Below are 64,108 nucleotides of genomic sequence, written 5' to 3'. Positions count from 1 at the left end.
ATTCACCTTCTTTCTCTGTTTTTCATACTCAATTAAACCAAACTGATTGAAGGCACTAATATAGTTTGAACCATTGTCTGTAGTTGTTGCATCAACCTGAGTATAAAAAACTTAGTTAAAATACTAAATTTCAATTGACTACAGCACTTTAAATTTTGCAAAATGTTTTCTGGAACAAGAAACATTTATATCTGTTGAAAGTTTTTGAAATAATTTGCTTCCACACACTCTCCCGTTTATATTAAACTCCTAATGCAGGTCAACATGACATCTGCAAAAAACTTTCTGATTTAAGCTTCTTTTAACTTTTTGACACCTAACCAGAGACTTCTTGAGAATCTTTAACAGTGTCTATAAAAATGGTTAATCTGTTATTCCACCTCTCTTGCATGGATCGGATTTTGTTACCTTACCTAAAAACAAAACTGAATTGTTTGCTAAGAACTTTTCATCAATCTCATCTCTTGATTCCACTAATCACATTCTACCTAATATAGCTGAAAAACAGGTTTACCCATTGTTTGACATTCGTATCACTCAAGTGTCTGTATCTCTTCTACAGCTTGTGGTCTAGACATATCTATTATAGTCTTGCAGAAGTGCTCTGCAAAGTCTATACTTTCAAAACTATTTAATAAGTGCTTATCAAAATCTTGTTTTCCAGCCTGCTGGAAAGCGATACATGTTATCCCTATTTTCAAAAATTCTGTAAAGCAATCTAACTCGTCTAACTGTTGTTCCATTAGTCTTGTTACTGTCATAAGCAAGGTTTTTGAGTCTTTGATTAATAAACACTTAATTTCTCATCTTGAATCTAATAACTTGCTTTCTAATCATCAATATGGATTGTTCTCGTTCTACTGCTGATTTGTTAACGTTAATAACTGATAAGTTTATGTTTATACCGTACATATCATCCAATAGATAATGGAGAGGCTAAGGCTATTGCTGTTGACATTTCTAAAGCCTTTGAAAAAGGTTGGCATGCTCCATAAGCTCTCTTCTTATGGTTTATCAGGTAAATAATTTAAGATTATTGAATCCTTCCTTACCAATTGTAGTATAAAAGTTGCCCTCGATGGACAGCACTCTTCTTCACATCCTGTAATTTCAGGGGTTCCTCATGGTTTTAACCTTGGCCCTATACTTTTTTTAATTTGCATTAATGATCTCCCAGAAATTCGCACATCCAAAGAAGAATTGTTTGCTGATGATACAACTATTTATTCTTGTCATGATAAAAAGCCAACACTCTTTGATTGCTTGGCAGGGTCATTTGAGCTTGAAAAGGATCTCACTTCTATTACAGCATGGGGCTTTCAGTGACTGGTGAATTTTAACTCAGATAAAACTTTTTCACAGTTTTTTTCAGCTAATTGTTATTGCAATAAGCTAGATCTTCCTATACTTATGAACAGTAATTTACTGAGTGAGTCATCTACCTTTCGTCTTCTAGGACTAACTCATACTTCCAATCTTTCTTGGAAACCATATATTGAATTCATTGCAAAATTAGCATTTGCTAAGGTTGCATCTCTTTATCCTGCTTGCTACTTTCTCGCTCTGGATTCTATTCTTTATCTCTATAAATGTCAAATCCGTCTTTGTATGGAATACTGTTGCCATATCTGGAGCGAATCTTCGATTAATGCCATTTTTCTTTTGGACAAGGTGCAAAAACGCATTGTACCTGCTCGTGCAGCCAACCTTTAACCATTGTCACATCTTTGTAATGTTGCTTCTCTTTCTCTTTTTTATAGTTACTATAATGGGTGCTCCTCGCAAGCATCTCTTGTGCTATCTACTAAAATTTATTCTTGTGTTACTTTTCGTTTAATTAAGTGTCATCCATTTACTGTAACAGTTCCTTTTTTTCTTGAAAATCAGTTCTTTGAAATTCACTTCCTTCTTCTTGTTTTTCTGATTCATTTAATTTGCAATCTTTTAGTTGTCTGTCAATTGTTATCTTACTCTATAAATTTCATATTTTCTCTTCCAGTAACTTCCAACTCTAGTAGTGGTTGCTTGCAGCCTTGTTGGAAGAGAAAATATTGAAAAATAAAAAAATAAAAAAAGAATAAGTGTCAGGTCTGGTTTTAAATAAAAAATGCCTAATGCATTAGCTCAACACAATATTAGACGTCATAAAATTGTCTTTTTTATTTTATTTTTTAAAGACATTAGTTTTTTTAAATTACTGCAATAATATTAGTTAAAACCCAAAACAAGTTAAATGTTATTTAACAGCTTTTTTATTATTACTATAAAGGAATGTTTATTTTATTATTATTTTTTTTTGGTATTAAATAGGTAAATTTAATATTGCATTTTTAAAAATGTTTGTAATGAAAAATCTCTTTCTTTTCTTGACATTTGCATAAATGAATTAAAATATGTTAAATTTTTGAATTTTTATTATGATTATTCTGTAAATTTTGAATTGCGGCGTTGCAACTACAAATGATTTTTTATTAAAAAAAAATTAACGAGTAACAAATAAAAAAATTATATTAATTTATTTATTTTACCTATTAAAAGTTTATTTGTTTATTATTTTATTACTAAAATGAAACCGCTGTATATATCGTTTATTAAAAAATAATCGCTGTAATTTAACTTGCGTTAAAAAAAAAAGTTCAACTTATGTTTTGTGCAAGTTTTTGATGCTGTTGTTTATTTAAAATTTAATTTTGAGTAAAAAAAAATGTTTATGAAGGAAATCGAAAAAACAATTGCAATAAAAATAAGCTAATTTTTTTTAAGAACAAATAAAATTTCAATATTGAATAATTTTTTAGTAATACTTTTAAATAAATTTGACTGTTAGGTTAAACCCCCCAAGCATTAAGTTTAATTTTAATAAACTTAAATATATTTTTTAAATTAAAATTAAATTATATATTTTAAAAATCCAAATCAATTTATATATATTTTTTATCGGAATAAAATTATATATTTTTATTAAATTAGTTTTAAATTAAATCATATTTTGTACCAGAATTAAATGATGTTTTTATGATCTTTGCTTCTAGCTTGAAAAATCAATCATTACAATAAAATAAAAATAAATTTTTAATTTTATTTGAGTTTTTTTTGTTAGTAAATAGCGCTTATATCAAACTTAATTGTCATTCAAACTTTTGTAACGAGTATTTGTTTTTATTTTAACGTCCTTCAAAAGTTAAGGTGACTTATTTTAAAAATAATTATTTCTTTTATCTTACTGCTTATAAAATAGTTTAAAAATTAAAAAGCGATAAAAAGTTGTTTAACTGAAATCTTTTTTTGCTTACATAAAATCTTCTAAGGCATACGCATATCGCTTTAGATGTTGCGCTTTAAAATAAGGCCTGAGTGTAAATAACATTGAATACATTTCCATGTTTTTAATTTGTCACTATAAGAAAATACAAGTAGTTGCAATTGTATTTTTAAAAGTTGTTGTTCAATTTTAGATAAAAATTACCTCAATGAGATGACAGAAAAGTCAAGATTAACGCGTATGTATATATTCTTCAAAGTTTTAAAATCAAACTGCACACATCTAAGATTATTTTGATAACTCAGGAAAGTTTTGAAATTTGAAAATTTCATTTTTCTTTTACTTCATTATCAGTAAAAAAAAAGTCCAACTTAATCTTAACTTAAATGGTAGCAGAGAAGTACTTTAGATACATTTTCTGGTAGCGACCTTAATCCGCTAACAATTTTTGTTAGTTATAGCACTTTCGCAACTCTGCTACTAAATGGAAAGTGTACATATAGCAGAGTTACAGAGTACCAGACCAAGTCACGCTACCGCATATTTTTTAAATAGTTATTGAGTGTTTTTTTTCTAATTAAAATATATTCAAATGCTCTTTCTCAACACATTTAAAATAATATCTGGTCAAACTCACTTTAGTTAAATTATGGTTAACTTTTTTAACTTGAACTTGTATGTGTACTGAGATATACATTACATTTTTAAGATATACAATATATTCATAAGATGTTATATTAAATAAAATGACCTTCAATTTATTATATAGTAGAATATGATTGATTTATCAGACTTTTTTTTCATGTTTACAGAGTTAATATATTCATTTACTAAAAATGAACCATAAGCAAAAAATGATCAAAATTGGAGCAATGTTAACGCATGACAATGTTATGGAAATAAAGTATATCTTTGCAGATAAGATTGGTGATGGTGTTCTTGAAACCATAAAAAATGGTTCTGATATGATCAAAGCACTAGAACGAATTGGCACTATTGATGAGGATAACTATAAAGAATTAGTTGATTTACTTGAAAATTTAGGTAGAAAAGATCTTATTTCCATCATCTATCCTCAGTCTCAACCAGGTGAGTTTTAATTTTTAAATTTTAAAATAGTTTTTGTAGTGTATTTATTATTTTTCTTTGTTTTTATATTTTGACATAAGTTTTCCATGCAATAGGAAAGCTAGACATTAAGTGTCTTCTATGAGAAGAGAAAAAAAATTTTTTTTTAACCATTTCAATACAATAAAAAAAGTGTTATGTATAACTTTTTATCATTGATCTTTTTTAAAGTTTTAATTTTACGGGAAGGCTTTAAATGAAACCATAAAATTAATTATAATGATTGTTTACATAAATGCATATGTAAATTAATAAAAAATGTTATTCATAAATTGTATTTTTTATGATAAATTTAAACATTTGAAACTGTCTTCCTAAAAATATTTTAAACGATTATTTTTAGATAAAAAATTTTTAAGTTACTTTAATTTATGAATAAGTTCAAAACCTTTTGTGACTACTAGCTTTTACACATTTATGTGAATTATACAAGAATATAAAATAACTTTATTTATTTATATAAGAATATATTTTGTTGGTTAATGGAAAAGTTTTAAAGCATTTTGTAATGTTGACACAATTACTTTTTATAATTAAACTTACAATTTTTTAAATCTTGTAAACAAACATTTTATTTAAAAAAAAAAAAAAATTTTTTTTTCAATCACGATAAAAATGAATAAGTTTATATCTTTTATAATAATTTTTAAATTCATTGCATCAAGGGCTAATTAAGTTGTAATGCTCAAATTAAAATTAAATTAAATTGCTTGTTGGTAGTTTATTTTATTTAAATCGCAGACGTATTTGATTTATTTTTTCCTATTTTTTAATTATTTTTTGAGCTCACTTATTCCTTATAGTTTTTTAGGAGAAATTTTATTTTCAAGTCTACATTTAGAAATCAATTCTGATTTTATGTTTATTAAACATTCTTTTTTGTAAATGTAAGTATTTCAAATTTTTCTTGTAGACATAGGGGAAGACGACAGGGAGCATTCGACCACTTAGCTGGTTTTTATTAATTTGCTACTGATTTTTTGCCAGAATTGCTCAACAATTAAATTAAAAACAAACAAATTAAAAAGATAATGTATATAAAATATTGATTTTTGTTAAATCCTACTACTGTTTTAAAAGTAAGCCTCAAAGTTGTTGATTGTACTCTTTTTTTAAATTTTTTCCAAACAAAGTTTTTCAATTTTTTCCAAACGAAGTTTTTCAATTTTTTCCTTTTCAGGAGTGTCAGCATATATCGTTGACTTGGTTTTCTCTTTATTTGTTTTGTCTTTGAGGAGCTTTAGGCAAGGGCCGCACATGTTCTGGAATCAGTTTTTATTTTTTTGAGTTATTCTAGTAGTTTCAGAAGGAATGCATTTGATTGGTAGATAAGGGTGGTAAATTATTATGTAATGGTGTACCTATTACCCCTAGATGTTCACTTGGTTTGCCCCTTAGGGTTCTATTTGTGACATATCTGGGCATGAAATCTTTTTGCAGCTTATTGTTCAAAAAAGTTTAGGAGATTAAAATTGGAAAAGAGATTCTCTGCGGATTATTTAAAACATAAAAAAATTACCTTTTATATCAATAATTAGATTTTCTTCTATATAAGTACTAATACTAATAAAGATGGATTATTTCCGCAATAACTTATTAACAGACAAAATATGCATAAAAGTTCTAAAGTAATTTTAATCATGCTGGGAAATATTTGATAAGGTTGAATGTTACCCGTCTTTCCCTAATATGCATTTTTTGAAAATTATATTATATGCAGGTGCTGTTTTAAGAATGGACCGATTAAATAGAAAATCATCAATATTTTTACCTTTCCACTCCCATATATATTTTGACAGCATTGTTTATCTATGTATAGCAATATAATGTACATTCTTGAGGAAACAACACTTTTGTGTAACTGAAGCTAACTTTAGTAGTATTTCGATTGAACATTTTATGTAATCTATAAGAGAGTGTTTATCAACCAGTTTTTAAAACACTTTTCTGATGTTAGTGAAAACTTTTTTGCTATATGGAAGGTTGAACCCAATTACATTATTAGTACTACATTGCTTTTTTGTATTAATTTTTTGATGGTCAAAAAATTTTAGTTTAAAATTTTGAAATCCACTTTTTTTAAGGTAATCTTCAAAAATTCGTTTTTTAGAGGAATTAATACATTTTTATCAAAGGAGTTTTAGTTTAGCTTGTTATTAATTAATATCGGGATTTGGTTTAGAATTTAAAGTTGATGATTTGAGTTAATAATATGCAATAACTCATTTGGTTTTTTAAAAGGCTTGTATGAATTTTCAGAGAGGTTAAATGTAACAATCATAAAATTCACAATTTTTAAATTAATGCTTATTTTGATTTGAAAGCCAAAATATTTTTTTTTAATTTTATAATATTCATTCTAATTTTAGTTAGTTTTATAATATTCATTCTAATTTTAGTTAGCTGTGGAACAGATTTTTTATGTATATTTTAGATAACTATTAAACTGGTTTTTCACGCATAACTATTAAAATTATCAAGCTGTGGACCAGATTTTTTATGTATTAAAATGGAAAAATGTTGACAAGTGGTTATACTAACTTTTATATATATATATATATATATATATATATATATATATATATATATATATATATATATATATATATATATATATATATATATATATATATATACATACATATATACAACTTAAATTGCTAGTTCAGATGAATACTTATATAGTAATATGTCACGCTGAAATAGTCTGCTTCCAGGGGCTTCAGTACATACATTGATTGACAAATAGCCTAACTCGCAGTGGAGTGCTGCTACAAATGTTTACCTATATCAGCTTTAGAAGATAGCTATGAAAAGTGTTTATAAAAGTAAAGAAAAAGTTGAAAAGATTTATTAAAAAATATTCATATAAAAGTAATTACGTATAATATTCTTTGATAATTTTAATAAAATAGAATAATTGTAAACAATCATTAGAATATTTTGTTACTTTATTTAATAAAGTAATAAGTAAATTTAGGAACTTATGTATTTAATATATTTGTAATAATTTATGAGGCATTTCTCATAGTATAGAAATTTTTAAAAAACTTTATATATATATTTTTTTCGTTTTGAATTTTAGATTTTTGAGCTTTGATTTTTTTTTTTCTTTAATATTTTCTTACTTTAGATGAGTTATCTTTTAAATTTTCTTTTTATTTTTCAGCGCATTTTTGAAACTCTTAAGTTGTTAAATCAAACGGCCTTAGTCAAGTTGTAAAAACAAAATATTTAAAGCATGGTCAGGAATGGCGTTCGATGTCCGTTTTTTTTGCTTTTTTTCCTATCTTATTTTTAAAGTGGCAGTTCTATTTTATGTCAATGGGATGGTTTCATACCATAATGGGATGGATTCATCCCAAATAGAACTGCCGTTTTAAAAATAAGATTGAAAAAAATAAAAAATACTTTTAAGCTGAAGATGCCAGTCACAACAATCTAGCGTAAATTTTTAAAAAAAATTAATTTAGTGTTGAGAGAAACTCATGTTTATTGATGTTCGTAGAATAATAATAATAATAATAATATATGTATATATATATATATATATATATATATATATATATATATATATATATATATATATATATATATATATATATATATATATATATATATAGTGAAAACTAAATAATTATTAATATATATTTCAATTACATTACTTAAAGTTTCACGCAATAGCGATCATCAGATGTAACCGTAATATAATAATGTAATAACGTAATGTAACATAAATATATATATATATATATATATTTATATATATATATACAAGCTTATTTTTAGTTTTGTAAGCAAATAGGGATGAAAAGTTTTAAATGAGTATTTTATGTAAATACTCTTTCTCATCGCACGTAAAAAGTGTTGTGACTTGAAAATTCTAATTTAAAATTAGAATTTTTAAGTTTATGTTGGCGGTAAATAAACAAGTTATTAAATTTATTTATTAATCAGTTTATTTACCTCCATATTTAGTTATAGTTTTCATATTCTGAATGTTATAATTTTAATAATTATAAATATTTATATTAAAATTCTTATTTATATTCATTTAAATGGTTTTCTAAATTTGAATGTTTTAACAATTTGTAATTTTAATGGTTCTATTCTTAATTATGTTAAAAAGTCAGATGACGTAAAATAATTTTAAATGTAAAAAGCTATGAAAAAACTATCTGTTCCACAGAAATCAAGTCCTAGATGAATATATTTTTATACTTGCACCAGAGTTTTGATAAATCCAATTTTTTTTAAATTAAATATATTATATATATAATAATTTGTAAATTTTTATCAATTTAAATTAAAATGTGTCTTCTTAAAATAAAAGTATTAAAATTTTTTAAAAGCTTAAAAAATTATTAAATTTGCAAAACAGAACTAAATTGAAATCAACTGAAAACATCTAATTGAAAACAAATTAAAAATTGAAAAATTTAACAAACAGTTTTTAAACTTGAACTTCCATATTAATTAGATCAAATGAGAGGCTTAAAAAGGCAACAATATTTGGAAAGTAAGGTTATTATGGTATTCGGGACACTCAGGCTGGAGGACTTCAATATTTAACATTTTGTACACTCAGATGGAATGAGTTCAAATTAAAAGAAGGTTAACAACTCTTAGGATGTGTATAGCTTTTATCTTTAATTCTAATTTTTTTTGTATTGTAAAGTTCTTTGTCTTTCTTAAAAGATTTTTATTTCATTGCAACATCTACCTGCAATAAATGGAATTAGTTGTACTTTATAGTAAATACTGCTAAATAAATATAGAAAATGATAAAAAAAAAATGTTCAGGCAGAATTTTTTTAAGTAAAACAAAATAGTAAATGCATACCAACAAAAACAAACTTTGTTGTTTTACTCAAAGCTCGCCGTCTCCACAGTAGCAATTCTCTCGGAGTCTTTAAAATATTCGCTTTCTACAGACTTTATAACTTATTCAAGCGCGTTAAATTCCAAAGAGTTTTAGTAAATGACGTCATTGTAGAATTTTTTTTTTGAATCAATATTATTTGTTTTTTAAAATAGCGTTTATTATCAATCGTATGACTTTCCTATAAATTTTATAGTAAGCTAAACATAAGAATATTTTTTTATAGAGCGTGAGAACCAAATAAAGTTAAGATTTTTATATTACACTCTTAAATAAAATAAATATATAAAAAAACTTGTTGATCACCTTATTATATATTCTGAATCTCTTTTTCTTTTTATATAAATAATGGAAACTTTTTTTTAGTTTATCTGAGCCGTTTATTGGTATGACGTTTTTGTTCTCCTATCGAAATGACATTTACAAAAATTTTTAATTTTTAATTAATAAATAATTTTGGTAAATGACATCATTTATTAAAGATCATAGCCGAATTCTTTAATTTATAGTTAAAAAATAATATTAAGTATGTCAATGTAGTGGAAATTGATAAATTTTGATGATTTGCATATAAATATTAAGGTAATTTTGTATTTTGCATTTGGATTTTGATTACTAAATGATTAAAATGTCGGCAACTCCATACTGATTCGAACCTCTTAAAAAAAGACAAAAAAACCTATATGGGTAAAAGAAACGAAATAGTTGAAAATTGTATCAGCATTGAAAATTTGAATTTTGATATTGGTAAAACGTCAAAGTTAAGCCGTTTAAGTATTGGCGCTGAACAATGGTGTAAATATGGATATTGTAAAACTATGCCACTTGAAAAAGAATGTCTTTGTTGCGTTGAAATAAAGGAAATAAATATCGTCTCAGGTATTACAAATTAAGTAACATTCTTTAAAATATAAACTGATGTGCGCAGTATTAATAATAGTAATAATAACAAACATTAACGGATATGTAAAGTTAAAAATTTTTTTTTTTCTGAAGATCATCAATGCAAAACATAGCATAAAACAGACAGCTTTTTAATAATTTAAGCAATAAATAATGTTTTATGGCAATATTTCAAGACAGATGGCACTTAAAATTGTTATTGTGTTGAAGTGCGCGTTAAAAAAGATTATATTAAATATTTCTTAATTTATATGTCATATTTGGCAAGTATTTTACATTTCTCTTATCAAACAACTAGCAAAATTGACAATGAAAGGTTTTTCGTTAAACAATTTCGATTTCAAAATTGACTTGATAATACTACACTTTTTTTGCAATCTTTAACAGTAATTATTTAACTTTAAAAATAAAATAAAATGAGCAATACATGTTTTATAGAACAAATTTTATTAAATATATTTCGCTTGATTAAATAAGTATTTTGAGAATATATGTAACTCGATAAAAAGTTTAGCAAATTATGGGGTTGTACACAATGTACGTACACCTGAATTTTGACTGTTCTCCCCCCCCTCCCCCCATTCCACATTTTGCTATAGTTTTTTTGAGTACCCTCTGTCTCCCTAAAACTATTTACGCTGTTAACCTACCTATCCAACATTTTTTGTTTTTTACATTTGTGTCTCCGTACTTTTATAATTGACCCCCTCCTCTCCATCTCGTATATGCTCTTTGCAGACCCCTCTCCCCTACCCAAGCGTATGTGCTTTATGAACAATTCCTAAATGCTGTTAATTAAATTTTTATAAGGTTAAAAAATACATAATAATTTTTTTAACAGACCTTTTACGGATGATAACAATTTATTAACAATAAATATAATACTAAATTAATTTACAGCAATAAATAAGCTTTCTTATCGAAATTCTACAATGACATCATTTACTATAACTCTTTGGAAATAAATGTGCTTGAATAAATTATAAAGTCTGTAGATTGCAGCATATATTTTAAAGACTCTAAGGGAATTGCTACTTTGGAGATGGCAAGCTTCGAGTAAAACAACAAAGTTTGTTTTTGTTGGTATACATTTGTTATTTTGTTTTACATAAAAAAATTCTGCCTAAGCATTTTTTTTTTATCATTCTCTTTAAAATTAACATAACTTGTCTCAGCACTTTGGGATCCCTTTAAAGTGTATTTTAAATTCAAAAACTCCATTTATCTTATTTGTAATTTTTGAATTGTTCTTCAAGTTCAAAGATTGTTTTGCTTATTCAAATTTATAAAAAACTTAAATTTTGTTAACTTGCAAAATTTTCTTTGTAAGCGTTTGTAAATATGATTTTAGAGTTTTTATATCTTGAAGTTGGAGTAAATATTTTATAAAAAAGTTAGAGTTAACTCAAAAAGAATTTTAAAAAACAAAAATATCTGAAATTTTTTTGTTAACTATCTATCGAAACCCAAATACGTTGCGACTATTAAAACCATGTTTCTCTATAAATGTTTTATTTACATAAGTTTATCTAAACACGGCTTTTATGTAAAGCTACCCATTTTTAGAGGATCCAACCATATCTAAAAAATTAAAAAGTAAATTATTTACATTTTATATATGAAATTAAGCAGGAAAATGTTTTACATCACTTGTTTTAAAAATTCTTTAATTATAACTCACTAATAATCGTTCTTAAAGCAATTGATTTTTCTAAAAAAAGTTAAAAAATTGCTGATGCCTAATCATTATTCAGTTTGTCAAGAATAACAAGAGTCACATATGTTTACAAAACTACTTGGATTAATAAGTTTAGTTATGTTTTTATTAAATATTTTTTGAATAGTTTTGACCAATGGATAAAATAAAGCACTTCAAATAGTTTTTTTTTTGCTGGTTTGTAAGCCATGTTTCTTTCAAGGCTTTTCCATTCCATAAATTATTGTTAAAATGCAATCTGATGGATATCATTTAAAATATGTTATATTTATAGTCAAGTCAGGTTATCCTGCTACTGGTAACTTGTAATCCAGTACAATCTGCTTCATGTCCTACTGGCTTGTAGGATTTGCTTTTTTAAGCAAAAGTTTGGAAAAGCAAACTCTGACTTTTAACGCCCCTGTTTTGAGGCTCTTGATTCTTGAATCTTTAACAGTGTATATGATAATAAGGGTAAATTTTGTTTTCCACCTCTATTGCATGGTTCAGATTTTGTTACCTCACCTAAAGACAAAGCTGAACTGTTTGATAAGATCTTTTTATCAATCTCATCTTTTAATTCCTCTGATCACATCCTACCTAATATAGTCGACAAACAAATCGATCCATTGTTTGACATTCGTATCACTCCAGCTTCTGTATCTAAAGTGATTTCCTGGTTAGACTCTTCTACAGCTTTTGGTCTGGACAATATACCTACTATAGTCTTGCAGAAGTGTTCTCTGGAACTGTAGTCTGTAGTTTTAAAAATATTTAACAAGTGCTTATCAGAATCTTATTTTCCAGCCTACTGGAATGCAGCATCTGTTATTCTATTTTTAAAAATTCTGGAGAACATTCTGTCTCATATAACTGCAGTCCTATTAGTCTTCTTTAGGGGTGTCCCAGATAAGCTATCCAACCAGATATCCAGGTCAGATAGGAGTATTATTTGGTATCTGATATCTGGCTGCATAGTAATTTTATCCAGTTTTTTATATACCAGATACTTAATGGTAATATCTTTTGAAAATTGAAAGAAATCAAAAAATTTTAAATTTTTCAATTATCTAATGTTAATGGTTTCTATTTAATATTGTTATTATTAACATCAAAATACTACTAAAATTATTTATGCGCAACAAATACATCAGTTTATCACTCGTTTATATTTCTTTTAACTCAACATAGAAAAATTAAAATTTCTCCAAGTTGACGTCACCTTGATCGCTTTTTCTGATAAATAATAAAAACAATCTTTTGCAAATATAGAGAATGCAGGTGGTGCTAGTAACTTAAGTGCTTACTCTTTTAGCTGGGAAACTTCTCTTCATACTACCAGTAATTTAAAACATTTTTTTCTATACTTGAGTGATTAAAGAAAACATCAAATCCCTGTGCAACAACAATGAGAGTTGATCAGAATTCAATTCATTTTGAACGCCTTTTTTTTTCTCTTTATAGATTTTACAATGAAATTTTTTTGCGTGATTATTCAGTGGAGTTGTGGAAAATGACTTTTTTTTTGCCCCAAGATGTCCTTATGGTATTATCACAGAGCACTGCAGATGAGCATTTAACTGATGTCACAAAACTTGCCCAGAGGTGTGGTTTAAACCACAGGTCCTTTTGTTTTTGAGGCAAGTGCGCTACCACTGCGCCACAACTGCTCAAATATAGTATTAAATAGGGTATCCAAAATACAACACTTCTCGTCATCTTAACATGTTCTATATATAAACAAAACTGGATTTAAGGATTCAATTTACTAATAGGACTTCTGGCCATATTTATCGCTCATTATACTATTATTTTTTTTTTTGTCTTGATAAGAAACAAATGCTCTCTGATTGCTTGGAGGAGGCATTTGTGCTTGAAAATAATCTCACTTCTGCTTAGCATGAGCTCTCAGTGACAGGTGAACTCTAACTCCGATAAAACTCAATTTTTTTTATTTTTCATTATTGCAACTATCTAGATCTTTATATATTTATGAATCGTAATATACTCAGTGAGTCATCTACCCTTCATCTTCTAATAGTAACTCTTACTCCCGGTCTTTCAAAGAAAGTGTGTATCAAATTCATTGCAAAATTAGCAATCGGTGCTAATTTTGCTATTTGTAAGCCATTCTAATGTAATTAAATAATGTAAGCCATTAAATAATTAATGTAATTAATTAATGTAAGCCGTTAAATAATTAATGTAATTTATTAATGTAATTAATTTTTATGATTAAGTAATGTAAATAATTAATGTAATTATTTATTTAATGTAAATAATTAATGTAATTATTTATTTAATGTAAATAATTAATGTAATTAATTAATGTGATTAATTAATGTAATTAATTAATGTGATTAATTAATTAATGTGATTAATTAATTAATGTGATTAATTAATTAATGTGATTAATTAAATTAATGTGATTAATTAATTAATGTGATTAATTAAATTAATGTGATTAATTAATTAATGTAATTAATTAAATTAATGTAATTAATTAAATAATGTAATTAATTAAATAATGTAATTAATTAATTAACTACATTAAATAATGTAATTAATTAAATAATGTAATTAATTAAATAATGTAATTAATTAATTAACTACATTAATTAATTACATTAATTAATTAATTACATTAATTAATTACATTAATTAATTACATTAATTAATTAATTAATTACATTAATTAATTACATTAATTAATTAATGTAATTATTTAATCAGTTACATTAATTAATTAATGTAATTAATTAATTAATGTAGTTATTTAATTAATGTAATTAATTAATGTAATTAATTAATAATGTTATTAGTTAATTAATGTAATTAATTAATGTAAGCCATTCTAGTGTACGAAATTTAAAATCATTGACAGGTTTAAATTTCATTCAAAAAACTTGTAACAATCAAAAGTTATGATCATGCAAAAATTTTCTGATATATGGAACAAATACCTTTGAAAAAATATTTTAATTCGAAATTCAAAAAAATATTTAAATTAAAAAGAAAATTATTAATAATTTTAATAGTCACAGGAATAATGAACCAATACCAGTGATGAACCCAGAGTTTATTTGGGGATACTGCTTTTTTTAGATCACACCCTCTCCCCTCCTTCTTCTCTAGTTGAAACCTGTGTCGCGACGATGATTATCATTTTTTTTAATCATCATTTGCGTTTATCTTGTTTAGTTTTATACAAAGATAAGGAGTTGATTTAAAAGCATATCTTTGAGAACATGAATTTACCGGTGGGTGTAACCAAGTTACTTTAGTTAAAGGGTTTATGCGAAATATAGAACATTTTTTAAGTAAATATAAAACTATTTTTAAGAAAATATAAAACTATTTTTAAAAAAATATAAAACAATTTTTAAGAAAATATAAAACAATTTTTAAGAAAATATAAAACATTTTTTAAGAAAATATAAAACACTTAATTACGTAATTACTCCTTAACACTTTGGAATTTATGAGGTTTATTCATGACAAAGAAGAGAACTATGAAAAATAAAAAAAGGATGGCGGTAGTAAATTAGTTGTCAGTTGTAAGTGCCTTAAAAGTATAATTTTTTGAGTCTATTATCAAACTTTTTATCATACCTTAAAGTTTGGAATCAGACTTTTAAGTACGGAATAAAAGTTTTATATTTATAAGATATAAAACTTTTATTCCAAACTTAAAAGATTTAATATGGTGAGTAATGTTCGTTATAGTTTTAAGTTTATATCAAGTACAATGAAAAATAGAAAAATTACTATACACATATTAAACAAATGCTTTTTTTTATCCAGAGAAAACTTTTTAAATGCAATACATATGTTATCATGCCTTACTATGCTTATAATTAAAATATATTATTCAAGCTTTATTTTGTTGTTTTAACTGATTAATGGAAAATGAGAGAGAAAAGAAAAAAAGAACACTTATTACAAAGGATATTGTAAGAACCATAAGAAAGTCAATTCTAAAAGAAATGAAGTTAAAAGAAATAGCGGAAGAAGTTGAAATATCAGTTTCTGCAACACATTCTATTTCTGATAAAATCAGTAAAGGACTTAGTGATGATGAAATCACATCAGTAAAAAAAGGAAGGCGCAGCTCTTATGACGAGACGCTTAAATCTGAAATTCGATTGTTAATTGAGCATGATCCATCTCATACTTTAGCATCATTGAGAAACATTCTCATTGAAAGGAATATTAATATATCTATACCAAAAATATCTAAGTATTTGAAGTCGATGGAGTTCACTAGAAAACGACTTACATTAGTACCAAAAGAAAGGAACTTGCCGCAAAACGTTGATTTAAGACAAAGTTTTTGCAGGACTATTAATTCGATTCCTGACAATAACTTAGTATTTCTAGATGAAACAGGCTTTAACTTACATACTTCTAAGCAATATGGCTATTCTATAAAGAATACAAAATGTTTTGCTACAGTGCCAGCAAATCCTGGAAAGAATGTAAGTCTAATGGCCGCTATAACAGTTAATGGTATTCTAAGCTTTAAGATAGTGGATGGTGCCTATAATGGCGATATTTTTTGTGATTTTATAACCAATAATTTAAGACCGTATTTCCTAACAAATCCTCATTTTGTACTAGTATTGGATAATTGTGCATTTCATCGTCGATTTGCTGTAATCGATTTGCTCGGCCAATCCAATGTTTCAGTTTACTTTTTGCCACCTTATTCACCGCAATTGAACCCGATCGAGGAATACTTTAGTTGTCTTAAAGCTAATTATACTTCTATAAGGCCGTTTCCAAAAACTAGCAATGAAGTTAAGGCTACTTTAAATTGGCTTATACCGACAATTGGCATTGATTTTTGTGGTTGGTATTGTAATATGAGAAAATGGGTTTTGAAAGGCATAGCAAGGCAAGAGTTTTATTAAAGTGGATACTTTGTTATTTATATTATATCTTTAAATATAATGAGTTTTAGTTATATTAAAAAAATACACTTTATTCTTTAGAAATTTATGAATAACTTTATACATCATAAATGCACTCTTAAATAACTAAAATGTTTTATATTTTCTTAAAAATTGTTTTATATTTTCTTAAAAATTGTTTTATATTTTCTTAAAAATTGTTTTATATTTTCTTAAAAATTGTTTTATATATATATAATTTTATTGTTTTATAATTTTATAAATTTGTTTTTTATTTTCTTACAATTTGTTTTGTATTTTCTAAAAAAATGTTCTATAAATTCTTAAAAAATGTTTTATATTTTCTTAAAAAATGTTTTATATTTTCTTAAAAAATGTTTTATATTTTCTTAAAAAATGTTTTATATTTCGCATAAACCCTGTAAGATAAGAAAACTATTTTACCACACTATTTGTAAATAATTATTTAAAACTGTTTAGAGTATTTTAAACCTTTGTTGACTATATTTTAGTAAATTTGATAATAGTATTTGTTAATGTTTTATATAATTATTAATTAAATGTTAAAGTACTTTAAACATTTTTTAATCAAAATTTACATTACATAATTATATATTTATATATATTAAATTGCGTAACATTTGTAAAAATAACAATAAAGTTTTACGTCTTGTATTCAAATAACTATTCAAATAAAAAGCATAATTATTTAATGAACGTATTTACTGTTATTTTAATTTTAAAATTTTGATTTAAATATTAGCAAATCTGATCATTTAATTTTTATTAAATATTTTTAATTTTTAAGTGATTTTAAGGCACCTTTTAAATTAAAGATAATTAAAGAAGAGTTAGTTACAGTAAACGTAATTTAAGAAATGATATACTTTTTTGATTAAAAATTATATTATATTATAAAAAATGTATTTCATTTTTTTATTCATTAAGTATAATTTAAAAAAGTTATGTTCAATAAATAAGTTACATTTGCAATGGATTTTTTTAAACATTGAAGTTTAAAAATAACTAGATCTTAACTAAACTTTTATTAAGTTATTGTAATCATTATTTTTATTATTAGTGAAAAAAAATATGGAAAAGAAACAAAACCTCCTTAAAAAGTTTATAGTTGGTTTTTTTTGTTTTCTTCAAATAAACTAAGATAGAAAGCTAAAGATCAAAAGTTTATTCATTCAAAAATTAAATTTGGGTGGATGCGCAAAAAAAATCAAGTTTGCGCAATCGTTTTCAGGACTGAAATTTTTTTTATTTGTTCATTTATTAACAAAAGCAGTTCACTCTTAAAAGTGTACCATTAGTGTTCTAAAAACATAATTTTTTTCAGAAACCTAAGTCATTTTGGGATTGATATTCAAACAAACATTGCACATAAACAAAAGAATTTCTTAAAAACACTAGTGGTTGTGGGATTGATATTCGGACAAACAAACAATTAGATGTCACTAAAATGGACCGCTATGCCAACAAACAAAAGTTAATTCTACTAAGAATGGATATTTTAAAGTCGATCTGTCGTTTGAAAAAGGAAACTTTTTATACATTCCATTTTAATAATGAAATTTTGTAATGTGTTTTTAAAACTAAGTTTCATAATGACGTTCATTTTTTTAAAACATTCAGTTAGTAACCGAAGGACAGTTATGTTACTTAATTGTGTGAAAAAATAAATTGCTTTTAATTCATTTTATCATCCTGAAGAAAAGATGAAGTAGCTAAAATAAACTGAAAATTATTTATATACTACTGCATTTAAAACAGAAATAATTTGTTTTTTCCATTTTTGATAAAAAAGCAAAATCATACATCTGATCTTATTGAGATCTACATCTCTGGTTTTAGATTATTATTATATTATTAGAAATATCCCTTTAAAAGATTAACTTTTTTACTCAGTTCTCTTGAACAGCGATAATTAATTCCAAAGCAATGAATTTGATACACACTTTCTAAGAAAGACCGGGAATGAAAGTTAATATTAGAAGACAAAGGGTAGATGACTCATTGAGTACATTACAATTCATAAATATATAAAGATCTAGATTGTTGCAATAATGAAAAATAAAAAAAATTGAGTTTTATCTGAGTTAAAGTTCACTAGTCATCGAGAGCCCCATGCTGAGCAGAAGTGAAATCCTTTTCAAGCTCAAATGCCTTACTTAAAATATAACGGGTGCTACTTTAAAGAAATAGTGTCTCTAATGCTCTAAATTCATTCTTGTGTGGATTGTGAATAAGTTTGAAAAGTTAAAATTTAAAGTAATTTATCTTTATATTTATCTCTATATTTATTTTTTTATTTAAAACTAAATAAATTTAAACAAAGTATAAAAAAATTTAATTTTAATTTTTTATCTTTATTAACTTACTTTAGCTTTCTTTTCTTTTTTTTACTATTTCTATAGAAACTTTATTGTTTTTGTCATGAATATGCTGTTTTTGTTATTACAATTATTATAAATACTATTATTTTTGCTGTTACCTGTTGGTCTATTAATGAATAAAGTTATTATTGTTATTATTATTATTTTTTAAATTAATATTATTAATATACTTATTTAGTCTCACTCCTTTGATCAGGCTTCTGCATGAGTGACTCCTTCCTCAATCAATTATTTATATGTATTCTTAATAATGATATTTTGATTTTATTATTTATGATATTATAGATATTCTTATTCTTTTTATTATTATTGTTATTATTATTTTTATTATTATTATTATTATTATTACTATTATTATTATTATTGTTAATATATTATTGTAATTAAATGATTGTAAATTTTGAGGAAATTAAATATCTTGTTCTGTTCTGTTCTGCTACTCTGACTGTTCTTAAAAGCTTTAAATTTTTTTCTTTTTTCCTGGAACATCAGTTTGTTGGAATTCGCTCCCTTCATCTCGTTTCTCTGATTTGTTATTTTGCTTTATAAACCTAATATTTTCTTGTCCACTTTCAACTCTTATAGTAGTTGCATGCAGTTGGAAGTGAAGATGTTTAGAAAAAAAAAAAGTAAGTGTCTAACTCACCTTCATTTCTTTATTTGCATAATAGTTTTTAAAAATTTGTCGTAAATGTAGGCGATGGGTTATAATCAAGTCTTTTGCTATTCTTTATTTGCCTTACTTTATTTATATAATAAATATTTTCAATATAAATTTTTATATAAATTTTATAGGAAATTTGTATTTTTTAAATTTAATTTTGGTTGGCCAGTTTCGCAATTCAATTGTGAAGCCAGCTATACTTTTAACTTAATTTTGATTGGTTTTGAAGTTTTATTTTCAAAATCATTTTTATATTCAATGTAACTATCATATTTTCTTCATTTCATTTTTAAAAAAATTATTAGATTTTTTGCTTACATACTTAGCTAATTCATAACCTTCAGATTTTATTTGAAATGAAAAAATATTTAATTCCATCAGTCAACTTCTTTTTTGATTTTTTTTTTTTTCCTTGGCTTAGATTTTAGCATGAACTAAATTTTTTTTTTATAGATTAAAATGTTTTGTAAATGGTAAAATGGTCTAATTTCACCACTTTAGAAATATTGCCACCAATCTTTAAATTATGATAATTTAGTAGTATTCAATTGAAAATTGTTACTACTAAAGCTATTCCTTGAAAAATGATGTATTTTGACTTCGTTCTCACTTAAGCTATAATATAGCTTAAGTGAGAACGAAGAGAAGAGTTATAATAATATATAACTCTTTATATATTATTATAACTCTTTGATATGAATATAAACTTATAGGTAGGTCCTATATACATCCGTGCCTGGTGTAGGTTAAAAATAAAGGTAAAAAGAAAAAATGAAAAAAGAAAAAAATTGTTTAGAATTTCTACATTTTAAAAAGCTCGTTGTCTAACTTTTGACTTTTGATTGAATAATCCTCCGTTCTTTTTTGCGTTGGTCCAGCAAGATCAAATATTTGTTGAGGGTTTCCAACAACCTAAAAATGTATTTTTAAAGCTAAACTTAATGTTGTCTATATCTATATCTACCCTTTACAAGTCTTTGCACTGGTATTAGTATGTATACAAATGTATTGAATTTTTATGACTATAACTTTACTCAGGAATAAGATCTTTTTATAATTCAAATTTCTATCAGAAGAAAAACAAATTTCTTATCAAATTATGTAAAAAAAAATCTTCTTTTTGTAAAAACTTGATAAGAAAATTAATTGACAAAAATAATCTATAAAAAAACAAGGAATTTAAAGTTCTCAAAAAAATCAAATTATTTATTTCCATTCAAAATTTAAAAGACTAAAATATTGGAAATTTTTTAAAGAATCTTTGCATTGTTTTTTTCTTTCTAGTTTTGATTGGTTCCAAAGATTTTTCTTTCTAATTTGGATCAGTTTCAAATTTTATTAGGGAAATACTAAATGGGGGAATTTCGGCACCTATTTATATTAAATAGAAATGCGCTTTGATTGGATAATTAATATTATTTCTCTTCCTCTTGTTTTTGTAATTCATTTCTCAGGCCATGTTGGTCTTATAATCAATTCAAATGAATTAAATCGATCAAATATCAGCAACAATGCCGGAAAACTACAAGAGAAAATGTGTTACCAATTATAGCGAAGAGCTATAAATGGTAACGGATTGCAAAAGTTAAAACTGGCGAACTAAGTTGCTATACCTCAAAGGAGACTTGGAGGAAGAATTTAATATCCACTAAGGATAGCTGATACATTAACAATTCTCCTAAAATATCCACATATATATATATATATATATATATATATATATATATATATATATATAATATGTGTATATATATATATATATACATATATATATATATATATATATATATATATATATATATATATATATATATATATATATATATATATATATATATATATATATATATATATATATATATATATGAATATATATATATATATATATATATATATATATATACTATATATATATATATATATACACACAGACAATTATTTTGTGTATATATATATATATATATATATATATATATATATATATATATATACATACACAAAATAATTGTCTGTACATTAATGAAAAATAAGGTTTTTTGAAAAAAGCTCTAAATCTTTAAATGATAGAAAAAAATAAATTAAACCCATAGATAGCGCACAAGAAAACAAATAAAAACAATACACCATCTTTAATTTTCTCCTGACAATTTAAATTATATCTAACTTTAAAAATTTTAAAACCAAAAAATTGTCCGTACATTTGATTTAAAAGGTAAAATTTTGTTTATAAATGATTTTTATATTAATATCTTGTACTCTTAGGTTAAATAATACTATAATAAATAAAAATAAACCTTTTCTTACCTACGTGGCTATGATAGAAGGAAAAAGAAAAGAATATAGTATTGACTTACGTAAACGAGTAATTTTTGATAGGGAAAATAGATTATCAATTAGAAAAGTTGCAAAAATGTTAAAAATACCACCATGCTCTGTTCAATATATATGGGAAAAGTATTTATAAAGAAAATCAGTGGCAAATAATGGTGTACGAGGCAGAAAAAGATCAACAACGCCAAGAGTTGACAGGTGTATAGAAAATCGAGCAGAATAGAAGAAAAAATGCCGCAGAAGTATCAAAAGAGCTGGAAAATGAATTAAATATTAAATTATTGCCACAAACAATTAGGAACAGACTGGATGAAGCCAATATTTTTGCACGGACGCCTCGGAGAAAACCATTCATCAGCATAGTGAACAAGAGAAAACGGTTGCAGTGGGCAAAGGAACATGTTCTGAAGGATGATACATTCTGGAATATGATTATTTGGTCAGACGAGAGTAAATTTAATTTATATGGAGCTGATGGTGGTACAAAAGTTTATAGAAGAGTCGGAGAAGAATATAATGTGAAGTATTTGAAGGCAACATTTAAATTTTGTGGTGGAAATGTTATGGGTTAGGGCTGCATGAGTGCGTCCGGTGTTGGCAAAATTGAATTTATTGATGAGAAAATGGATCAACACTTATATAGATCCATATTAGAACGGAATTTGGTGGCTTCGGCAGGAAAATTAGGGCTTGGAACGGATTTTATATTCCAACATGACAACGATCCAAAGCACAAAGCTGGATCTGTAACCAGATATCTTGCTGCAAATGGCATTAACGTGTTGGATTGGGTTGCACAATCGCCCGATTTGAACCCTATAGAACATTTATGGTCGGTGGTGGAAAAAAGAATGAAAGATCGAGCTCCAAAGAATAAAAACGAGCTCAAAGAATTGGTTTTAGATGTTTGGTCATCAATTAATCAAGAAATTACGTCTAAACTCGTGTTATCAATGAAAAATCGTTGTAGAGCAGTTATTGAAGCTAATGGTGGTCCAACAAGATATTAATTTAATTTTAACTAGTTTTAATTTAAAAATTAACATAGTGTACGGACGATTTGTTTGTTTAAACTTTTAACTCTTTTCAAATAAACTTATATAACTTTTCATATATTAATATATTTTTAACTAATACACTTAAAATTACTTTAATATTATAATATTTCTTTAAAAACTCTTAATTACAACTATCTAAATACTTTTAAATGTTGTTTTGATCAAATATGTGTGTGTGTGTATATATATCAGGGATGCGGAGTCCCAAAAGGACTCCGGCTTTATATCTCTACTTTTTCCAAGTCTGTAGTGTCCAGAAGCTCTAAACATGTTTGTTGATTTATGATCTGCTTTAAGAAAAAAATTCATTAGATTTAATGACTTGTAACTTCTTATTTTTAAGCCCGGAGTCCCGGAGTCCTTGCCGTCATTATACTTAAGGACTCCGGGCTCAAAAAATGATTGTTCCTCTGACCTGATAGTCTTAATTTTTTTCCAATTTGTAGTTCAAACACTTATTTATATTTTTAAAGCTCCTGGATACCAAATACAAGGATAAAGTAATCTTTTTGTGACTTTCAAATCCGGAGTCCTTTTTGGGACTCTGCATCCCTGGTATATATATATATATATATATATATATATATATATATATATATATATATATATATATATATATATATATATATATATATATATATATATATATATATATATACATATATATATATATATATATGTATATATATATATGTATATATATATATATATGTATATATATATATGTATATATATATATATATATATATATATATATATATATATATATATATATATATATATATATATATATAGAATGTGATTTATATAAAGGTTTATTGAACTTTAACAAGCCATTTTGAAAATTATAATTTTTATTACTTATAGCGAATTGGAGCAATATTAACAATAGTAAGTAACTTAATTTATTTACTTTCTAAATAGTTAATAAAATGTTTTTATTATTTTGAATTGAATGATATTTGAGGGTGAGAATGAAATATGCTTCTAAAGTTTTTTTAGGGTGTTTTAGGGTGCAATTAAGGTGTGTTTTAGTGTGCCAGTAAGGTGTATTTTAGGTTTTAAATCTAGCAAATCAAATTGATTTTAGAAATTTTATTTTATTATTTTACTAGTTTAGTTTTTTTTAAATGAATTTAGTTTAATTTTTTTGTTTGTTTTAAATATTGAATCAGTAAGATTTTATATATGCTAAAAAAAACTATTTTAGTTATACTAAAAAAAAACTTTGATTTTCTTCAAGATTTTAATAAACATTTAAGTTGCAAATACTATATATATATTTAAACATTTATTGAAAATTTTTTAAACTATTTAGTAACTATAATTTAGTAACTTTAATTTTAGTAGTTGTTAAGTGTTTAAAATACTTTGAACAATATTTAATCAATATTTACAAATAGCATTTGTTAAAATAGTAAATAGCATTGTTGTTAGTAATTACAAAAAGCATTTGCAAAATTAAAATAATAATTGTGCTTATTAAATGCTCATGGCTTGTATTCAAATAGGTAATTATATATATATATATATATATATATATATATATATATATATATATATATATATATATATATATATATATATATATATATATATATATATATATATATATATATTCAAATCAGGGCTGTGCACAGGATTTTGGAGCCCTGAGCATTTTTCACTTAAATCCCAGGCATTCATTTAAATCCCAGACATGAGGACACATTTGAAGGAGCTTGTATATTTCAGGTCACCTCTAATCTCAGTTTTTGATTTAGGCGTGAGATTTAAGCTCTGAACTACTTCTAAAGACTCAATGATTTGGCTCAAGTATTTAGAGAAAGAGAGATTGCTGTCAACTCTCTCATTCCATCATATTTCAGATTGCTCATATTTCAGATTGCTCAACTCTCTCACTCCATCATATTTCAGATTGCTGTAAAGACACACTATATAGCCACTTTTCAATATTTCTCAATATTGAAGACTAGCAGAGAAGATTGTATACACAAATTGAACGGTTCCTAAGAAAGTCTCAGCATCTGTACAGCTTGAGACAGCATTTTATCTACCCAAATCAATGAATGACAACCACAGGGTGAGAATATAGACAATAAGTTTTTCTTTTCTAAGATTGCTTGAACACCCTTGTGTTGTCATGACATGTTAAGTCTATTGTCATAACAAGGACCCAATTCAAGATACAAGTGATTTCAAAACTTTTATCACATGTTTCTTGAATGGTGTCATAATGTGAAATCAGTTTCAGCAATCATAAAAAATTTCTATTATGAAAATCTCCAATTAGGTCAGATTTTCCACAAAAAGCCAATCCACATTCACAAAGAAACAGAATCACGTTTATGGTTTGTTCAATTTTTTGCCAATTGGCTGTTTCATTCAGGATTTGGCAATTCACAAAATGTTTGATTGACTAATCCGTTTTCAATCAAACTTCCAATTCACATCGCTGACTGTAAAATTGTTTTTAGGCTTTTGAATGTTTATGCTTAGGAATTTGATTACCAGCAACAGAAGATTGGATGCAACCCTCATCTTCTTGCTGCATTGAGCTAGAGAAAGGGGCATCTGATGTCTTAGGATAATCTGTAATTCAACAAATAAGGTTTGCTTCCCTTTTTCACCTAAAAACTTTTTCCACAAAATTCTAAATTTGCTTAAGTGACTCATTATCTGCCCGGCCCTGATTGGAATATAAAGCAATACAAAAGTATATAGTATATATACATAAAGGTATATATACAACAATATAAAAGTATAATATAAACATAAAGATTTTATAAATGTAATTACTATTATTTTAGTTTTCATTTTGATTTAAATTCCGTTACTGTTCAACTGTTACTAAAGTTTAAGTGGTTTAAAACACCTTTATGTATATATATATATATATATATATATATATATATATATATATATATATATATATATATATATATATATATATATATATATATATATATAGATCTATAGTTTGTTGGCTTTGGGAAGAGCGGAAGGAAAAAGGTGATTCTTACGCCAACACATACGTCACTTTTAATTACTTTTGACTTTCGTCCAACATTTTCGTGTTGGACGAAAGTCAAAACCATTAATTTAATTACAAATTAATTGTTATATAAAAAAACCACAAAAACGCAAACTTAATTGACCAGAATGTTTTTAAAAACATTCTGAATGTTTTTAAAACATTCTGAATGTTTTTAACAATATAAACAATGTTTTTATTTTTATTTTTTTTAATAAAATGTTTTTATTTTTATTTTTTTTAATAAAATGTTTTTATTTTTATTTTTTTTACTGTAAATCATGCGCGGAGTGTTGCTACATCGACTATCTTATAGCCTGACTCGCAAGGGAGTGCTGCTACATCGACTGACAAATAGCCTGACTCGCAAGGGAGTGCTGCTACATCGACTGAGGGTTTGGTTGGGGCAGGCAGTCTATCATTATTAAAAAAAAAAAATTCCGGTCTTGCATTTTAATTTTTACTTTTTGTCAACAAAATATGGAAAAAACTTTCGGACAACATCAAAGGGTTATATATATATATATATATATATATATATATATATATATATATATATATATATATATATATATTTATATATATATATATATATTTATATATATATATATATTTATATATATATATATATTTATATATATATATTTATATATATATATATATTTATATATATATATATATATATATATATATATATATATATATATATATATATATATATATATATATATATATATATATATAGAACCCTTAGATGTTGTCCGAAAGTTTTTTCCATATTTTGTTGACAAAAAGTAAAAATTAAAATGCAAGACCGGAATTTTTTTTTTTTAATAATGATAGATTGCCTGCCCCAACCAAACCCTCAGTCGATGAAGCAGCACTCCCTTGCGGGTCAGGCTATTTGTCAGTCGATGTAGCAGCACTCCCTTGCGAGTCAGGCTATTTGTCAGTCGATGTAGCAGCACTCCCTTGCGAGTCAGGCTATTTGTCAGTCGATGTAGCAGCACTCCCTTGCGAGTCAGGCTATAAGATAGTCGATGTAGCAACACTCCGCGCATGATTTACAGTAAAAAAAATAAAAATAAAAACATTTTATTAAAAAAAATAAAAATAAAAACATTTTAATAAAAAAAAATAAAATAAAAACATTGTTTATATTGTTAAAAACATTTAAAATGTTTTAAAAACATTCAGAATGTTTTTAAAAACATTCTGGTCAATTAAATTAGCGTTTTTGTGGTTTTTTTTAAAAACGATTAATTTGTAATTAAATTAATGGTTTTTACTTTCGTCCAACACGGAAATGTTGGACGAAAGTTAAAAGTAATTAAAAGTGACGTATATGTTGGCGTAAGAATCACTTTTTTCCTTCCGCTCTTCCCAAAGCCAACAAACTATAGATCTATATATATATATATATATATATATATATATATATATATATATATATATATATATATATATATATATATATATATATATATATATATATATATATATATATTATGATTTCAAAGTATAATCATGCGTATTAAAATTTCTTAATAATAGAAAGTAGATAGAAGTAATACTAGAAAAAATCATGTTAAATATGATTTAATTATTTTCATGATGAGGGAGGAGGTAGTTAATTAAAATTTCTTAATAATAGAAAGTAGATAGAAGTAATACTAGAAATAATCATGTTTAATATGATTTAATTATTTACATGATGAGGCAGGAGGTAGTTAATTAAAATTTCTTAATAATAGAAAGTAGATAGAAGTAATACTAGAAAAAATCATGTTTAATATGATTTAATTATTTACATGATGAGGGAGGAGGTAGTTAATTAAAATTTCTTAATAATAGAAAGTAGATAGAAGTAATACTAGAAATAATCATGTTTAATATGATTTAATTATTTACATGATGAGGCAGGAGGTAGTTAATTAAAATTTCTTAATAATAGAAAGTAGATAGAAGTAATACTAGAAAAAATCATGTTTAATATGATTTAATTATTTACATGATGAGGGAGGAGGTAGTTAGAAATAAGAAAAAAGGGCCGTGATAAATAGTAGGGTTAGGAATTTTTCTAATCTCTTATAAACATGGGGTCTTAATAAATGATAGAATTGGATTTTCAAAAAATTTGAAAATTTATTATTGAATAATACATATTTTATTTTGTTTTATATTTATTTTCATTTTATTTCATTTTTTTGAGAATTAAACTCAATTACAAATCCTACAAGTAAAGATGCAATATATAATGATGCTTTGACTCCAAACATAATGGATAAGGTTGCAATTCAACTTGGTGCTGAATGGCTTAGGTTTGGGCGTCATCTTAATTTAAAAGAAGCTGAGTTAGATCTCATTGAAAATGATAATAAAAAAGCTTATGACAAGGCTTTTCAGCTTTTAAAACTATGGAAGCAGAAGTCAAAGGAAGGTTGTTTAACCTGGTCAAAATTAAAAAATGAGCTCATGCTATTTAATCGTTATGACATAATTAGAGAAATAGAAACAGATTTCAAACATTTAAAAGGTAGGCATAACCATTTATGTTTATTTATGTTTGTATTATCATAGAAAATATTTTTTTGAAATGATACAGATATGTGTATAATGATATTTAATATATATTTTAATTTAGCTTGATTTGATATAATAAAGCTGAATAAATGATGAAGTAGGTGTAGCATAACAGAATAAGTAAGTGTAGCAAAGCAAATGGAGTTGGTGTAGCTAAGCAGGAAATTGTTAGGCAAGGAATAGGTTTGGTAGGTTTTACAGTAAATCTTTAAAAGATAAAAATAAATTGTAATAAAGTATAAATGAATGAGAGATATTAAAATACATTTTTAAAATTTAATAGTTAGACCATGGTTTTAGACTGAACTTCTATTTGAATATACCTAAAATGTCTATATTTGTTTCAACATTTAATGTTTAACTTTTTAAAACAAAAAAAAAACTACAACAATATTAGTGTCATATTTAGCTAAACTAAAATAAAAATAAAAGTATTTTATTTAAAACTTTTTAAAGTGCTTTGTTAAAGTTGTTGAGGTCATTTTAGCCTAAAAAAGTAAAAAAGTTTTGTCATTTCAAAAAGTTTTTTTTTCAAGTCTGCTGTCATTTATGCATACAGATAACATTTATTGACACCTGCCTTCGGTAAAATATTTACTGAATAGGTAATCTAGGTATCTTAATAGCATGTTCATGAAAGCATGTCAGAATATGTTTGTTATACTGGTTGACTTCATCTTCTACATTTTTATTTTTTTATAAAATTTTAAGTTTGCTGTCTGCTTGTGCTGATCTCTTAATAATCTTGTTCAAATGGATTTTCATTTCTTCACATATGCAACAGTAGGGATGTGACTTTTTGGTAATTTTTTGGTATCTCTAGTTCCCATGACCCTTGATTACACACTGGCTCCCATACATCAGTGAATTTTTTTTTCTTTAAAAGTGTATTAACCTGGGTCTCAAATGAACCAAAATTTTATAGAGATTTCAGAAATAATAATAGTTTAAATAAAAATGAATTGCTTAATATTTATAAAAAAGCAACAATTTTTAACTAAAAATTGAAAAGGTCATTTTTTTCATTTTCATAATCTTTTCTACTGAAACATTTTTAAAAAAAAATATTGCAATTAAAATGTCATAAAAAAACGACCTTTTCAATTTTGAGTTAAAAAAAAGTTGTTTTTTGTATATAAAGTTTACAACTTTTGCAACTCATTTTTATTTGAAACTTTTTTTATTTCTGAAATCCAAATGAAATTCTGAATCTTTTGAGACCCAGGTTGAAGAAAAAAACGTTCACTGATATATGGGAGCCAGTGTGCAATTAAGGGTCATGGTGGGTGACTTTTTTCAAAATTTAAATAAAACCAAAGACTTTTCAGTTACTTTCAAACCAAAGTTCATCTGTTTTTTATATTGGAAACTGGAGTTACCAAAAAATTACATCCTTAATGCAACAGATATCTGCAACAGTTTATGGTTGTCATAAAAGTAGTTAAAGTAATAAGTGCACCTTATTTTTGAATCTGGAAACGTAAATATAGTTGATAGATTTGCCACAAAAGATCTAAGTGGATTTGTTTTGTAGGAAAGCTTTCTGTATGTTGTCTTTTGCATGTTTGCATTTCCTCTTTTAAAAACCTTTTAATTCGAATATTCAAGTTCATTTGTCTACAATTTTTCACACAACATCATTTCTAAATCTCTTAATACAATTTTTTCTTCACGAATGTTTTCTGAACAGTTTTTGTTCTTGCTACTTTAAAAAGACAAAAAAATTAATTTAATGCAAACATTATAATATTAGCAGGCCTATATAAATAATACTTAATTAGGTTGTTTCACCACTGCTTTTTCATTACATAAGATGTAATTAAAATGGTGGACATCATGCCTACATTTGCAGTACAAAGATAGTCTACTTCACAAATAAATTTCATTATAATAAATAAAGCTATAGCCCTAGTTAGATTAGGTTAGGCCTAGTTGCTAATATATAATTGTTATGTTTTACGTGTGAAATTACATGAAAACACTAGTACATAAAGTTGTAAAAATTAAAGTTTTTTGCGTCTTATGTTTTTTTCTAACTTATTCAGTACCCTTGTTCAAAGCAAGTGAAACATCTTTATTTGTAGTCAGTTCCTGCTGTTTTCTTGAATAGTGCAAGCAACATGTCTTGATTGTTATCCTTCATTTTTTTGAACAACTTTGTTTCTTATCCATCATAACATCATCTGCACTACATGATGTTATGTTGTTAATTGGTGTTTGTTTTATCTAAAAAGGTTTTTTAGTATATATCAGTATATTTTATCAAAATATATCTATATATATATATATATATACAGACAGTAGAAGTGATTTTTATGCTTTCTCATAACAACATTTTTTAATTAAATTTATTATTGTCAATATATCTCACATATGTCATCATTTTGCATTTTTTTTGCACAGATTTTTTTGTCCGATGAATTATAAATTATTCTTTTTTCAATTTTTTTTAATTTTTATAAAATGGTCGAAATTATAGTCAACACAATTAGCATGTTTTTGCCTTGAAAAAATAGTTTTCATAGTTTTTTTCATAGTTTTTGTTTTAAAACAGTTTTCAAAACATGGAACCACAACAAAAAGGATAACAAACATCATTAAATCAAAGTTCAATTTTTTTTCTGAATACTAACAAACCTTATTCTTTCTTATTTTAATCATTTTTTATTCATTTTAAATTTTTAGAATAAAGGATTAGAAAGTATAATTCAAATAAATTTAGCAGAATGCAAGCTACGACAGATCACACACATGTGAAGTACCCAACTTTCTACCTAATGTTTTCAACCCTAACTTTCAACCCAAATGTTTCTACTTAAACATTTAAACAATTTTATATTGAACAATTTACAATTGATTCTTTATTTCATGCTCTTTAACTCTTTGCTTTCTGTCAATGAAATTCACTTCAGAATTCAATTTAAATTCACAGCATTCGCTTCAGCTTTTTTTTTCTATCTGTTTTTAAAAATTAAGTTTTTATATTTTGTTTTGATGCTGCTGGTGCTGCTGCAATAATGATGATGATAATGATGATGATGATGATGATGATGATGATGATGATGATGATGATGATGATGATGATGATGATGATGATGATGATGATGATGATGATGATGATGATGATGATGATGATGATGATGATGATGATGATGATGATGATGACCACTTCCCCCACCCTCTTCCCCTCCAAAAAAACAAACAAATCAAGTGTATGTAATAACATTTAATTTCCACATCAGTCCTCTATAAACATATAAAGGCTCCAATGGAATAACCTGTGAAGTCACATTTTTTTTAATTTTTGAAATTCCATACATTGCGCTGATAAATGTATTTTTTTGTTTTTTGTTTTTTTTTTGTTATTCACCTCCTCAAGGCCTAGAAGGCCACTACAGATGAGGAGGTTACTTATTAGTGGTTATAACCCTCTCTCAACTCTATAGCTCCGAAACACGAACCTTGATGAACAAGGCCGCTGCGCGGAGAAACAAGTTGATTACTATTCATTTTTAATTTCCAACACCTAAACTTGTGGAGTCACGCATCAGCTATGATTTTCAGATTAGCATACTGTAGTATGTACTTTCTTTCATTTATTTTTTAAAACAATGAAATCGCGACTACACAGATTGTTTCCTTGGGCCCCTCATTTAGAAGTAAGAAAGTATATTAACTGATTAGACTAAAAGATCTTATATGGAAATTAATTTAAAATTTATTTTGTAATAATATATTTTATTTTATAATATTAAATTGTTGTATAATTTAGATATTGGTAATCAGTGAAGATAAAAAATCACACGAACAAATGTTTTTAACATTTAAAAAACAACATGTGTTCAGGGAAAGTCTCTTTTATTTGTTATAAGACGTCGGATTTTGCTAAAAATAAGTTAAGAATGAATTAACTATAAATTTAAGAAACTATTAAATGACTCCACTTTTGCAAGTACGTGAAATGTAGATTTGTTATGTTATTTGTTTTTTCATTTGCGTATTTATTTTTGTTGGTTTTATTATATAATTGTATAATTGTATTAAAATGTATTAGTTTTTGGTTTTTAATTAAACTTGTAACAATTTTTTTTGTAATAAATTTGTATTTTTTAACTTGTGATAGATTTGCATCTCTAACTTGTAATTGTAAGGACACATTTAACAGTTTATATATATATATACATATAAATATATATATATATATATATATATATATATATATATATATATATATATATATATATATATATATATATATATATATATATATATATATATATATATATATATATATAGTTAAATTAAATCAAATATAATCTGAATAAAGTTGTTACATCAAGTATATTCGCAAATATTATTTAATACTAATATGAAGTAAACACCTGTCGAATTCAGTAATATTAAAACGGAGATAATAATAATTATAATAGAAGTAGGAGTAATAAAAATAATAGTAGTGAATATAGTGATTAAAATTAATAGTAGCGATTATAAAATGTATATACTATAATATATACATAACAACAATAATAATATTAATATTAGCAATAAAAATGATAGTAGATATGAACTAGTTATAATAATTTAATTAAGAAGCAAGTTTAATTTGCAAAGTGATAAGCAGTAGAAAATTTATATGAAACATGTAAAATCATTAATGTGATAAGAAAAAGTGATGGTCCCAAAACCAAGCTTTGTAGAACACCATTAAAAGGTTTAGCTAGTTCTAAGTTAATACCATTATTTTAAATAAATTGTGTTCTTTTACAAAAATGATAAGAAATCCAGAGAAAAGGAATACCTCAAATACTGCAGTGTTGCAGTTTTTTTACGAGGATTGTGTGCTCAACTGTGTCAACTACTTTTTTTTATTTCAATAAACATTCCACACGCAAAGTGTTTATTATTGATGGCTTATCTAATTTTCTCGGTTATTTCTATTAATTGGTTGTTGAGTGTTTGTTGTGAAAACCATACTGGTGTTTGTAAATAAATTTATACTTTTTCAAAAAATGCTTGAGTCTTTGGAACATTGCTTTTTCAAACAGTTTACTTAAGTTAGAAAGAAATGAAACAGATTGATAATTGAAGCAGTCTAGAAAAGAACCCATGTGTATAAAAATTACTTAAGCTACCTTATAAGCTTCTGGAAAAATACCATTTTTGAAAGAGTGATTTATTGATATATATATATATATATATATATATATATATATTAATATATATATATATATATTAATATATATATATGTATATATATATATATATATTAATATATATATATATATATATATATATATATATATACTGTAAAGGTAAGCTACACTGTAAAGGTAAGCTACAGTTGCACTGAAAATATAGAAAAAATTTTAAAAAACCACAACAAAAAAATTATCTTCCCTAGAATTGAAAATAATGATCCAAAATGCAACTGTCGAAACAAAGCAGAATGCCCCCTGAATGGTAAGTGCAAATCCACAAATATTATATATAAATGCATCATCGCAGCAAAAAACCAACCCAGCAAAGTTTATATAGAATTAACGGAAGGTGAGTGGAAAACCAGATACAACAACCCCAAATCATCATTCAACAATATTAAATACAAAAATTCTACCGCCCTATCAAACTATGTCTGGGATTCAAAAAACAATTATAATGAAGCTCCTAAATGCTAAATGCTAATGCTAAAATGGTCTATTCTCAAATTAGTACCCCCTACTCAAATATTTCCAAAAGATGCCCACTATGTCTGTATGAGAAATTTACTATTATATCATATCCAAAACCTGAAGAACTGTTAAATAAGAGAACCGAAATTATATCAAAGTGCCGCCACGAAAATAAATTCTTATTAAAAAATTACAAAGCTCGCTACAAACCTGACTAACAACTATAAACAAAAATAACTAAACTAATCTGCTCCATATATCTCTAGGCTAACTAATAAATTACTCACATACACAGCTTTTGTAATATATTTCATAATATTATGTATATTTTTAAATCAATTTTAATTCTTATTTTCTTATTTTTATTTTATTTTTTTTTAATACACAAATAATACACATTAACACATAAAAAATATTTTAAACAACATTAAACATATAACTATTTCACAATTATTAGCTAACTAAAAACAAATTAATAATATTATTAACCTAACTACTAATCAATTTCCGTCCCGTAACGATCTAAAATACAAATATAAACCGTAACGCCCACTAATCAAATCGTAGCAAAATTTAACTTTTACTACTTACCTGATGATTGTGATAACACATGAAACTCAGAGTTGCAATATTAAATTATATTATAAACATTAGCATTTAGCTAATTCCTGGAACTGCGGGTAACAGTAACATATATATTATATAGCTCTAGTATCTATTGAGCACTCTTTAAGTATACAATATCATACATGATAATATAAAGATATTTTCTTTATTCATATATATACACTTACATGTGTGTGTGTGTATATATATATATATATATATATATATATGCGGCCGTGGCGCAGTGGTTAGAACGCTTGCTTAATAAGCAGGAGATCCAGGTTCGAAACGAGCTCTGGACATATTTTCGCGTCACGGTAAGGAAGGAGGCGTGAACTTCCTGGTTAAATGCATTTCCGCGGTGCTCTGTGACAAGACCGTTAGGACTTCTTGGGGCACCTAAAATAAATAAAAAAATATATATATATATGTATATATATATATATATATATATATATGTATATATATTTACATATACACATAATTTTAAATGTATTCTACGAAATAGATCAATCTTCTTAAAAGTTTCAATCTTAAGGTTAAAAATGTTGCTGAAGTATATAGTAAGCATCTGCGTATCAAAATTTTTCTAATTACGATACGATAAGATATCCGCGGTGCTCTGTGACAAGACCGTTAGGACTTCTTGGGGCACCTAAAATAAAAAAAAATAAAAAATATATATATATATATATGTATATATATATGTATGTATATATATATATATATATATATATATATATATATATATATATATATATATATATATATATATATATATATATATATATATATATATATATATATATATATATATATATATTTACATATACACATAATTTTAAATGTATTCTACGAAATAGATCAATCTTCTTAAAAGTTTCAATCTTAAGGTTAAAAATGTTGCTGAAGTATGTAGTAAGCATCTGCGTATCAAAATTTTTCTAATTACGATACGATAAGATATCGGAATGTGCGTATCGTAAAATTTTTATATTAGTAAAAAATCGTACCCAAAAATTCGATAAAGCTTCGTTATTTATCGATTTTTCACGATATTTATCGTTCAGTTGCTATTAATATCGTAACTCATTTCGTAAAAACGATAACGATACTTATCGATTCATTACGATATTTTTTACTTTTTCAGACTGAAAAAATAATTCCTCTAAAATTCCAGCACGTCGATACCAACAATCGCTGGGAGTTTTTAAATATTTCCATTTAGCGACAATGTCCGACTTCGGAGGTGGAGCTGGACTAGAATAGGAAGTCATAAGTGCAGGAGCTTCTTCTAGTCCAACATTATAGAAAGGATCATCTTCTGAAACATGACCTTGGATTTCAGCATGTGACCTTTCATTTAATAATCTTGTTGCAGCAATCCATTCTTGAAAGCATTGGATTGAGTAATGAGTGCCTCATTGGCTTCGTCAAATCCACCCAGTTTTTTCAGAGCTCTTCCCTTGTAAAATGGGTTAAGCAAGTTAGCAACAGAGTAAAAAAGGTTTTACAAACAGTGTCTGAAAAACGAACATCCAAGTTTTCCACCAATTTTCGGTGAAACATTTCTGCTGTTGGTGATGCCCCATTAGCCTTAATGAAATCCAGGCATTTATGAGAGCCTAATTATGTACATCTAAGTAATTTAAGGAGTATCCAAAAAGATTTTCCCAGAGAATTTTTATAAACGTTTTTCTTACAATGAGCTAGCTAATATCGGTTCAGTAGAACCGTAGCTGAAACCTAACCAAAACTGAAACCGAAATTTGAGTGAAGCCGAAATAGAAAGTCAAAACACGAAAACCAAATCAATATTAAAATAACATGAAATAATTATTTTACATATACAGTGTGTCCCATAACTCATTATAAAAACTAATATATCGTTCAAATACATCTATCGATAGATCTTGTAGTTTTCTCGCAACACATCAATGAGACGACAACAATATTTAAACATATCTTTACAAATTTTTCCTTCTTTTATACCAGTCAAAATCCCTCAAGAACGTCATAAAAGCTGACAAGGTTACGGAATTAATAATTTGATAGTTGTTACAAACAACTATGAAAATTATCAATTTCGTAATGTTCAAGCAAATTTCGCAACGGAATAACATCTCTCTCTCTCTCTCTGTATATATATATATATATATATAAATATATATATATATATATATATATATATATATATATATATATATATATATATATATATATATATATATATATATATATATATAATTTATTTGAAAATATATTTGATAATAATAACAATAATCTTCAAAAACATAACTATGACATTTATTTATCATTTAAATTTGTTTGAATAAATATTTGAAAAAATAAAATAGATTTGTTTTTGTACTGACTTATGGAATATAAGGCATTTAAACGATCAGTATGTAACATAATTTGATAAAAAAAAAGAACGTGAAAATATTTTATTATTTGACGTTCGCTTAAAAAATGATTTGAGAATAGTAACTTGGTTCAATGGTTACGTGATTTCAATTAAAAATTACTACAATTTTTGGAATTGAAAATTGATTTACCCTCAAACGATTAAAACATCATTATAATTAGGAGATCATCATGATCCCACTAAATAAAAAACAAGTATATAAATATATAAATATATATATATATATATATATATATATATATATATATATATATATATATATATATATATATTAGTAGAAAATCACTTAACAAAAATTTTTTACATTTAACACTGTGTTTCATTTAAATGTTAAATGGAAAAAAAATTTCTTAAGTGATTTTCTACTAATATATAATTGCTCTGTTCTTTTAAGAACATTGAGCACTCTATTGTGTAGAATACTTTTTAAAGTTGTTTATATATATATATATATATATATATATATATATATATATATATATATATATATATATATATATATATATATATATGTGTGTGTGTGTGTGTGTGTGTGTATATATATATATATATATATATATATATATATATATATATATATATATAAAATTTATTTTAAAATATATTTTTTAAAAATAAAAATAATCTTCAAAAAAATAACTATGACATTTATTTATTATTTAAATTTGTTTGAATAAATATTTGAAAAAATAAAATAGATTTGTTTTTGTACTGACTTATGGAATATTAGGCATTTAAACGATCAGTATGTAACATAATTTGATAAAAAAAAAGAACGTAAAAATATTTTATTATTTGACGTTCGCTTAAAGAATGATTTGAGAATAGGAACTTGGTTCAATGGTTACGTGATTTCAATTAAAAATTACTACAATTGTTGTAATTGAAAATTGATTTACCCTCAAATGATTAAAACATCAATATAATTAGGAGATCATCATGATCCCACTAAATAAAAAACAAGTTTTCTAAACTTAAAAGTAAAAGGTTGTCAAGAAAGTTTCCATTCGCTACAATTTGCGGCATTATTTCAACTTGACGATATTTTAATTACATGAGTATTTATCATTATTAAAAAAGTGGACTTTAATTATGAGTTTTAATTGAATTAAATGCTACGACTAATTAAAGAAAAACTTTTTCTTTTTCAAAATATTAAAAATTTTTGGAGTGCTTTTATTTTTATTTTAAAAAATAAACAGTTGAATTGTTCTCCTAACCACCTGAGCCGTTTTTAACAACTTAATCTAAAAAAAGCGTTAAAAAAATTGGTGATTTTCAATTTTTATCAATATTTTGACCAATAGATTTAGAAAATATATAGCAAAATAAGTGAAAAAAATGTTTTTAACTTAACATTTAATATATCTAATACAAAATATTGTAAAATATCGAAAAGTTTCGAAAACCAAATGATATTTAATCGGAACGTATCGAATCATATCGAAATGTGCGGCCGTGGTGCAGTGGTTAGAGCGCTTGCTTTATAAGCAGGAGATCTAGGTTCGAAACGAGCTTTGGACATATTTTCGCGTCACGGTAAGGAAGGAGGCGTGAAATGATTAAATGCGCTTCCTGATTAAATGCGCTTGCGCGGTGCTCTGTGTCAAGACCGTTAGGTCTTCTTAGGGCACCTAAAGAACAAAAAAAAAAAAAAAAAAAATACTCATAAAATATTGTTATACATTTTTTAACAATAAATAATGCTTATCGCTAAAAGCAATAATGATATTGTGCATATCATACCCAACCGATAATTTATGGAAATCATATCGAAACATAGCGGATCATACCAATTCATATCCCATTATTGTAAAAAATATCGGTTAGATTCGATATTTCGATAACGATACGCAGATGCTTAGTATATAGTTGTCTCATCTAGTAAATTTTGAAGTATATAGTTGTCTCATCTAGCAAATAGAATTTACTTTAAGCGTAAGACTATTGGAAAGATCATTAATATAGATAAGAAACAACACACAAGTAAAATGTTTATCTTCCAAGGCAGAAAACAAATCCCCCAAACGTTTTTGCCCAGGAATTTTTTACAAAACTGTGGTTGGATGTTAATATCTTTCTAAGACAATTTTATCAAGGCACCATCTGTAACCTAATTACAATCAAAGATCCCAAGTCATGGCGTATTTTAAACCAGAGTTACTACGCAGCAAGACATCTGCCAGGTTATACATGATTTTACTGGGTGATCATGATGATCTTGATTCTGAACTAACCTGATATATTCAGGGGCGTCTACTAATGTTAACTCGAAGCAGCTGCTTCATAAAAATCAAAACAGGGGGTATGGGGGGGGAGTTGATAGTAAACTCAAAACTAGGGGGAGGGGAGGGGGATTGAAAATAACTATGCAAATATGCAATCGGTTCAAACGCTAAGTTAATCTACATAAAAAAAAGTTCACTTGAATCAAACGCATCAATCACAAAAAAATTAAAGAAAAAAATTTCAGTCAAAAATTTTCATTATATATAAAATATAATATAATATATTATAAATTATAATAATCTGCAAAGGGGTATTATAATTTATAATACACCTTTGAAAACATGAATTTTGAATCCTTTGGCGTACTTTATATACAGTTTACTTATTTGCACATTACTTATAATATATAAGTAATGTTCGAATAAGTAAACTGTTGTTTTTTTTTAAATATTTTTGTCAATTTGCTAACATACATAACTAGACACAGTGAACATATTTTGGTTGTTTAATCATGTTAAACCATGTTATGTTTTTGGATGTTTAATCATGTTTAATCATATTAAGTTGTTATAATATTTTAAAATGCTATGTATATAAATAATATGCTGAATTACTTATTAAATTACTTTAGTATATTAAAGTTATTTACTCTTAATATTAATACTATAATTTAATAGTAGTAGTGTCGTTTCACTTTCGTTTTTAAAGTAGTTTCTAGGCTTTTCTATACGCAGTTCTATATTCCACGCGGTCTTTCAAGCAAAATCTGCAAGCAAATTAGAGCTGATAATTTTTTAGTTTCAAGAAGAATTGATGTTGTTCATTGTTACATTTTACAATAAAAATTTAAGTAAATGTTTGTTGTTGGTTACTAGTATTTTTGTAATTTTTATAGCCTGTTTCCTTTTCTTTAAATAAAGTAAAACTGTTACTAGTCAATATATCAAAAATCTTTTAAATAGTTAAATAAATTTCTTTTATAGATAAGAAACCAAATAAGATTCAACATTATGTTTTTTTTTATTATTAAGTAATATCTTTGTTATTAGGATTGCAGGTTTTTGTTGATTTTTACCTGAACATTATTATTTATCTCTTGATAAATATGTTTACGACTTTGTAGATATGTTTACAACTTTAGACTATTAAATTTTGGTATTTTAATTTCTATTTATTTTGGCGATTTATCAAAGCTGTTTATTTTATTCTTATGTTCACTTAAAATAGTAATAAATAATTTTATAGAAAAGATCATAACTCTTAAAATTATTTTGTGCTTATTTGTTACTGCAGTAGTAACACCACTTTTAATATGTTTATTGATAATAGTGAAATTGAAATGGATGATATTAGGCTTAAATAAGTTATTAGAAGTAATCAACTTAAAAATAATTGATATTTTAGTGAAATGATTAGGATATTAATTGTCATTAAAATGTAAGAAATGCTGCTTGATAAGAAGAAATTAATTTATACCTAAATTAGAACATCGTGGTTAGATGAGTTGAAAGTAATTATCACATAAATGATAAATCATTCTCAAATACGAAATATTGCTAGCCAAAAAGAATGTCTTGTGTAGCAAGAAGTGATCATATTCTAGATTATAATTATTTGGAAAAATGAACCAAATCTGTCAGCATTGATGTGCTAAAAAATTTCTTGATCAAGCACATTTTTTATGTTGCTATTAGAGAAAGGTAGTTTTACTTCCATTTTCTATTTCCGCAAGCTTTACAAGATTTACAGGAAATTATATATATTAGAATTTAATATGCCTGTCTTTATTTTGCTTTATTTACTGATAATGTAGTTTAACCTATGAATCATAGGCCGTCATGTTTTAAAATCTGTGGTCAAATTTTACATTGTGTAGGTAATCTTAGGCCAGATCAAGATATTAGGCCAACACCATCAACTGATTATCTCTGACCCACTTGCAGCAGTAAATTTTAGAAAGCAATAACATCTTAATCAACATTGCTTACATAATTTAATGTTTTATTGGCAAACTATAGTTAGTAAAGTTGGAGTTGTACTCGTTGGAGAAGATGGTGCTCCACCTGCGTCCAGGGAAGTTATTTACCTAAAAGGTCATTTAGAAGTTAAATTGATTATGTCAGCTAACATAGATCATACCGCTTATTTACTTTTTTTCCAAGAAATGTCATAATTGGTTCGCAACCCTGAACAGGCAACATTGGTTACAAACCATGGCAAGAAACTATTTCAGCAATATGCTGCTGATGCATATGTTAAAATTGAAGAGCAGTGTCTTACATAAAAATAACCAAAGCAAACTGAGAAGCATGGAATATGATGCCTTACATGAAGATGTAAGCAACTTTGGTAACAATCATAATGTGAGACCAAAAAAAAAAATGAAAATGCTATGGTTATAATTAAAAATTAAAACGTTAAAGTAGTAAAAAAGATCTGGTAACCAAATTTTTTTATTACTTTTTGTCTGCAACCCAATGTAGTCGTGTGTGGTAAAAAAAATGCACATTTAATTTCAAATGTTGTTAATTAATAATTTATGATAAGTATGTTTCCATGTGTAATAAAGTAAATGTTAATGGTTTATAAAATATAATATGTTTAAAGTTTATTTATGTTTATATTCTGTTTATTTTTATTCTTATGTTTTAAAAGCGGTGTTACTTAGCAGTGTGTAAAGCAAGATTGTTATCCCAGTGGTCACAGTGCCAGTGGTCTTAATTTCTGTTAATTTTTTTTTACTTAAGACACTTTAGAACTATGACTAAATAAAAATCTTACTATAATCAGTATCAAAATATAAATACCAGAATTTGTTAAGCTACTTATCTTTTTTTTCTTCATATCTTTTTACCTAATATAATTTCTTGGACCCATCAGATAAGTGCTAATATTTATATTTTAATTGAAGTTCAACCTTATGTATATCTACTTTTTATTATACTCAAGTTTTTGTTTCTCATTACTTTCAGATATTCTTCGATATCACGACTGATAAGTTAAAGAATATTATAATAACTTTTTTATGACTGTAATTAATTAGATTTTTATCCGATTTGTTGTATATATTTTAGTTCTTATAATAAGTGACCGCATTTTTTTACGAATCAAATTTGATTAAACTTTTATATAATGGTTATAACTATCCTAAAATGAAATAATTTTTTTTTTTTTTGAAGTTCAAACACATTTGTATTTTTTTTTGTTTTTTAGTTGCCATTGCTTTATTAGTTTGTTTACTGTTGAAACATGTTTTAATTAATAAATTTATATGATATGAAATTTACTGTGTTAATCATTATTCACAGTTATGAAAAAATCAGGATTCTAAACTATTGAGGTAATATTAAAGTCTAATTTTAATGGTTTATATTTAAATTATTTTTATAATTAAAGTCTTTTTTTAATGGTTAATTGTGCTATAGCCATTGTGTGCTGATATTTTTTTTTTGCCAATGTCATTAAAAACTTGTCATTAAAAACTTAAGTTATTAATATAATAATTTATTGCAACATTTTTTTAACACAGTGCTTTTGAAACATTGTCTGTCTCCTCTCTGTTTAACGAAAGTTTTTTAATAAAAGAGAGTATTATTGGAACACTCTGTTATTACTAAGCTCTTATGTATTTTTTGATACCACAATTAATAATGGCCATAATATCTTAGGTTACAAGGTCTTTAATAAATGCCAAGACCAATAAAAGCAAAACCATAAAGATTATATTATATAGATTAGGCTGCCATTGTCCCGGTTTTTACGGAAGAGAGCACAACGTTAAACTAATTAAAAGTTTCAAAGCGTTCTTCAGCGGAAAAACCAGGTCAATAGCAGCCCTATATATAAATAAAATTGTATTTTACATTTTTCAGATAATATATCAAGTTAAATTGTTATTTAATTATTACAAACCCGTATTACGGGTTGCTTACTGCTTGTAATAAATTATAACAATAATAATTGGCAACAAGTAAAACCACAAACTTAGAAGTGTCATTTTAGAGGCAATCAACACTCGTGCTATAAACGTAAACAAGTTGCAGAAAATCCAAATGATTATAATTTTTATTACAAACCTCGATTATTGAAATTATGTGTATTTTTTTGCTGTCATCTCAAGAATGTTTTTGATAAAACAGACTCTTTGTTGAAAAATTAACTTATCACATGGGTGTTGTTCATAAGTTAAACTTTAAATTTAAAAGCTTGCTTAAAAGCAGTGTTTTTAATTAATCATTCTTTGCATCAAAAACTGCTGCAAATAAAAGTATGCATAATAGACGAAATTGATGGAAAGATCTGCATTAGCTTTCAAAGAAGTAGGAAGAGGACACAAATCAAATTTTAAAATATTTTAAAATAAATTTTAACATTTTAAGGACTTCTATATACAATGTTAGTAAATATGTAATAGATCTGTATGTATTAAAACATTTTCAAGCAAGCTGTTATGATGTTTAGAATATCTATTTCATTTAAGTAGTTAGTGTGCAATGAGTTTCTCAGAAGAGGTGACTTTTTGTCATTTAAAGATGTTGTTATTTGTGGGCCTTATGTACAATTCTATATACCACCACTAAAAGTAAAGTGTGTTGGACATGTGTAGTTTTGTTCTGATTTCATTGAATTCAACGATGAATGTAAAAAACTTAAACTTAATAATGGATCTCAGTAATGACTTAAGTACTTATTTTATCAATGGTTGCTCAAGTCTAATTGAGATCGTGACAGTGATAAGATGTCTTTCCATAGCTTTCCCGCTATGCATCAAGATAGAAAAACGCTTGAGTTGTCATCAAAGATGCACTGCGAGTGGATTGCAGCAGTTAATAGGCAAAAAGAACCAAAAAATCCTCTAAAGTATGCTCTGCTCACTTTAATTCTAAAGATGTTGCATTTGAACAATGAATAATATATATATATATACATATATATATATATATATATACATATATATATATATATATATATATATATATATATATATATATATATATATATATATACATATATATATATATACGGAAAAAAACACATACTGAAACTTTTTAGTCCCTGTGTAATAAGGTTAATATATATACTAAGGAGGTAATCCACTGTTATTCAGGGTGGTAACCCTCCTACAAAAGACATCAAGAGGTAATCCACTGTTATTCAGTGTGGTAGCCCTCTCATATATTTATAAAAAATATATAAAAAAACAAAAAAAAAAAACATGGAGTTCGACTATGAATGCTTAGAGGAGCAAAATTGGCCAACAATTCCTAGTGCATCTGCTGAAGTTACCAAAAATATGCATAAATGGTGTGGTAAAATATCATATATTGTTTCTGACCTTTTAAAGCGACTTAAAATTCTTGAAGATGAAAAGTTAAATGTCTCAATAGCAACATCAAATAAACCAAAAACAATATTCACATATGCACAAGCAACATCAATTCAGCAAAATCAATCAAAACCTAAAGAAACTGAAGTGGTAATGATGGCAAAAATTACAAACGAGTTTAATAATAAAAAAAGAATTGAAAACAACATCATTATAAGTGGGGTAGCTGATCATACTACTTTAGACAAACAAATTAATGAAGAAAAGGATAAAAAAACCATCGAAACATTACTAAAAGCAATAAAACCAGATTTTTCAATAACAAATACAAAAAGAATAATTCGACTAACTAAAAATACTAAAAGACCAGAAGGACCACCTAACCTCATCTTAGTTGAATTGGAGAACAAAGAAACTCAAAATTATTTGATTAAAAATTCCAAAAAGTTAAATGATAATATCAACTTCAAAAATATCTTTATTAACAAAGACAAAACTGCAAACGAGAGATTGTTCGACAGTGAACTCAGAAAAGTTAGAAATTCTAGAAACGCAGCACTTGCTCATGAAGTCGAGGGAACAAATGGGAGGCAACGATACAATGTGCATAATGGAAAAAAATATTATTGGGGTATACGATCAGGTGAACTCAAATGGATTGAAATCAAATCAGCATAATTTACATATAAAAATTAAAAGATCCTCTACATTAAACTTGGGTATACAAAATGTTCAATCTGCTATAAAAAAATCTGCTATCATTCATGATATAGTGCATAATCATTCTCTAGATATTTTTATACTCACTGAAACTTGGATAAAGTCAGACGACCCTCCTGCAATTCAAAAAGATATGGCCCCAACAGGCTTTAAAACAATTCAATACTGTCGATCAGATCATCGTGGAGGAGGCGTTGCAATAATATACCGGGACAACTTAAATATCAAACCACTCTCGTTATTGTCTACCTGCCTGTCTTATGAACGTACATCTGCCAAACTAAATCTGGCAAATAATATCTACAATATTATTGCTATTTACCGATCAAATCCAATCATACCAACAAATATTTTCTTTTTCGAATTATCTGATCTCCTAGAAGAACTTCAAACATTATCTGGAGAAATACTTCTGTGTGGTGACTTTAACTGCCCAGGTACTACTCCAACAACCTGCAATCCAAGACTTGCTGAGATTTTAGACACCTACAACATGATACAAAAAGTTCAATCTCCAACCCGCATATCATCTACTACCGGTATAGCCAACTTGCTTGATCTAGTAATAAATCGACATGATGACATTTCACTCAACAATATTCAAGTAACTGATGAGGGTATTTCAGATCACTATATGATTCGGGTTGCACTTTATCATCAACCTTTAAATAGTAAAACTGTTTGGTTTTCAAAACGAAACTTTAGAAAACTAAACTTGTCATGCTTTATAAAAGAACTGCAAGTAATGCCATGTTGCTTATCACCTGAAAACAATGTGGATGATTATGCTGAACAAATAAGAGCAAATATAACAACTGTTCTCGATCATTTAGCACCCATTCGGAAATATTCAATGCGACCTGGTAAACATGATGATAATTGGTTATCTTCAGATGCCAAGAATAAAAAAATCAGACGTCGTAAACTGGAGCGTTGTTATAAAAAAACTGGAAACTTATTAGATAAAAAACTATATCGAATTGCATGCCGCGAGTCATCAGCAGCAATTCATAAATCCAGATGTAATCATTATAAGGAAAAACTAAATTCAGCATATGGTAATCAGAAAGAAACATGGAATATTGCCAAGAAATTACTACATTCAAATAGTTCTAAAACTAAAAACACAATACCAGAAGCAAAATGCAATATAATAAGTCAATATTTCATAAACAAACTTGAAAGTATAAAAAATACTATTCAGGAAAGGCTTGCAAAAAATCCAAAATCCAAATTCATCTCAGAGTTACATCCCCCGGTAAATATTTTAACAACATTTGGTACAGTCACACCTACAGATGTGTCAAAAATAATCAAAGCTCTCAAACCTAAGACATCGCCACTTGATATTATTCCAACATACATCCTTAAATCTTGTTCAGAACTTTTCAGTCCAATTATAGCTCACCTTGCTAACCTCTCATTCAAATCTGGAATTTTCCCAGCCTCATATAAAGTTGCTCAAATAACACCAATTCCCAAAAAATCAGGACTAGCAGAATTTGACTTATCAAATCTACGCCCAATATCAAATCTCAATACAATTTCCAAAATTCTTGAAAAGCTTGCATTATCTCGTCTTCTTCCACACGTAACTTCATCTATTAACTTCAATCCTTTACAATCTGGTTTTAGATCGAATCACTCAACCGAAACAGCACTATTAAAGATATGCAATGACATCCTGCTAAACATTGATGATGCTTTGAACACTATTCTCCTATCTCTTGACATATCTTCAGCATTTGATACAATTGATCACAGCCTGCTGATTTCCCGTATTAAAGATGAATTTGGTGTCACAGATATTGCACTAAAATGGCTGACATCATACTTGCACTCTCGAAAATCTTTTGTTTCTATTGGATCAACAAAATCTAGACTAATAGCAAGTTCAACAGGAGTACCACAGGGAAGTGTATTAGGCCCATTTCTATTTTCCATGTTTGTTTCACCTATATATCGTATTATAGCTAAACTCGGTACCAATCATCATCAATATGCTGATGATACCCAACTTTATACTGTCATCAACCCAGGCATAGATAGCATTAATAAAATCAATGTGTGTGCTGATGCAGTAACGAAGTGGTTTCTAGAAAATGGACTTCTGCTCAACCCAAATAAAACAGAAGCTGTTTTATTTGGATCTAGAAAACAAATTACCAAGCATAAAAATGATTCAAAAATTGTTATTTCTGGAACAACACTAACAACGATAAATTCAGTAAAAATCCTTGGCGTCACCCTAGATTCATTGCTCTCTATGGACAAGCACATAAACAACACTATTAAATCCTGCAATTACCATATTCGTGCACTTCGCCACATTCGTCCATGTCTGACTAAAGAAGCTGCAAATACAATTGCATGTGGCATTGTTAACACTCAGCTTGACTATTGTAACAGTCTTTTATCTGGTACTTATAAAAAAAATGTTAAAAAACTCCAACGAATTCAAAATAGCTTATCTCGAATCGTTTTCCATTCTCCTATTCATTTAAATTCAGAAATATTGCTGAAATCACTTCATTGGTTACCAATAAATCAAAGAATAATCTATAAGATATCAGTTATCACATACAAAATTTTATTATATAAATCTCCTGCATATTTATTTGAACTCCTAGAAGTCCGAACTTCAAAACAAAAAACTAGATCATTAGACAGTTGTCAACTTACACGTCGTCAACAAAAAACTTCTCTGGGCTCAAATTCTTTTTGTATGACTGCACCTCGAATTTGGAATGGTTTATCTATGAACACACGAAACTCAACCTCTTTAGAAACATTTAAAAAAAGACTAAAATATGAACTTTTTATAAACGCTTTTTCAAACTCATAGCCAACTTGTTTTAGTGCTTCTGAATTACTTCATCACTATTGTGATTGTTGTAAATAATGGCACTTTAATCTCTAATTATTATTATTATTATTATTATATATATATATATATATATATATATATATATATATATATATATATATATATATATATATATATATATATATATCATATATATATATATATATATATATATATATATATATATATATATATATATATATATATATATATATATATATATATATATATGTAATTTTAAATGTAACGTGTAGAAGGACAAAAAAAAGTGTAAAAAAGCTGCTGTCTTAAAGTACTTGATACTTTTAGACAGCAACTTTTTTATATCTTTTTTTTTTGTTCTGTTTTTAAGGAGCAAAATAAATATCTCTATGATATAGATATTCCTTATTAATTTTATTGTGTGCTTCAACAATACATATTTAGGCTTATCCATAAATAAATTCTTGGTACGCATACAATATCTGCTTAGCATATGAGCATACTTTACGGAAGTACTCCACGGAAGGAAGTTATTTATGACTTGTGTTCTTTTCTTTAAATTTCAATTTATACGGGTCTACCTTACTAATGTTTGAGCATATTCCTCTATTTTCACAACAATATATACAGCTAAACATATAAAAAATATATAATATTACAGATTAGGAAATAAAAATTTGACAACTTGCTAAAGATTTAATGGACATTTACTACTAATTTTAAGTTTTTGGGGTTTTTTTCCTCTCTAACCTTAATATCTTATAAACTTATTATTATTGTAATTGTTCCTATAGAAAAGAAACTACCTTTTTGTTGAGTTTTTGTAACAGATTTTTTAAATGAATAGAGAAAAAAAAAACTGTATACAATTAAACAACCCTAAAAAAGTTGATTATATAAAATTTTAAATATGCTGATTTGGCATTTTTTTCTAAAATTGAGCATATTTTCGAGTACATGTACATATTGAAGAACTTTGTTTTGAGAAAACGCAAAAATAAAAGCAAGAATGAATGCTTTTAGGATTCTCCTTCATTTTAAACTTTGAGTAAAAACTTAGCTTGAGCTGTTTTTGTTTACAAAACAACTCAAGCTAAGTTTTTAAATGTAAATTATTATATTAATAACTTAAGTTATTGTTTTTAATGACAATGGCAAAAAAAAAAAAAAAAATTTGCTTATATTGTCAATTCAATAGTCAAATTCAAAGTAATTGTATCTAGGCAAAATAACGGAGAATGAGTTAAATATGGAGATGCTGTCAAAAATCCTTTGCTTGATGACGTTGTTGTTAGTAAACCAGTGTCAGAAAATTTAACTGATGCAATTGTGGAATCCATCATGCCCAATCAAGGTTTCCCTCCTGTAGTTTTAGAATTATCATCTCTAAATTCTATCGAACAAGTTCATGAGTCTATAATAGCAACTGAATATAATGTTTACGGATAGAATCTGAAAATGAAATAGTCAATTCATGTGAAATTGAAAATAGCGTTGAAATAATATCTGTTGAGTCTCAGGGCGATATTGATATTGCAATGTTTTTAAATTCTCGTATACTGTTGTGAATAAATTTTTATTTACAAACCATTTGCCTATAAAAACGTATGTATTTTCACGTAAAGGTGACAGAGCTTGTTCGCAATCTTTATTTTTAAAAAAATTAATAACTTTTCAAAAGATGATTTGTATTGTGTGAATTGTGTTCTATTTGGTGGACCATCAGCATCATTGAATTGGGTCAATAAGGGAATAAAAAGTTGGAACAATGCATCAAGAGGTATCGTAAATCACGAGCACAGTCGAGAACATCACGAAGCTGAGCTTGCAAAAATTAGATGATGTAATATGAATCGAGTAGATAAGATGTTTTTAAATTTACAAATTACATCATCAGAAAAAAATAGGCATGTCGTTTATGTGTCTATCAAATGTTTAAAATTTTTGTCTACTGAAATGATGGCCGTTCGTGATCAAAATTCCAAGGAATTTTTAATCACGAACAAATTTTTGCATTTTTTTTGAGAATTTTCTGAATTTGATGCTTCATCGGCCAATTATTTAGAAATGTTGAATACTATTTGTTTAAATGATTTTCGTAAGAATCCGGAAATAAATCTATTAAGTCCACTTAACGTGCGGCGGTTGTTAACTACAATGAAAAATTTAGTTGTTGAAAAAGTTGTGATAGACGTGAAGAACCAAAAGGTGTGTTCTATTATTAGTGATGGAACCCAAGATAAATCTAAAATGGAAAAGCCATGTACGTTTGGTGCAGTGCACATAAATTAAAAATAGTTATTGAATTCGTTTTAAAATGTTGTTGCGAAATAATCAATGTTTTAGGAATTGTTCAAGAACTGTTTCTCAGGGCACAAGCGACATTCTGTTTTTGTCAAAGTACAGCAGAACGCCAGATATACGAAATTGTTGAAAAGAGTTTCTGATACAACCCAAAAGTTGAGATTAGCAGAAGACGGCATTAAAACCGTAACACATCAAATAGGATATATTTATTACATGTTTTCATTACAATATTATTAAAATGATTTATATATAGAGAGAGTAAAACGGGTCAAATTGCACACTTATCAATAAAAATTAAAAAACTTTTTTACTTTTTATTTCTTTTTTTTATTAGATGGGTAATAAAAAACTACATAAGATAATAAAAATATATGTTAAAAAAATAATAATAAAATTATCGAAAATATCAAATGTAAAGAAAAAAAATTGTGCGGTTTTAGACGACATTCTGATAAAATTGAGAAAACATTGAATTTTTTAGATTTAAATTTTTTTTTCTTATTTTTTTAAACACAACTTATATTTAGGAAACTATATTAAAGTTTTTATATTTTTTGCAACAAAAAGATTTAGTTCCAACTACATATTTCTTTGGAAAATATGTTTCTTTATTCAACCGTTCCCGACACATATAATTCTTGCATTGCAACATTTCTGTGTGTAACTGAATTGTATAATGAATTCTTGGATTTCATTTTGGGTTAAACCAATACCCCAGTCACCAAGTAATTGGAAAGCATGCACCGTCAATCTTTCTGTTTCATTTGAGAGTACCGTTGTTGTACCCTAGCCATGGAACCCTTTGTTGATGTAATTTTTGCGATCTTTAAGCGTTGAGACTGGAACGCCATGTTTGAATGCAGCTTTTCTCAGTGATGTTTTATTTTCTTTTATTTCAGTTAATGCGGCTAGTATATTGCTTTCCCTGTATGCTTTTGTTTTTTTAGTTGACATGTTAAAGTGAGTGAGTTAAATTGAGCTGAGTGATTGTATTGAGAAACAATTTATCAATTGGTTTTTAATGAATAAGAGATGATTATATTAACAAATAACATTATAGTTCATTTACTTTTTTGATTTTTTATTTAACTTTTTGTTCTAGCTGCATAGAAATTATATTATCAGAATTAAAATTAAATTTCCAACAAGGTAGTGCTAAAATTATTTCTATAAATTTTAAAAATTATTTTTATATCAGTTTCGGTCAAGCGCTATTTTCTTTGTAACGATACAAAATATATAAAAAATTTTGACTCCCCATTAAAGTTGGATAAAAAAAGTAAAAAATGGAGTTGAATCGGCATATAATTTTATCAATTCGAATAGAGGAGATGGAATAAATAGATTAAAAATAGATAAATTTTGATCAGTGTGCGAAATGATATGGTGTGCGGTTTGACTCGGTTTTACTCTATATCTCGCCGTTTAACAATAATTACATTAACTTAGTAAATAAATAAAAATTTGCATGACAGGAGCAAAAAGAAGACTATAGTTGTCTTATCACTAAGCCCCGTAATATATACCATACATAGCATAGCTTTTAAAAACCGTTTAAGATAATACAAAATCTTTTAAATATTAAATAAACTTTCTTAAAAATAATATTTTATATAAAGAAAGAAAGAAAAATAAATAAATAAAAATTAAAAAATTTCTTTTTTATATTTTATCCTCGTATTTCTTTTTTATTTTTAATTTCTTTTGTTGGATTGAGAATAATTAAGAAAAAAAAAATAAAAAATAAAAAAAATAAAATAAAAAAAAGAACAAATAAATAAATAAAGATAACAAAAACAAAAAGATAAAAAGTCAATGCACACACTCACAAATAAATAAATGGCAAACAATTAGGGGTACTTATTAGATAAGATTTCAAGAATATTTAGTATAAACTTTTTTACATCCTCGGTAATAAACAAATGATTAAATTAAATCGTGTAAAAGTTTACAATAGAACTTTTTTTTTTTTTTTTATTTGAGTATATAAAATTAAGAAATATATTCATAATTATATGTCGAATCGTAAGAGCACCCTTATTTAACGCCATAGAAGAAATTTAATTCGTTGTCATTTAGTAGAAGAGTTTGCCTAAGTTTTGTTTTGAATTGGTTAAGCGAAGAGAGTGTTTTAAGATCACCATTTGAAAGTGTGTTCTATAATAGAGCGGCCGTGGCGCAGTGGTTAGAGCGCTTGCTTTATAAGCAGGAGATCTAGGCTCGAAACGAGCTCTGGACAAATTTTCGCGTCACGGTAAGGAAGGAGGCGTGAACTTCCTGGTTAAATGCACTTTCGCGGTGCTCTGTGACAAGACCGTTAGGACTTCTTGGGGCACCTAAAATAAAAATTAAAAAAAAAAAAAAAAAAAAAATTTAGGTCCTCAATTTATAATTGAGTATTTAGTGGCTGAATGATAGGTTTTGGATTGACTAAAGTTATTTTTTGAGAATCTTGTGCTATATATATTGTGCTATATATGATTTATTTTTTTAAATATTGAGTTGAATAAAGGCGGTGCCGTTTTTTTATCAAGTTTAAACATAAATAAAAGAATTTCAAAAGATTTATTTTGAAAACATTTAATATATTGAGTTTACTAAAAAGTATTTTTGTATGGGAGAGTCGACCTTCATTTGTAGTAATCCAAATAGCAAGTTTTTGTTTGCAGAGAAGTTTATTTTTGTAACGTTGGTGCTACACCAAACAATATTTGCATAATTTAAGTAACAATGTCTAAATAAAATGTATATTTCAAACAAGATTGGTTTAAAAACTGTTTAGCTTTATACAGTATACCAATATTTTTTGAAATTTTATTCTCAATTGCATTTATATGTTCTCTCCAATTAATATTTTCATCTAGAATTACACCCAAAAAAACCGTGCTTGATCGCTACGACTGCATTATTGATGCTTCGGAATTTTTGTCAACAAATAGTCATGACTCAGAGACAACAAATTAGGCAAACGGGCTGTTATGTAAAGTAGACGATATAAGCTGTATAATGTGCATGTATATTTTGAAATCATTATTTGATGTAACTGGGCTAGTTTCTCGTATTTTGCAGGCCAAGGAGGCATATCTATCAATTACAGTTTCACTTCATAGTATTTGCATAAAAAAACTGACAAATGTGAGAAATAATGTTGATGATCTCTAATGTGAAATTAAAAAATCCGCAATAGAATTTTGTAACTTTCGCAATATTGACACCAAATTTAAACGAAAAAGAAACAGAAAGACAAAACTTATGCCAGGAGAGACGGCTGCTGATGAACGTATTTATAATCCTGAACAAGCATTTAAAGTAGGGGTTGTAATTTGTGGATTGGATGATACCTTGAAAAAGATGAAAGAAAGATTCAGTTATAGCGATAGTTCTTTTTTAGAAGAAATGCGTTATTTCACAACTAAAAGTTTGTTATCATCTGAAATAATTAGTCCGTATCAAATACAAAACATTTGTAACTTTTATGATTTGAATGCTAAGACATTGCAAATGAAAGAAATAATTTTTTGTCAGTTTTTCAGTCAACGGTTGACTTTGTCAGTATAGAGGATATATATTCTGACAAAAAGGAAAAATCACAGCAACAGCGGCCTGAAACACTATGCACAAACGAATCTGGAGAACTAAGTAATAACGAAGCTTGTAGAAATGATTAAAAATGTGATGAAGATCAAACTTCTAATAAATGAATTGACTATAGTTTCGTTAAGCCATTGCAAACTCTAGAAGTACTATCTTTGTTTCCTAATTTACTTTGTTTTGTAAAAATATTGGCAGCTATAGTGGTAACAAGTTGCAGTGCTGAACGTGTAATGAGTCGGGTAAAAGTTATAAAAATCGATTGCGAAACACAATGATCGATGGTTGGTTTTTATCTCGAATATTTTTAGCGAGCGAGAGAAACATACTGGAGTCTTTGCAACCAAAATACATTATTGATCAACTTGCTATGTGTTTGACCAAACTACAAAGATTGTAAATGATCTAAAGGGAAGATAATTAAGTTCGAGCTTATCAGCAGTACACTCTATCGGTAACTAAAACTTTGAAAAGAAAAAAAAAGTGCAACCTAAAGCTTATTAAATTCTTAAATAAATTTATTTTAAATAAAAAATTTAACTATATAGCGTAAGTAAAATCTTAAACAAAATAGTAGCGTATCGATCCTCTATCCGCAAACCACTGATTGCTCATCATCGGACCGGCAGAATTTCAGCACACATGTCTTCGTTGAACCAACGTGTTCCCATTGTCGACTTGAAATGCTGGCAGAACATCGGCGTGCCTTGCTAGTACCACGGCATTTTATGCTCGTTGGTTTTAAGGCGGTCCTTCGTCAACATACTAGCATTATATAGCGCATCAATTTTAGACCATTATTGTGCGTCGCGGTACAAGACTCGAATAAATAACAAATAATTAGTCAGAAAACTAATATAGTTTAACCATTAAAATATATGTATATGTTATATTTAAATAAAAAACTAATGTTAATTATTATGGCTCGTCATCATTATCAATATTTGACGCTCACCTTCTCTTTTTAAACCTTATTATTGCTCTAGCTTGTCTCCCACCATTTCGGTCTGGTTCTCCATACAAAAAATCTACAACTTTTTGAAAATCGCTTTCACTAACGGTTTAATACTCCTAAAACAAATAAACGTGTAAAAGATTTAAAAATAAGAACTGCATCTTTACTTTTACAATAATTTTAGTCTAAAAATTTAATTAAAGATTGATTTAATAACAGATAATGAAAGATTATAATAAATAATAGATTATATTTTAGATGCAGTTTTAAGATTAATATGTTTTAAGATTAATATGTTTTAAATGGATTAATACACTTGCGTGCTTGCGTGCACGGAAGGGAACGTTTGTTAAATTTACGGAGATTTTCACACCAATCCCAAGCTTGCCCCCACCTCTCAAAGCTAAAATTTGAAATAAAATTGTTGTATGCCTGTTCCCTAAAAAATATTTATTTGATTTTACGAAGTTCTGTTCACTCAGTATATTACATTTAAGAAATTTGGTTCATCTACAAATCATTTATAAAACAAATGACATTATTTTTTCAGAAAGACATGCTAAAAATGACATGCCAGCATAAAGAAAAATAAGCTCACTCTTAAGTACACGTCTACATTACAATTCTTTATATTTATAATCCAAATTTATTTTTGAGATTCAAAATAAGGTCAGTTTCACCTTCTTTACGTCGACCACTAGTCCGATTGAGCTGACAACAAAGCTTATTTGTAAAAAGTGAAGCAGCATTCTTCTTATAACATCTTTATGGTTGTATCTTTGTTAGCTATAGCAATAACCTATATATAAAAAGAGCAAATGTTGCAGAATATTTTAACATTAAAAATATTAATATAATACAATAAATCAAGTAATAGTTCAAAAATGGAATTAAAGACATGTAACGCATTTGAATGTATTCAATCAAATGACTCAGTAGCATTTTTTGACATTTTTTTTCTCTTTTGTGTTTCACAAACATTGTGCCAGTTATGGAACTCAGATGGTTTTCCATTGTGTCAATTTTTAAAACAAAAATTAAAATTAGGAAAATTTGAAACAAAGTTTAAGAGGTTCTATACCGTTATTCGCAAGGTTTATATCTGAACTTTATTTCTGATAGGTTACTACCCAATAGTACCTGCCCAAAACTAATTAACTTTACTGCAGTAATGACACAATGGTAAGATGTTAGTCTGTTATGCAACTCACACCACCCCATAATTAATAGTCTGGTATCATACTCAAAACAAGCAAGCAAAACCCACCTCTACGTCGTCAATGCCTTCTTATGTTGCAACATTTGATAGGACATACTACTGTAAAGCCAAACACCCTCTCATTTAGAAAGTTACGTACTGATATACTTTTAAGAAAATTAGGAGAACTTATTGCGCAAGAGGTAGTTTTAAGGGTCTGAATCTAAAAATTAATACCTATTGGCCTAATGAGTGCTGAATACTTATTTTGTACTTTTATTAACTAATTCTACCCAAACTTATCTTATAGAGCGTACATTATATACCCTAAAGATAATAAATATAAATAATAAAAAAAATTAATTAAAATAAAAAAAGGAACATGCAACTTACCATACCTTGATTGAAAAAAAGAAACGAATTTTGAAATTTGAGTATTACGGTTTATTTTATAATTGCCATATGTTGGCCACACACCCGGGCCGGTTAAGACAAGTTCAGTTCAATAAAAAGCATCATCACCCGCTTTGCTGACCTAGATTAAGTGAGTTTAGGAAGTTTTAGTTTAGGAAGAACGAAGAAAGTTAGAGTATAAGTCAGAAGAAGTTGAGTTAGAAAGATAGCATAGATAAAGCGGACAGATATTACACAAGATGTTAGAATGTGCGATTCACGCTACACATAATTGGTTCAAGCAATTTAATGTACATATATAATATGAAGTTTTGAAACTTGTGATACTGGAGTGGACTGTTTACGCAACGCGAATGAGCAGGTAATGTAAAAGTTAACTAAAATGTACCACGATGCTCTATGACGCATGTTGCGGTTAAACTGTGAAAAGCAGAAACAATAAAGAATATGCTCTTTGAGTTAAATTTTAACAGATGTATATGCGATTGGTAAATGAAAGTGTAAATCAATTGGTAGATAAAAGTCTAAAGTGATTGGTTGATGAAAACGATGTGATTAAAGTGTTTAAAGAACATATTTTAAAGGGTAAATAGAAATAGTTGTGAGGGAGGGGAGAATATAAATAATAATATTAGTGTACATAGACTACCATAATGACACTGAGAAAAACGAAGTTATATACTTATTTGTCTCTTAGGTCCCCGATGCACGACAAAATACATTAAAGCGAGTATTTTTGGTAAATAATTTTAAGTTTACAAACTGTAAGGTTTAACTTTAAATTTAGTAAAATTAGTTTTAAACGGTTTGAACTATCATTTGTTTGTCGGATTTGTTTTAGCATTGTACAATAAACTAAAACATGCGTTAATCCCCACAAACAACCTCATCAACTAAAGGATAAGGTAATAATTACTTGAAAATATAAAATATAGAGTATAGGTCTAGTATTACACATGCAGTTCTTGATCCAGGCAAATTAGGTGATAGCTGAACGAAACTCCTTAAAAAAATTGTTTAGTCGGATTACCCGGAACAATTTCATTTCGTTGACCTGAAGGTGAGAGATTCTTAATGCTAACATCCCGCAAAGCCAAGAGATCAGCAGAACAGCATTTACGAGTACAACCGAATGAATATCCAAAGCCCCAGTAAAAGAGACACACAAAGTTTCATAAATGTATGAATGCAACTATTATTATTCTAAGCCGATTTGTATAGGTCAGTACAACTCTAATCATGCAGATCGTTATCCTGCTATGTTAGGTAAAAGCTCAGAGAACAAATTAGGACGAACCGATAAGTCAGATTACCCGTAACATCTACAATTCGTTGACCGATTGGTGAAAAGTTGTTATTGAAAACACCCCACACAACAATCAGATTAGAAGAAAAGTGTCTGAGTGTACAAATAAATAAATACCCACGAAAACAGTAAAAAATACACTCAACCTATTACAGATAGGTGAATGTATCTGATACAATTATGAGGAAGTGAGAATAGGTCTAGTACTACTCATGCAATTCATAATTTAGGCATGGTAGATGATAGCTGTACAAACCCCTTAAAACAAATTGTTCAGTTGGATTACCCGGAACATCTTCAATTCGTTGACCTGAAGGTGATCCCGGTATGTTAGGTGAAAGCTCAAAGAACTAATTTGGACAAACCGATCAGTCGGATTACCCGGAACATCTACAATTCGTTGAACAATTGGTAAAAAGTTTTTATTGAAAACACCCCACACAACAATCCGATCAGCAGAAAAGCGTCTAAGCGTACAAAGAAATAAGTTTCCACGAACAGTAAAAAATACACTTAACGTATTACAGATGTTTCTATGCATCTAATCGAATTATCAGGAAATGAGTATAGGCCAGTTTAGTACTACTCATGCAACTCGTGTTCCAGGCATAGTAGGTGATGGCTGTACAAACCACTTAAAACGGATTTTTCAGTTGGATTACCCGGAACTTCTTTAATTCGTTAACCTGTAACCTGTAACCTGTGTAGATGAGAGGTTATTACTGGTAACATCGCACACAACAAAGAGATTAATAGAATAGCATTTAAGACTTATATATAAAGTTCGCAACTAAAGCAAGTAAGTCTAGTCACTAGTGGAACACGTTTAGCCGTAAACGCTTTGAGAGAAACGAAGTGATTGATTATATTCGAAAAAGTGTTGGTGTATTAGTTATATTACTTTGAACAGATGTTTAGTGTTTTAGAAGGAAATTAAGAGAAGAAAACGGGAACACCATTACCGTCTTACTACTAAATAATTTTTTTTAATATTTTTTATTTATTTTGAAACCCAGTGAAAATTGTGACAGAATTCTATGTGTATTGTGATTATTGACACTAGCAACCCCAGCACAAGTAAAGGTAATACAATGCGGTTTCTCGTTTCATATTTAGTTTAAATGACTTAATAGAGTTGTTCACAAGTGTTTAGTATACATTTAGCTTATATGGTTTTGTATAAAGTCCGCCTTATTTATATATGTGCATAAATCTTTTCATTTTAACTTTATCATTTCATTTAAATTACTACATTATCAGCAAGATTCATTTACAAGTTTCGTGTTTTATAATATATACAAAGATAAAAAGGACGTAAAGAAAACAGGTTTGTAAATGATGTTGTACATCATGCAAATAGCTTAGATGTAGAAGTAAGTTTTTTTTTTTTAATTACAATTTATAAGTAATACGATATTTATTGCTGCCTTTTTCTATATAAATGTTACTAACATGCAGGTAACATATATGTATTTGTTGGGGCATAAATATCTTTATTTCAACTTTATTATTGTATTGAAATTACATTACAAACATGTTTGACTGGAAATATAAACGATGTTGTACACCAAGCAAATAGCTAGGGCGAAAAAGTGTTTACAATCTTATAATAGTTATTTATAAATAATGATACATTCGTTGCTACCTTTTTCAAAATAAATTTTACACAACATTTGGCAACATTTATAAAGAACATTTAAAAAGTTGTGTGTTAATGTGTAATTATAAAGTAAGTTATAATGGATAATAATTATAAGTATAAATCAATTAGTAAATAAATAAAACTAGTTGGTATTAGTTGTATGATGTATTGTCTAGAAATGTGAAATAGACAATGATACTAACTGTTGTGAAAACAGAAAGGTGAAATAGACAATCATACTAACTGTGGTGAAAACAATAATGAATATCAAAATGTGAATGGTACTGTTACTTTGACGTTTACCTGGTTCTACAGACACAGTTGGTGGTTGCAATCTTATAATTGGTCTTGATGTTTTTTTTGGATTATATACGTTGCATCGATGATTCTTTTTAATTTGTTGAAACTTGCAGTTATTAGTTATCAAATTTAGGTACACTGTTTTTATCAAATAGTTAATATAAAATAATAAACATATAAACTGTTAAATCTTCTGTAAAAACTGTTTTCTTAATCTATTTCAATACACCATTTCACGCGAAGTTCTGCCATTATTAATATCTCGCAAGAAAAAGTCCTGGAACGAATTTAGAAGAGTAAATATTAATTTTCTCAGTTGCGAATTAGTGATAAAATATAATAGATGAAAGTTAACTGTGCTGTTATAGGATGTACCAATAGTTCCTATAAGCTAGAAAAATATATAGATAAAACATGTTTTCAACACGAAGGGAAGAGACTATCTGAGTGTGGAGGAGAGGCACCATTTCGAATGTATTGTTTCCCAAGTTTTAAAAGAAATATCTTAAAAAGAGAACAATAGATTAGTCAGCTTAGAAGAGAAGGAAATAAAAAAGGAAGTGCATGGAAACCCGGAACTGCAGATAGTGTATGCTCTGATTGTTTTGTTGATAAAATTCCAATTGTTATGAACCCTAATCCAACAATAAACATGAGTTTTGATCAACCTGAACAAAAAAACCTAGAACATAGAACAAATTTAATAAAGCACCAAATCACTTCTTTATCATGTTCTAGTAAAATGCAACCTGTAGAACTTTTGTTGACTGAAAAAAGTATTGTCACAGAGTTTTCAAGAGTTTGTTTTAACGCAGACGTTTTATCACCTATATTATCAGACCATGCGTATTCATTGAGCTTACCACAACTTAACAAATTTTATTAGAACTACTGCTTATTCTCGGAAATTATTGTTTGGCTCCCAAGTGAAGTCATTAAAAAAACTTACCTGAGTCCTTTGTGAAAGCAAAACATCACAAGTGTAGCGTGATTATTGATTGTTTTGAAATAATTATTGAACATCCAAAGTCCCGTTACAACCAAGCAGTGACTTGGTCTGATTATAAGCACCACAACACTGTAAAGGTATTAATTGGTATAGCACCAAATGGGTACATAACGTTTCTATCTAAATGTTACGGTGGCAGAGCATCAGATAAATTTATTTCAAGTGACAGTGGTTTTTATGACCTGTTGGAAAGAGACGACGAGGTGATGGCAGACAGAGGATTTCAAATAAGAGAAGAACTATTATTTCGTTACTGCAGCTTATCAGTTTCATTAGGTGCAAGAGTAAAGAGTCAAATGACTGCATGTGAATGTAAGAAGACTACAGATTGCAACATCTGTAGTCTTCTTACATTCAACTTAAGAATTTACATAGAAAGGTCCATAAACCGAATAAAAACTTTCCGAACTTTCTTAAAAAATGTATTACCCGTTTCTACGCTTCATCATATGGATAATATTATTTCATCGTGTGAAGCTTTATGCAATTTATAGCCTGAGTTAATAAAAAAATGATTCAAGCTCAAAAGTTTAAAATATAATTTTAAATTTATTATTAGTCACGCTTGCTTACATATGAATATATATATTGCTTATATAATGAATACATATGTTTCACGTTATTACTGCTTTTTAAACGTTATTACAAGCCATTAAAAATGGCTTGAATAACCATTTTGATTTTCAGAATATTTTTTACCTAAATATTTTTACACTATTATTTGGATTTTACAATAAGACAATAAGTTATTGTCTTTTTTTCTAGGCAAAAATTATGAAAAACTTAATAAAAATGCCAATTTAAATATAAGAAGGATTTTATAACTAAAAAAAAAATTTTACAATTTTGTTCCAATCAGTTAATAGAAAAATCTACCAAGACAGTTTTTAAGTAAAGATCGTTGTAGTACTTAAAATAATCAACTTTCATGCTCAACCAACCAGCTTCATCAAATGCAACTTTATCAATTATATACCCATGAGCCGTCCATACCATAAAATAACAATTGTTCAACTTAACAGTTTGAACCATTTGAACCATTTGAACCATTGAGTATAATATCTGAACCATTGAGTATAATATCTGAACCATTGAGTATAATATCTGAACCATTGAGTATAATATCTGAACCATTGAGTATAATATCTGAACCATTGAGTATAATATCTGAACCATTGAGTATAATATCTGAACCATTGAGTATAATATCTGAACCATTGAGTATAATATCTGAACCATTGAGTATAATATCTGAACCATTGAGTATAATATCTGAACCATTGAGTATAATATCTGAACCATTGAGTATAATATCTGAACCATTGAGTATAATATCTGAACCATTGAGTATAATATCTAAACCATTGAGTATAATATCTATGTTTTTATTTATGACAAACTTGTCATTTAAATTTTTTTTAATATAAGGAAAAGATATATTAGGATCTTGTGGTGTTGTATGGTTAATTTCTAAACAAGCTGGTGGACAACATGAGCATCTCATTACTCTATTAGGGCTTCAACCTATATAGGGCATTTCAACATCTAATATTAATCCACATTCATTTACAGTTAAATTTTGATGAAGAGATTTCATAACTTCAAAAAACTGGTTTGCTGTTTCAATTTACATTGCTCTACCATACTTTAATGCAGGTATATCACAAAAGTTGGGTTCACAAAAGTTAGCTCTAAAATACTTTGGTGTAATGACCACATATTAACTTTAATGCCCAGGGGCGGATCTAGGGTACGTCTAATACGTCTTAAGACGTACCCAAAAATATCAAAAATATAAATTATACTATATTCGATTATTAATTGAATTTTAAAAAAGTATATATCTTTTTTAATGAACTCAATAAGATTTAACTCAATAAGATTTAAGTACTACGCTTGCGTTTTACATTTACGGGCAATTGTGAAATAAAAATACCATTGGTTCTTGTTTAAAGCGATTTTTAAAACGTATATAAAAGTATCTTAACCGGAGGCTTAAGCAATTCTCGATAAATAATATTTACCTAAACAGATCAATAGACGTACCCAATTTTATTTTAATATATAATTAAAAATCTTTTTAAATTTTTAATTAGCTTGTTAAAAAAATAATTGAAAATTTTCTTTACTTATAACAATTTTTGGACGTACCTAATGCATAACACCCTTAACAAATTCAATCAGGAGGTAAAAATAATAATAATATTCTATAAGTGATAAAATACATCAATAGACGTACCCAGTATTATTTTATTATATTATTTATCTTTATATTTAATTTAGTTTTCATTATTTATTTTTTAAATATTCTGTTTTTTTTATAAAAAAAACACTGTCGGACGTACCCTAACACATACACCCAGAAATTAAAAACATTATGTTACAAAATAATAAAACAAAATTGATTTCTTTGAAAGATATGTTAGAAAAAAATATTAGTTCTTGTAAAGATATTATTATTGTCGACTCTTGCAAAGCAGAAAAAACTCTTAAAATTTTTGAAATCTATCTTCCAAAAAGTTTTAAAGAAAAACATAATGGCAATTTTGTTGTTTTAAGGTAAAGATGCTTGTTCAGGTTCCATAATTTTCTAAATAACTATTTGGTTAATTGTAATGTTATATTGACTGCTAGCTAGTTAAAAATATTTATAAATTTTTCATATAAATACATTATTTATTATATTTTATGTATATCTCAG

At 26.6% G+C, this 64,108-nt stretch overlaps 1 protein-coding gene across 1 annotated transcript; it reads left to right on the top strand.

The window, feature by feature from the left end:
• Window positions 1-4,045: 4,045 nt before the first annotated feature.
• On the top strand, window positions 4,046-32,969 carry LOC136090524 (uncharacterized). Its single transcript, XM_065817273.1, has 4 exons — window positions 4,046-4,351; window positions 24,107-24,130; window positions 28,486-28,809; window positions 32,629-32,969. Exons 1-4 carry the CDS (start codon window positions 4,099-4,101, stop codon window positions 32,643-32,645), a joined length of 618 nt encoding a protein of 205 aa, XP_065673345.1. The 5' UTR covers window positions 4,046-4,098; the 3' UTR covers window positions 32,646-32,969.
• The last annotated feature ends 31,139 nt before the right edge of the window (window positions 32,970-64,108 follow it).

The sequence above is a fragment of the Hydra vulgaris genome, chromosome 14, assembly GCF_038396675.1.
Source record: "Hydra vulgaris chromosome 14, alternate assembly HydraT2T_AEP".
Classification (NCBI taxonomy): domain Eukaryota; kingdom Metazoa; phylum Cnidaria; class Hydrozoa; order Anthoathecata; family Hydridae; genus Hydra; species Hydra vulgaris.
This window is presented reverse-complemented; position numbering and strand designations above follow the sequence as displayed.

Coding starts and splice junctions, on each gene's coding strand:
- LOC136090524 (XM_065817273.1), top strand. CDS start 4,099: ATGAACCATAAGCAAAAAATGATCAAAATTGGAGCAATGTTAACGCAT. Junction 4,352..24,106: donor CTATCCTCAGTCTCAACCAG/GTGAGTTTTAAT, acceptor TATTACTTATAG/CGAATTGGAGCAATATTAAC. Junction 24,131..28,485: donor TTGGAGCAATATTAACAATA/GTAAGTAACTTA, acceptor CATTTTTTTGAG/AATTAAACTCAATTACAAAT.